Raw genomic sequence first — 60,948 nt, 5'->3', positions numbered from 1 at the left:
GTGATTGGCAGCCAGGGAAGGAGGGTCCGTGGTCACGGTTGTCCCGCCTCCTCACGTCTGTCCAGTTGGCGCCAGCCTGGAAGAGGGGCGGGGCCCGGGCCCCTCGGCACCCATTGGGCGCGTGGTGGGAGCTCCCTGGGGAGCCGCCCCCAACTTTTCGGCAGCCAATGGGCGCGGTGCGTGGGCGGGGCGTCGGCAGCGTCGGCAGAGGCCGAGCGGCTGAGGTGGCCGCTGGCGCTCTGGTGGCGGGCGCGGCCGGGATGGCGAAGAGCAGCAGAGAGAATGGGCCGCGCGCGCCCGCAGCGGGCGGGAGCCTGTCCGGGACCCGGGAGAGCCTGGCCCAGGGCCCCGATGCCGCCACCGCCGACGAGCTCAGCTCGGTCGGCTCCGACTCGGAGGCCAACGGCTTCGCCGAGCGTCGCATCGACAAGTTCGGCTTCATCGTGGGCTCGCAGGGCGCCGAGGGCGCGTGAGTAGAACTGGGGTCTGGGCCGGGCGCGGGACCAGCGCAGGCGTGGGCCTGACCCACCAACGTGTCTCCACTGCCCCATCCCCACGGACCCGCCCCAAGCGGAGTCTACTTCCTACCCACGTCGGACAGACAGGCCACCCCCTTCCTCCCGGTCCCCACGTCGGTAACCCCCAGATCGAATGATCTGCTCCCTCCGAGGGACTCACATTGCTCTCGCGACTGGGGGATAGCCACCAACACCACTAGACTCACACTAGGTCACCCTGGTCCTTAGGCTGATTGACTTTGCCACCCCCTGACATGCGCACAGATGGCTGTCCCATACTTTCCCCATAGCTGTTCTCCACCTCTCCCTTACCCCACAGAATCCTTGTCTCACCCCTTCAGGATCCCCATCCCAGGAAATCTTAGGTCGACTTCAGGACTCCCGACTGGCCCCACCCCAGGTCACACTAACCTTATATCAGGATACGTAGACACGACGTTGACACTGGCCAGCTCACTCTCAGACAGACCCGTCTTATCACCTGCAGTTTCTTTCCATCATGGAAAGGTCAAAGAGTGTCTGTTTCTCTCTCACACACAGACCTTCTGCCAAAAGGCATCTTTGTCCATTGTCACAGGCAACAGGTGAGCAGACACTCCCCCTTCCTAGTAATTTTAGGGTGACAGCCCCTCAGCGCTAGGACTCCCTGTCAGCGTCATCATCACAGGAGCCAGCCAGCAGACTCCCAGGCTGTTGTGTGCATGCATACTTTCTTCCCAACTCCAGATCTAGGACAGGAGAAGGAGGGACACAGCAGGATCCCCACTCATGGGGCACCCCACCCTTGAGCACCCAGGCACCCCACTGACCATTAGGAAAAGGTGAGACAGTGGAGTGGCACCATCCCTCCAAGATGAGCATGCTGGACTATACAGCAGTCTGCCCCACAGAACCCCTGGAAGTCAGTCCTTTAGAGACGTGAGAGTCTAATGTGGTCGCCCCTCAGGAAGATGGCCTCTAGATCCCACTTTCATCCCAGTTGGCCTGTATTGTGAGACTAGTGCCATACGGAGAGCTGACAAGCCTCCTCCCATAGTGAGTGTGCTTCCCAGTTTCTAGAGAGTCACCAGGAGAGCCTTACTCCAGAATATGTCCTTCCCCTCTTCTGATGAGGTGTGACTGCCCAAGGTGTCCCCAGCTATTCCTGGGATTTACAGAAGTACTTGACTATCTTAAGAAACCCATTCTGTAAAGCTGTCCCATATAAATGTCAGTTCCGTTTTAGCACAACTCCCCTCCCCTCCAAGAGTCTCTTATTCTCCAGGCCGCCTCCTCCTTAGGAGGAATCTTACGAACCCAGGCTTCTGCCCTAGGAGAAGTTCCTCCCACCCACTGGGTCTGTCTCCACCACTCCCTCCAGACTTGCTCACATTAGGCTGAGCCTCGTCCACTCCAAAACTAGGAGAACCCCTGATTCTCACCCTTCACCCTGACTCCGTCCTAGTTTCCTTGGTGTGAGCGTCATGTAGAGTATATTTAGGGTACAGGCATCAGGGATCAGGTGCCTGGGGTGGGGAGGTCTTGGGATAGGAAGGGATTCAGTTTTATTTGTGGGGTCTTGGAAGCAACAGCTTAGATTTGCTGATAAATTGTAAAACATGAGAATTCTTCCATGCTTATTGGGCATTTAACCAGATTTCAGGGTACAGGGCGATGCATAAAGTGAAGAAGGGCTAGATTTAGGGGTCATACTTGTTGGCTGTGTGACCTTGGGCAGATCTTGAATCCCTAACCTATTTATTCAAGGGTAAAATTAATCCAGTGCTACTGAGAAAAATGAGAATCTAATACATGAAATCACCCAGCACCCTGCCTGGCACAAGTAATAGCCCAAGAAATAGCTTTCTTTCTCCTTCTAAGGGTCTGAGAAATGAAGAGAAAAATGAGGGCGTACCTCTGGTATTTGTGGGAAGAGTCGCCCAATGGGAGCACCTCCCTTTGGCTCTCATCCCCAACCAGGCAGCCAGATGTCTATCTTCTCCACCCTCCGACTACAAACCTGGGATGTGACTCTGCAGATGCCTTCCACATCTCCAGTGTCTGGGAGGCCGCGGCTGAATGAAAGCCCCTATCTACTTCTGTCTCCCTGCCTGTCTCCCTGCAGCTTGTCGGTTAGCAAGATCTCTGGTATCAGAAAGCTTGGATCTTCCTTGTTTAGTTTATACTGTGGTTCTAAAAAAGCCAAAAGTAAGTCCCTGCCCAAGGCCATAGAGGGGAAGTTGTGGGAAGTTTCAGGGTGACCGCCCTGAACCTAGTCTCGTGGTTGAGGGCTAGGAGTCCATGTGCCATCCCAGAGAAGTGAAACATTAGCACAAATGTCCTGCAGTGGAGATGATGGGGACTCTGTCTCCAGATTAAAGGTCCATTTCAGACACTCTGGGTCAAAGGTTGTCTCAATATAGGTCACTTTTGGTAGTTGCCAAGGGTTGTGGGAATGGGAAAGAACTCAGAGGCTTCCTCATTCTGATGTCTGTTGCATTTTGGCCTAAAGGATATAATAAAATTGTAGGCTAAGCTGGAATGGATCTTAAGAGATTGTCCAGTATAGCCTGTGTCCAGAAGATAAAACATGCTAGAGAAGCAAAAACTTGCTTAAGTTCACTTAGCATATTACAGCAGAACTAGAATTTGGATCCAGGATGTTAGAATTCAAGGTCAGGATCAGCTTCACCATCCATAACTGTGGCCCTTCATCCCCAGCAGGAAATCGGTTGGCTGGCAGGCAGGCAGGTAAAACTGAAGATAACTCACAGGAATTGCCTGCCATCACCTTTCCTTGCTTCCTCCGCACTTCTTACACCCTTGACAGTGTAGGAGGCTAACAGGAATGGCCAGAAAGGAAAAGAGTGTGTTGTCATTAGTCTAATTGGTTTAGGACTGGACCAACCAGCCTTGTTCACCTCTTTCTCTCCTCAGGTCTGCGGTGGAATAAATGCTCAGTATGTATTAATTAAATGCTTTACTGATAGATGTACCAAGTCATAAAACTAGAAGTGAACTTAGAGGTGGCCACTGTCGCACAGATAAATGTGAAACAAGTGTTAGCCCTGCCTTTCCGTCTGGCCTGAACCAGAGTTCCCTGTGCTCTTGCACTTTTCCATCTTGTCATTCAGCCTGCTCTGGAGGGAACCGTTAGTGGGACTGAATTGTTCCCTGTCTTCTCTTGAGCAGTAGCCAAAGGGAAGAAAGCAACTAGCCCATGAATGACCCTGTGGGTGGCACAATCACAGACAGAGGCCCTGGCAGCATTAGTTCTGGGTTAGCCCAAGACTTAGCTGGGCAGTAAAACCCCAGGAAGACCAGGTGTTCTGAGCAGGGAAGGGTGGGAAGGGAGGAGTGACGTTATCCTTCCATCTCTTGAGGGGGAAGAGTGACCTGTCTGATGGTCCTTCTGCAGCTGAAAGTTGGTCAGGAGGGGGAAAGGGCGTAAATTAAATCCCTGGTAGCTGGAGAGGTAAATCCTTAACCTTCCTCTCCTTTTTCCAAGTGATTGTCAGCACTAGCCTGAGGCTGGAGCTTCCCACCCTGCCTTGTCTGCTCAGTATGTAGGCCAGATGAGTCAGGAGTTACACTCTTTGGGATCTTGTGGGCATGGGCTTCCTGTTAGGGGAGCAAGTGATTTGAGCTGAGCTCAGGGAGAAACATCTGGAACAGCAGTATTGTCTTCTTTAATCCCTTGGTTCCCTCTACTTCCAGCCAATTATATCAGCCTAATGACTTTGGAAGTCATAGAACTGACTTAATTGGCATCCTTACAGGTTGGTCTATGCCAGTTTTTGTTGAGGTGGGGCCAGGGCCCTTCTGGCAAGCCAGAGCCTGCCTCTGCTGTACTGCCTCCACTGCCTTTTTTAGTGTGTAAGCTTGGACTCTCCACTTCTCTTGAGCTAGTACAGGTCCCAGGAGAGCATGGAGCTGGCAGTGAGTGGTCCCTGGGTCATCCATTTGAAAGAATACGACTATACATGTGTTGCCCAGCTCTTTGACTCCTGACCATGAGTCTTCTCATTTGTTTCTCATTTCCTTTTCTCAGCCTCTAAGGAAAATCCCGTTTAATGGTACTGTTCTAGAGCCTCAGACAAGATCTGACTTGGTAAAGGCTAAAGGAGGAGGCAGCTCACCAGCTGCCATCCTGGGAAGGTGCCTGTGTGTCCACTCACTAGAAATCCTAAGCTGTGGGAAAGAGATAAGCGGTGGAGCCTGCTTGATGTTTTGTCTTCCCAGCATCTGGCCTGAAACAGAACCTGGGAGTAGGGGACAACAATACCTGACTGAGGCTCAGTCACTTAGTCTGTTTACATCGGGATGCGGGGAAGAAGGTAGTCCTGGGCCCTCTCCTAACACAACCTCTGAAGTCTGGCTGTCCGTGTGACCTTGAACTTGCCGCCTCATTTCTGAACATCAGAGTCTCACCCATGAAAAGATTATGCTAGTGCTGACGTCTGGGGATTGCTGTGAGGTTTAAATAAACTGCTGTGTGAAAAGAGCCTGGGACAGAGTAGGTGCTCAGTAATATTCTTTCCCCTTTTAAAGGTGAGTAGTTCCCACCTCTCAGGTCATAGTGACGCCCTGCCCTATGGGCAAGACAAAGTCCTAATCAGGTGAACTTCACTTCCCTTAAAGGGGTGGTAGTGGCCATTCTAAACACAAGCACCTGAAGACCTCAGAAAAGAGTGCCCCAAATTCATCACATGACAAATCCTGAAGCAGCCAGACCAGTTTTCTTCTTCCAGGTGGGTTCCTTGAGGGGAATCCTAGAAGGGAGAAAATTGGCCTGGCTGCCCCACTGGCAAACCAGAACTCCTGCTTCAAAGCTCCCTTAGCCAGGACTTTAGGGCAGCTGCCAGCTTGGGTTTCTCTGTTTCATCTTCCTTTCTCCACCTCTCCTGCCCCACACTACCCTACTCCTTGTCTAGCCCTGCAAAGGCTGGCACAGAGTAGCTCTTTATTTCTGCTTAGGTAGTGAGGTAGTCAGCCCATGCAGGAGCCTGGGGAGCCAGCTGAAGGCTTCATTTTGCTAGCTTAGCCACTTTAGCAGTGAGCTTATTTCCCAGACACTCTTGAATACTTGCTCAGCCAGATGCTGTGATTGGATGAAGAACTGAACAAGACATCTCTGTCTTGTTGCCCTCAAGGAATTCATACTGGTTGAAAGACAGAACCACAAACAAATCTTTGCTATGTTGGTGATAAAGGCTGTGATTGAGGTGTGCAGCTGCTCTTAGTATCTACAGGAGGACGCTGCAGCTTTGCCTACAGGAGCCTATGAAGAAGTGTCTTTTGATCCCAGCACTCAGAAGGGACAAGCAGAGTCTTTTCATTGGATGGAAAGGACTTATATGCAACATTCCACCCAAAAGCCAGCTCTTTGAGAAGTATATAATGTGCTAAGAGCAGTGGTGGCAGGCAAGATAGAAGCAGGGTTAGGCTGGAAAAGAAGTTAGACAGACAGTTAAGTTAGCCTTGAATGCCAGCCTGAGTCCTCCTGTGTTTCAGAGGTTGTTGAAGATGACAGAAAGAGGAGCTGGATCACAGGTGATGAAATTGTCATGAGAATTCAAGATAGGCCAAAGGATCTATGGTGGGACTTGGAAGAGGGAGAAAGAGACTGGCAAGTCATTAGAGCTTGGACTGTGGCTAACCCTGAGAGTGACAGAGGTGGAAAGGCCTCTTAACGGCCTATTCTGGAGCCTTTGCAGTGGACTGCTGCTGATTTGCCTTTGTCATATCCCCAAGGTGCATAGCTTGGCTGGAATGCCCAGGGCACATCAAGGGGTTCTTTGTCTCTCTCTAGCAGGACAGAGAGTTGGCTGACCTGGCTGGAGGAGGCGGGAGGGTGAGTAACACTGAGCTTTATAGTTGCTGCCTGGTAAATAAATTGGATGGTATGAAAAGCTACAAGGAGAGCCAGGCTTCTCTCCAAGGAGCTAGGAATGAGACTGAGAACAGAGAAATCCTTACCTTAAGGTAGCATGGCAGCTGGGACAGGGGACTTGGGGCTTTCGGCCTAGTGTAAACTGATCAAGGGGAGGAGGATGTCAGCCAGGGGTTAGTCTGATTTCATGGAGTATCTTGATTTTCTTCCTGCTGGTGCCTTAGCTGGGACAGGTGAGTCCAGTGTCTATGAGAGGCAGTCTTAGAGATTAGAGATTCTGGCTGGAAGCATAAGGCTACAGAATGGGGAAAGTACTCTTAACTCAGCACAGGTGTATGAGGGTGTTGGTGCCAGTTTTCCAATTGATTTCTGTGGTTTATGGCTTAAGCATGTTTCCTAATTCAATCACAGGCTAGTTCCCTGCTTTTTATCCAGCATTTACTATATGTATAGCCCTGTGTCAGCTTCCAGATAGAAACCAGTCTTACTTTCAAATGACTTATAGTCTAACAGGGAAGTCGTACATTAGACAAGTGATTACAGGTGCAGCTATGCAAAGGCTTGTGAGACTCAAATAAAATAACTGGGTTAGGAACACAGTGCAAACACAGGCTTCTGAGCAGGGCTCAAAAGACCCAAGTCCTGGTCCTCCCTGAGTTACTAAGTAGCTGTGTGGCCTTGAGAAGGCTGCTTGGTCTTTTTTTTTTTATTTTTATTGAGTTCTACATTTTTCTCTGCTCCCTTCCCTGCCTCTCCCCTCCCCTTCAACCCTCTTCCAAGGTCCCCATGCTCTCAATTTACTTAGTATATCTTGTCTTTTTCTACTTCCCAGATAGATTAGACCCATGTATGTCTCTCTTAGAGTTCTCATTGTTGTCTAGGTTCTCTGGAATTGTGGTTTGTAGGCTGGTTTTCTTTGCTTTATGTTTTAAAACCACTTTGAGTGAGTACATATGATAGTTGTCTTTCTGGATCTGGGTTACCTCACTCAACATGATGTTTTCTAGCTCCATCCATTTGCCTGCAAATTTCAAGATGTCGTTATTTTTTCTGCTGTGTAGTACTCCATTGTGTAAATGTATCACATTTTTCTTATATATTCTTTGGTCGAGGAGCGTTTAGGTTGTTTCCGTGTTCTTGCTATGACAAACAATATTGCTATGAACATAGTTGAGCACATGTCCTTGTGGCACGGTTGAGCATTCTTTAGATATATACCCAAAAGTGGTATTGCTGGGTCTTGAGGAAGGTTGTTTCCTAATTTTCTGAGAAATCACCACACTGATATCCAAAGGAGCTGTACCAGCTTGCACTCCCACCAGCAATGCAGAAGTGTTCCCTTTTCCCCACAACCTCTCCAGCATAAGTTGTCATCAGCGTTTTTGATCTTGGCCATTCTTACAGGTGTAAGATGGAATCTCAGAGTTGTTTTGATTTGCATTTCTCTGATGGCTAAGGATGTTGAGCATTTCCTTAAATATCTTTCAGCCATTTTAGATTCCTCTGTTGCGAGTTCTCTGTTTAGGTCTGTACTCCATTCTTTATTGGATTATTTGTTCTTTTGATGACCAATTTCTTGAATTTTTTGTGTATTTTGGAGATCAGACTTCTGTCTAATGTGGGGTTGATGAAGATCATTTCCCATTCTGTAGGCTGTCGTTTTGTCTTGTTGACTGTGTCCTTTGCTTTACAGAAGCTTTTCAGTTTTAGGAGGTCCCATTTATTAATTGTTTGTCTCAATATCTGTGCTGCTGAGGTTATATTTAGGAAGTGGTCTCCTGTGCCAATGTGTTCAAGTGTACTTCCCACTTTCTCTTCTATGAGGTTTTCAGTGTGGCTGGCTTTATGTTGAGGTATTTGATCCATTTGGACTTGAGTTTTGTGCATGGTGATAGATATGGGTCTATTTTCATTCTCTACATGTTGATATCCAGTTTGCCAACACTATTTGTTAATATGCTTTCATTTTTCCATTTGATATTTTTTGCTTTTTTGTCAAAAATCCGGTGTTCGAAAGTGTGTGGATTAATATCCAGGTCTTCAATTCAGTTCCATTGGTCCTCCTGCCTGTTTTTATGCCAATACCACTGTTTTCAGTACTGTAGCTCTGTAGTAGAGTTTGAAGTCAGGGATTGTGATGCCTTCAGAAATTCTTTCATTGTACAGGATTGTTTTGGCTATCCTGGATTTTTTGCTTTTCCATATGAAGTCGAGTACCGTTCTTTCAAGGTCTGTGAAGAATTTTGCTGGGTATTGCATTGAATCTGTAGATTGCTTTTGGTAAGATTGCCATTTTTACTATGTTAATTCTACCTACCCAAGAGCATGGGAGATTTTTCCACTTTCTGGTGTCTTCTTCAATTTCTTTCTTCAAAGATTTAAAGTTCTTGTCACACAAGTCTTCCACTGTTTGGTTAGAGTTACTCCGAGATATTTTATGCTATTTGTGGCTATTGTGAAGGGTGATGTTTCTCCGGTTTCTTTCTCAGCATCATCTGTGTACAGGAGGGCTACTGATTTTTTTGAGTTAATCTTGTATCCTGCTACATTACTGAAAGTGTTTATGAGTTGTAGAAGTTCCTTGGTAGAATTTTTGGGGTTGCTTATGTAAACTATCATATCATCAGCTACTTGGCCTTTCTAAACCTCAGTTTCCCTGCAGAGAAAATAGAGCTCATCTATCTCAAACATTCTGAGAAATGGCCTTGGAAAAATGCTTTGGTAGGTAGCCTCAACACCAGGGGTCATTGTGGCACATTCCACAGAAGCCAGCACTTCCAGCATACTTTGTTCCTCTTGGATGAGCTTTGTGCACTGAACCAATGGTCCTCATGTATGTGGAGATGTATTCAGATGGAAGGAAGCTTTATTTCTTTTTTTAAAATCAGATTTATCTCTTTTTTAATTTTAAAAAGAGCTTTTAGTCTTTGAGATCATGATATAATTACATCGTTTCTCTTTTCCTTTCTTCCCTCCAAACCCTCACACACACACCCACTTTTTGCTCAAATTTATGGCCTCTTTTTGTTTTGTTTTGTTTTGTTTTGTTTTTCAAGACAGAATTTCTCTATATAATATCCTTGGCTGTCCTGGAACTCACTCTGTAGACCAAGCTGGCCTCGAACTCAGAGATCCACCTGCTTCTGCCTCCTGAGTACTGGGATTAAAGGCGTGCACCACCATTGCCCAGCTCAAGACAGGGTGTTTGTGTGTATCTTTGGAGCCTGTCCTGGAATTCAATCTATAGATCAGGCTGGCTTTGAACTCATAGAGATCCTCCTGCCTCTGTCTCCCAAATGCTCGGGTTAAAGGTGTGCGCCACCACTGCCTGGCAATGGCCTCTTTTTTAGTTGTCCCTCATGTGCAGTCGTGTGTGTGTTTATTCCTAAATATATAAATACGGCCTACAGTCAGTATAATGTTACTTGTATATATAGTTTTCAGGGCTGATCATTTGGTATTGAATAACCAAAAGATGAGCTCTTGTCAGGGGAAGACTATTTCTCCTAGTCTTCAGCTCTCATCCTTAATTGTCTATGGCTCTTTGTTAGGGATGGGTCCCTGTGTGCTTTCCTTCTTCCATGTTAGCACGTCTGTTAGTGTCAGTACCAGCCTAGTTCAGGTCATGTTTAGGCAGCATGTTGGTGAGACTTCCAGGGTGTATTTATTTATTTTTGAGACAGTGTCTTCCTATGTAGCTCTGGCCAGCCTGAACCCTTATGTAAACCAGACCAGTATTGAGCTCAGGGAGATCGGCCTAATTCTGCCTCCTAAGTGCTGCGATTAAGGGCCTGTGTCACTATGCTGAGCTTTATCTTTTTCGTCTCTGTTAACCATTATGGGAGCAATGGGAAATTGATGGAGTAATGGAAATTGCCTTGTTTACAGGCAGGGAAACTGGCTGAACAAGGGATGAAACTGGGCCTGCTATCTGGGGGTCTCAGTTTTCCATCCTACTAAAGCTGGTGATCGCCTTGTGGCCCCTCTTCCTGCCACAGTCTTAGGACTTCAGCCCAGCCCTAAATGTTTACTCTTCATAACAGGTCTCCTGTGTTGTTTTGTAACTGAATTGTTGCAAGGAATAGCACAACTCCTGTCCCATGTCTGCACACACACTCCCTTACTTTCACCCTGAAATGAGGCAGAAAAGCTGGGTGTGAGGGAGCACAGGTCCCAGGAGCTCTTGCTCATTCTCAGTGCATCTGGCCCTGGACACTGTGTGCACAGAACAATCTTCCTAGTCTGCCCTCGGGAAGACGCTATTTTTTTCTTTTTCCTCCCTGTCTTGACTCACAGGGAAGGGCAACCTAGACTTGGGTCTGGAAGAGCCCAAGTTCAAGACACCAGCAGACTTAGCTGTCAGGCCTCCTCCCGACACTTTCCAGCCATGTGACTTCTCTGGGCATTGGTGGCAGTGGAAGGGGATCTTAGGAGGAGGATGTTTAAAGAGCACCCAGCACATGTGTCCCTCGTGTGCTCAGCTCACTCGTCCATGGTCTCGGGGGTAAGGCAGGAGCTAGTTCTACTCAGCTTGAGGTCAGGAGTTCCCTGACCAATCAGGACAGGTTGGGAATTCCCCCATTAGTTCCTTATTGAGTCGTTTGCAGCAAGGCCCTCTGACAGCCTTGACTCTAGGTCTGCTTTTCCTTCTATGTGGCCTGAGAAGAAAAAATAGAAATGAGAGAGGAGGCTGGCTTACTGATAACTTCAGGGCAGTGTGTGGCAGAGGGCCGCCTGGGTCCTGTGTCCTCCTAGGGCCACCCAGTAGTCACCTGAGGAAGAGTCCAGGTTTGCCTCATAATCGCCATCAACACTCTTCCTCTTTGTGCCTTGTGGACTTTTGTCCTGGCTTCCTGGCATGCCTAGGTGACCCCTCCATTCTCCCGTCATTGTTACCTAATGCCATTTCACAGAGGAGCTTGCGTGGCGGCCTTGTCACTTGTCTCTTCTGACTTAATTCTGGGAGATGTGGTTATCATTATAACCCTGATTTTACATCGGCAGAAGCCTCATCCCAGAGAGCTAAAGTGACTGGCAAAGTGTTGCACTGCTTGTAAGTGGGAGTTCATTGAGCGCTAATTTCCTGGGGCCAAAGTTTGTGTGCATCTCACTGAGTGCTGCAGTGGGGTGGCATAGTCAGAGAAGAGCAGAGGGCCTACCCTCACCTGCCAGGGATTGCTTGCCATATACCCTGGGCAGTGACTAGCTTGCTGAAAGTCTGAGTTTTCTCATCTGCCCAGTGGGGCTGGTAATTGGAAAATGCATCTCATGGGCTTTGTTATCAGGGTTAAATGAAATGATGTGAATTGGATGCTGAGCGGTGTCTGGTGCTTAGCAAGTGCCTGGTAAGTGTTATTGCAGACTTCAGTCAAGTTAATTGAATAGAACTATAATGTTGTAAAAGGCCATCTTCAAGCAGATCTGAGCTCAGCCCTCTGCTAGCCTTCAAGATCCTTCAAGATCCAGAGCTGTGTTAGGCTGGAGAGGGCATTCTTCTACTGTGCATCTGCCTGGTCTCAAGGCAGTCAGTTTTCCCAGCTTATTGCTGAGAACTCAGACCCGAGGTCACAAAGGAAATTGTTCACCATGTGTTGATCAAGTAAGTGCCAGCTAGGTACTAGGTAATGGTCTTAGCCTGAGACGCACTGTAGAGAATGACCTGATGGGCTCGCTAGGAGCATACCTTCTCAAGGAATGCTGCCTCAGCAGAGCAGAGGTCAGGTGGAGCTGGACCTGCTCTGCTGGACTGCGCACATTCCCCACACAAGCCATGCCCTTCCTGTTAACTTGCGCTTGTGCATACTGGGCCTTCTGCCTGCTATGTTCTTTCCCCCTTTCTCAGCCTAGCCACTTCCTGTCAGCCTTCAAACCTCAGTTTAAAAGTCAGCTCCCCAAACGTCTCCACCCTCACCCCGGGGCTTCTTGCAGATTCCTAGCACCTTTCCCAAGCTCTGTGCCCTCTTTTCAGTGTGTATGAGTTAGTTATCCACCCAGCTGCTTCTGCACCATTGGCTTCTGCAAAGGCAGAGTCTGTATTCTGTTCATCTTTACTGTAAGGCTCTGGAGAGAAGTGTGTGGAATGAAACGTGCTGATTGTGCAGTGCCTGGAGCAGTTAGAGGCGATACAGAAAGGAGAGGCAGTTTTGGATGAGATCTTCAGTGGTCAGTAGGAGCCAGGTAGAAGTGGAGGGAGGCTGAGAGAAGTGGCTCAGGGAGGGGGCACCTAGAGTAAAACTAGAGAGAGAGGAGTCGTGTGCAAGAAACAGGAGGATTGGAGAACCAGGGGCTACAATTTTTGTTGTAGATGGGGGCAATAGGGAGCCAGGAAGTTTCAGAAGGAGGGCCCTTGAACACAGTGAGTCAGGACAGTAGGTGAGAGCTAACAGTTTGGTAAGGATGGTCTAGGGAGTCACACATGGATCAGGGTGGACTCTGGGCGTCTACAAGGGAGATTGTGAGCTAAGTGCTCAGTCACAAGCAGAAAATGTCCAACACCACTCTGCCTGAGCACGGCTAGGTTTTGGGAAAGTGGTGCCTTCTGTTAAGAAGAGCCTCCACAGCTTCCTGTAGTTGTCAGGGAGAGCTGCCCTGGGCATTCTGCTATCTGTGCCCTCCCCAGCTTAGTGGACTAAAAGATGATTCCTTGAGATTTGGAGTCTGCAAAACAGAACAGGGTGGAGCTGAGTAGAGTGGAGAGCTGGGCAGAGGCCAGGATGCCGAGGCCAGTGAAGGGTGGAGAGAACCTGTTTACCATTGTGCACTGACCCAGAGCCGGAAGGAGCAGAGCCAGTAAGTGTCTCATGGGATAGAGAGGTTGGCCCAGAACTCACTGCCACAGGGAGTGAGGGAGAGTGAAGCAAGGCAGACTCTCTCACCCAGACAGGAGCCACTGCCAGCCAGCTCCAAGGCAGAGAGGCCAGGCCACAGGAGGGAGCACTAGGCTGCTACAGACATCACTTTTTCCCTGCCATCCACAGCATGTCCTTGGGCAAGTCACTTACCCTCTGGACACCAGCCCCCCCAGCTGTCTGGGAAGGGTGTTCTTTTTGTTTTGTGTGTTGCTGTTTCGTTTTTTTGTTTTGTTTTGTTTTTTGTTACAGGGTTTCTCTGTCTAACAATGCTGGCTGTCCTGGAACTCACTTTGTAGACCAGGCTGGCCTTGAACTCACAGAGAACCATCCACCTGCCTCTGCCTCTGGGATTAAAGGCATGTGCCACCTGGAAAGGGTATTCTTAACTGTGTGATCTGTCAGGCCTGACTGTCAGCCATTTGCACACCCTACCTACCTTCTCCCATACTCTAGTTCCCCTCCCTTTCTATGAAACTGACTGTAAAGCTATGTGTACTTTCGGGCATTACTACCTTTTAGAGTATGAACTCTAGAATTTATCACCCAGTGTGTAGAGCAGGGCGTCCTCTTTATCATTTATCTTCCCAGCTCCCCTCTCCTCATGGTTAACCATATTTCTCTGCATATTTCTAATTGCCACACTTTGATTGGGATTTCCTCACATGACTTTGTCTCTGTCTTAGAGGTGCAGGTGTGAAAGCTGTTTCCTATTCTTCTCTTTCTTAACTTAAAAGGTAGGGAAGAGTAGGGAAAGGGAGTATGACAAAGACAGAATCTGTGTTTTGTGTGGGGTACTTATATCTATTAGGTTAGTGTCTGAGTGACAGTCTCCACTTACAGGCCATCTAATGTGGGCAGATTGCTTAACCATGCTGAATGGAGGTGATAAGAACCATTTCCGGGGGAAATGTATGCCCTGTAGTGGCTCAGCAGAGTTAGTACATGGGCAGCTCTTGAGGCATCTTTACAGTTGCTCCCTGGGCAGGTAACATTAGCCACCTTATTAGAAATGAGAAACCGGGAGCTTAGAGAATGGAGAAGCAGAGCCCTTCTTTCTTTCTCATAGCTGAAACATGATAGATGCAGCTGGTGGTGACACATACCATTAATCCCAGTACTCAGGAGATAGGAGCAGGTGGATCTCTGTGAGTTCGAGGCCAGCCTGTTTTACAGAGTGAGTTCCAGGATAGCCAAGACTGTTTCACAGAGTAACCCTGCCTTGAGCCCTCACCCCCCAAAATAAAGTGATAGATGCCAGGAACTATAGTTCATGTGTTATAGAATAAATGACATCATCTTGTGGACCTCTGTGACTTTCTACGTAAAATGAGGATGATCTTGTCCTGCCTATGTCCAGGAGCTGCATTTGGGGACTAGTTAGAAGAGAAAATGAGTGTGAAAGTTATGTCTCCAAATACAAGTTGTGAACTGGCTGCCATTTTCTGACTATCCACGGTGTGTGTTTATTCTTCATTGCAGTCCTGGGTAATACAAGGTGTGAATGTGGTCCCTTTAAAGATGAAGTAGTGTGGGGATGCAGCTCAGCGAAGACTGCCTTTTTACATCATACACAAGGCCCGGGGGTGATGTAGCCAGATATGAGCAGGTTGGGGGAAGCGCCAGCTCATGGTTTCCAGCAAATAGATGGAGGGACTGTAATGCATTCCTAGGTGGGTTGACTTCAGGGGTGTCCTGTTTAGTATCCCTGATGAGTGAGATGAAAAGCACGAGCCCTGTGGTCTGTGACTTTAGTAAGAATGTCTGCTTAGGGTTTAGGGAGTGCAGCTTGTAGGAGGGGAACCAAGGTGTAGCTTCCACATAGGATATAAGGGTTCTGGGCATGTGCAGTACCTTACTGAGTTTGCCAGGCCAAGGAATTGAGAACAGAAGTCTAAAAGGACTAGGGAGAGAAACTTCAGGAACCTTAGGAACTGGGCTTGTTGCTCTGAGCTTTTGGAAGCCTCTAACTTCTGAGTTTTAGGAGGACTTGCAGAGAGTGGGCTATGCGAAGTGCCACTGCTACCTTGGGCCATAGGATGGCACAGCACAGCTAGGTCTGAGAGTCTAGGAGCCTGGCAGGATCTGTAGTCAGTTACCACCTTTGTCTCTGAGTTGCCCTCCTCCTATTGGCAAACAGCAAATCTCCTAAGCATAGCATCTCCTGCTGAGGTTGTACTTGCCAGCAATGCCTGTCCATCCTATTGACCTTGCTGGGCAGTGTTACATATAGGCTGACTGACTACTCACTATAGCTGTAAGAACACAGGCAGGAGATGGACTTCTCCAGGGGCCTGTGGGCCAGATAAAACCATGCATCATCTGGAACAGGGTCTAGTTTACCCCACAGACTCCCATAGGGAGTCAGCGTCAGTGCGTGAGTTACTGTGGCAGAGGAGAAGCTCTGGTCAGCCATCTACTTTCTAACTTTGTGACTTTGCCTAAGCTTCTCTGTTCTGGTCCACTCTCTTTATTGTCCAAATGGAAATTATAGTTAATCTGTTAGGGCTCCCTTTCATTGAACATTAGAGAGACAAAGACAATTACTGTAGGTAGAAGTGCCTTGTATATGCCTGAATATAATATATATAGAAGTTATGATGTCAGAGAAAATCAGGAATAGTTACTGCATAAGTGAGACCTGATTCAACCAGCAGTGGATAACACTAAGTAGTATGAGCAAACCCACACTGTAATGAACATTCATTTCAGATGTAATATCTCCATCCATTCATGTAGTTACTGGAGTCCGTTCCAGAGGATTATATGTAACTTTAAAGAGTCTTTTTTTGAGCCAGACGGGGTGGCACATGCCTTTAATCCCAGTACTCGGGAGGCAGAGGCAGGTGGATCTCTGTGAGTTTGATGCCAGCCTGGTCTACAGAGCAAGTTCCAGGATTAGCTCCAAAGCTACAAGAAACTCTGTCTCAAAAACAAAACAATTTTTTTTTTTTTTTTTTTTTTTTTTTAACTCAGGAGGCAGAGCAGGTACGTCTCTGAGTTCAAGCCAGCCTGGTCTACAGAGTAAGTTCCAGGACAACCAAGATTACACAGAGAAACCGTATCTCAAAAACCCAAAAATAAATAAATGATTTTTTATTAATACTTTGTGTGTGTGTGTGTGCGCACACTTACATGTGTGCAGAGGTCTAAGGAAAACAGATCTTAGGGATCAAACTCTGGTTGTCATGTTTGGAGGCAAGTACCTTCAGCTACTGAATCATCTCACTGTCCTATAAGTAGCTTTTTGATTGTTTGGGTCTTAGTCTGTAGTCCAGGCTAGCCTCAAACTCACGACACTCCTCCTGTCTCAACTTTCCAGGTGCTGGGATGTATGCCACTATGCCCAGCCTACCTAACTTAAAAAAAACTGTCTGAAATTGATTTGAAAATCAGAGTGCATATTTCTACATGTAAGGGAAACTTATTTCATAAAACATTTCAGTTATATGAATGTATACTTAATATAGAATGTAGGTCTTACCGTGGGCCTCAGTTTAAAGTCTGAGAAACAGTGTTGCAGGCCAGATGAAGGTCTGCAAGTTGTACACACAGATGGTCAGGCTGTGAGGATACTGAGGGTTTGGCCTCTAGATGTGTAGGACTATAGCATAAAGATCAAGAACATGGCCGTGGAGTCACACAGCCCTTTGTTTCGTTTCAATTTTACTTCTTACAGTTGTGCATTGTAGGTCTGGTATTCTGTTGTTAATGGGGAGAGTGACATTGTCCTGGGGTACATGTGATAAACACATGAAATCCTGAGACAGAATTAGTTAAGTAGTAAGTGATGTATAAATGCTAACTACTGTTGTTGTTGGGGGTTTTGATGGTATATGAGGCCCTGGTGCTGACAGAGAAGACAAGAGTAGGTGAGTGGGTGACAAGGTATAAGCTGTATGTGTCTGGTATAAGAGGGCATGAACACTGTAGCCCCAGAAAGTAGTGTTGAAATTATAGAGAGAAGATACCAGGAAATTTTTGTCCTAGCTTGGGAAAGAACATTTAGCAGTAGAACCTGTTCAGCAGTAGGATGGCTGCCATTTAGATAAGCACTAACCCGTGCCGTTCCAGTAAAAGCTGACCCCAGAGATTGCTCTTAGTAGGCTCTTTGGGTATAGAAACCCCCTCAGACCACCTTCAAGAAAGAGGATTGTTGCAGGGGCGGCCACTTGTTTGTCTCGGCTGCCCAGAACCAAAATAACCACACAAAAACTGCATTAATTAAAATACCACTTGGCCCATTAGCTCTAACTTCTTATTGACTAACTCTTACATCTCAGTTTAACCCATTTCTATTAATCTGTGTATCGCCACGTGGCAGTGGCTTACCGGGAAAGATTCGGCATGTCTGTCTCTGGCGGCTCCATGGTGTCTCTCTCCTCCTCCACCGCTCTTCCTATCAGCATTCAGTTCTGTCTTCCCCGCCTACCTAGGTTCTGCCCTATCAACTAGGCCAAGGCTGTTTCTTTATTCATTAACCAATGAAAGCAACACACAGACAGAAGGACCTCCTACACCAGAGGGTTTTCTGGAAAATGAGTGTGCTCCTGACCTGAAGCACCCCCACAGAGCATTTGGTCAGTTTCTCTCTCACTACTAGCAATTGGCTCATACACTCCACACTGTCAGGAGGAAGCCACCTTAGGGCCTTTAAACCACCAAGCTGTTTAAAGCACTCCCATCCTCCCAGCTTCATCCCTCAGCTCCCCTCTTGGCATCCTTTTAAAGTCAATTTACAGTATCACCTGTACACATATCAAAGAAAACAGGCACAGAAAAGGAAGGGGGCTAGCTTGTTGGCTTTTGTGTTTGTTTCATTTTGCTTTGTTTTTAGTTTTTAATTTTATTTACTGTGTATGAGTGTTTTGCCTGTATGTATGTCTATGTACCAGTGCCTGTGGAGGTCAGAAGAGGGCATCGGATCCTCTGGAACTGGAATTATAGACACCTGGTCGCTGTCATGTGAGTGCTGGGAACCAAACCCAGGTCCTCTGGAAGAGCAGTCAGTATTCTTAACTGCTGGTGGGACTTGGTTGTCGTAGAAACCAGACATGCTTTCTAGGATGCTGACTGACTCTACTGAAGGACCCTTTAACCTGACTTTTAAAAAATGGACATCCTGTGTGGGAAGACATGCCCACCTGTAGTTAGAGACCGTGATGAGTGCCAGACCTCAGTGTCTGCCCTCCCAGCCTCCAGATTAAGTTCTTTTACTGGAAGAGAAGCCATTTAAATGAGTATATTTCCTCAAAATTTCCCCAGCTCAAGGTTTTAAATTTAAAACAAATCTTCTGTTTGATAGGCACATTGAGAGCAATAGCTGTTTGTCTTTCTGGAAACTTGCCTCTTCATTGGTACAGCCTAGAATCAGGGGGGTCTTAGAATCCAGGAAACATGACCTTTTGTTTTGTGCCCTGTTTGAATTCTGCATTGCTGTTTGGCACTGGGGCTTTGAAACTGCCAAAGATATCATCTGGTATCAGCTGACAGAACTTTTAGCGTGTTTGCCTGTGTTTGCAGTTGGAAGAATAGGTGTCCCTGAGGCCCCACACTCACATTTTACCAACAAAAACCAGACCCCGGGGTTGAGCTGGCATATAGGCAGGGATTTCATCTCAGGGGGATTCTTTGGCGACTAGCAGTTTCAGTTGTAAGTCTCATCTTCTTTGAACCTTAGTTTCCTATCTGCACAGAGGGCTGAATCAGATGTTATCACACCCATTACTGCTAGAACTTCCTGTTTTCTCGTGGGCACCCTACCCGCGGTTTAGTTAACTAGAAGACTCATCACTGACTTGTTGCCTAAGTGAATACTGTTGTTAGTATACACGTCATCGTGGCGTGGGGTGTAGGGACCTTTGATTTTTGCTTCTTAGGTATTTGGGGTTTGCCTGAACATGTGTATCCTCTTGTTAATTATTTGACAGCTTTGTGTTTTCTCTCTCTCTCTCTCTCTCTCTCTCTCTCTCTCTCTCTCTCTCTCTCTCTCTCTCTCTCTCCTCGAGACAGGGTTTCTCTGTAACTTTGGAGCCTGTCCTGGAACTCACTCTGTAGCCCAGGCTGCCTTGAACTCACAGAGATCCACCTGGCCCTGCCTTCCAAGTGTGGGGATTAAAGGTGTGCGCCACCACCATGACACTGCTTTGTTTTTACCCAAGAGAGAAAGAAAGTAACTTTGTGCCTTGGACCTGCCCTAGGTTAGAGAGATAGTTTAAGGCACAGTGACTAGTGTCAGTGTGTTAAGAGGCCCGGTTTTTTGTTTTTAATCCTAGGCAAATTCTGTTCCAAGGCTGAGTTCAGGCTCAGTTCCCCAGATAAAGTGCACTAAACAAGAGGACTTGCCTTTTGGCATCCTGGAGGCCTCAGCTCTGCCAGGGCCCCTCCCTCTCCACTTGCAACCAGTAAAAGTCACAGCAACGTATTTCCTTCCGGCATAGAGGATCAGAAACTCCAACTCTGGGCCAGGCCCAGCTCTACCATGTCCTGTGCCTGAGAGCTCCCCAGAGCTGCCTCAAGTGCCTCCTACCCTGTGCCCCTTTCAGGGCAGTCAATAGGACTGAATGCCAGCTTTGGGCCATATAGGGTCTGACTTGGAATTGAGTCTAGGTTCCTCACTGATTTTCTGTCTGACTCTGAGCAGGATACCCTCCCTGGGTATGTTAACTTCTCTGTGTCTGTTTCCTTGTCTGTATCTAATCCTTTCTTAATACTGTAAAGTACTTAATTTTTTAATGATTTTTTTATTTTTATTTTATTTTATGTGCACTGGTGTTTTGCTTGCCTGTATGTCTGTGTGAGGGTGTTGGATCCCCTGGGACTGGAACTACAGAGAGTTGTGAGCTGCCATGTGGGTGCTGGGAATTGAATCTGGGTCCTCTGGAAGAGCAGTCAGTGCTCTTGACCACCGGCTGAGCCCTCTCTCCAGCCCCCAAGTACTTTCAGTTTTTGGTTTTGTTTTGTTTTGTTTTTTTGGACAGGATGTCATGTTTCCCAGGCTGGCCTTAAACTCCTGCTTCTACCTCAAAAGGGCCAGGATTATGCCCAGTTTATAAAATACTACTTTTTTTTTTCCCCTGGAGGTACTGAGAATTGAACACAGTGCCTGCCACATGCTAGGCATCCACTCTATCACTGAGCTACAAATGGGGAATTGGGGGGAACTTCACAAAAACATAACAAAGAAATGTAAGATTTTAATAAGCCAGTACTTTAAAATGCACTTAAGGGAACTGTGTGTGTGTGTGACAGAGTTGTACATGTACATTTGTGTTACATGTTTGTCTGCTTTGCCATGACTCTGTAGGCTGGATAAGAAATCATATGTAGAATGCCTGTATTATAAATGTAGTTTCCTTCTTTTCTCTGTTTTTTTTTTTGGTTTTTTGAGACAGGGTTTCTCTGTGGTTTTGGAGCCTGTCCTGGAACTAGCTCTTGTAGACCAGGCTGGCCTCGAACTCCCAGAGATCCGCCTGCCTCTGCCTCCCGAGTGCTGGGATTAAAGGCGTGCGCCACCACCGCCCGGCTTTTCTCTGTTTTTGAGAGTTCTGTGAACTTGTGGGTTTCCAGGGCTTATTCTCTGAGGAAGCTTATTCAGTGACTGCTCTCCACAGAAGACAGGGATTCCTCCCCCAACCCACCTCTGCCTGCTTTGGTGTTGATCTGCTTGGGCTGAGCCTCGGCACCCATCAAATGTCAACTCTACAAGGGGTCTGGGAACAAGAATCTGCTTAGCCTGCCCAGAACTGACACAGCTGCTCAGTCAGTAGGTGCACAAATATAGAAGGTGGCATTTGAAGGACTTTGAAGTGTCTCTATAAGTTTAATAGGTGGAGACCACTTGGGGAGCATTCCGCCAAGGGGTTGGCCTGAGTGGAGGTTGAGAGGTGGGAAAGAGTGAGCGTATAATTGGGAAAAGTCTGAGTAATGAGTTTGGCTCAGGTGAAAAGGTGAGCATGATATTTCTGTACTTGCTTGACTAGTTTTTGCATCCAGCTTCACTCTTACATGCTGGCCCCTGAAGAGCTTATTTACTAAGGCAGGCCTGAGACAGGAATGTTTGACTTCAGTGCACAGAGGCACACATCAGCCTTTGACCTGGAGAGGCAAGGTGTCCCTGATCCCTTGACACATCGGGAGAGTAGGCACTTGCACCTGTTGTATCTGGCCTGCAACATTTGTGCTCATCTGTAGCAGGGCATCATGAGTCTGCAGACCTGAAGGAGGTCTAGAGGCAGAGTGCAGTGGACTACAGGGCTGGCCAGAGCCAGGGCCTTTGCTTGTCTTGACACATCTGATACCCTGCCCTGCATCCACAGGCTGGAGGAAGTTCCCCTGGAGGTGCTGAGGCAGAGGGAGTCCAAGTGGCTGGACATGCTCAACAACTGGGACAAATGGATGGCCAAGAAGCACAAAAAGGTAAGGGGCCTGGCCTTGTGCAGTCTGGGGTGGGGAGGGAAAAGGGGGATGAACTTCATCTTTATAGCAAAATGGGGCTTCTCCAACTGCCAGACTGCCTTAGGGGTCCTCTATTGGTCAGGTGGGGAGTAAACCTGGCTTTAGGACTGGGACAGAGTTAGGACCTGGCATCTGACTTCAGCGAAGAGCTGCATAGAACTTTGTCCTGGAGTTAAACCTCAGAGCCGCTCTGTAGCCAACAGCCCTCATTGGTAATTTTGCTTTACACCTGGCAGAAGAAGGGCTGAAGAGCTTCCTAATCTTAATGCAGCTAACTTGTGGGAACATTTTTAGGGTTCATGTCTTGACTGCAATAATCTAGCTGACATCCTGATGAAGTTAGTAGTAGCAACACGCTTGCTTTACCAATGACCTAAGAGTCAAGATATGAAGCCAGGCAGCAAGCTTTAGTGTCTACACTATTGACCCCCCACAGTAAGGGCCTTCTTCACCACCTACACAAGTTGATGATTTTCCTCTTGTCTCCTGGCCAGAGTGAAAAGAAAGAAAAGTAGCCCTACAATTTACAAGTAGTGCTACAGAAATGAGAATACCCATTCTCTGTCTACTTAGACTGTCCTTAGGTATAGACTTGGTCCACCTATGGGAACATCATACTCAATTACCTTTCTGAAGTGTATCAATGTCCTTGGGAGCCCTTTGCAGAGTTTAATCTCTGCCTGGCCTCTCATGACCAGTCTGTGCAAATTCCCAATCTACAAAGTTAGCTCATTGCTTCCTGTCATCAGCTGACACACTTGTCTGCTGGCCCAGAGCTGCAAGTCTGGAGAGAGTGTGGGCTCAGTCTCACGTGTGTCCTCATGCGTGAGCTATGTAATTTAGGACAAGTCGTCTCCCTCTCCTCAGACTCAGAGCCCTTAGTCTAGTGGGAGTGCTAAGCCTTTTTATGAGGATCCTTACAAGGTGGTAACAGGAAGTGCTTCACATGCTGCCAAGTGGGAGAGGCTCATCCAGGCTGGGGCTCTTTCTTGTTATTCTGTGTAGGGTTGGGAGTAGAGTTCTGTAATAGAATATGTCCTTAGCATGTGCAAGAAAAGAAAGAATCTTCCCTTCCCTTCTCCTTCTTTCACCCTCCCTTTCTCCCTGCCCCCACAGTGTGTGTGTGTGTGTGTGTGTGTGTGTGTGTGTGTATGTTGCTCTATAAACCAGGCTAGTCTCCAACTTGCTGTAGTTCTTCTAAGTGCTGGGATTATAGGCATGTGCCACCATACCTGATAAACTCAGTATTTTTAGGACACTTATTCTCTAGTTGTTCCCTGGCTAACTTTGGGGCACTACCTTATCTTCCCTGCAGTTCTTACCCTGAGCTGTAGCTAGCTCTGTACCTCTCTTTTGTAGCTGTAGGGGACCTCCTCTAGTAGATCGCCCTGAAACCCTTCCTTTTCCCTTTGACTTCGCTGGCACTGTGGGTAGAGCCAAGGGCTGCCTTTGCCCTGCAGAGGCCTTTAGAGGCATGCTTTAGCCCATGGTACTCAGAAACCCAAACCAAGACTGCTGCTTCAGCTGTGGCCACATCGTGTTCTGCTTGGGTAACTCTTGCCTGGCTCTGGAAGCATGGATTCTTCCACTTAGGAAGTCATGTCACAGGAAGGGTAATAACCATTCTGGGAAGTGGGCTCAGACCCAGCATTTCTCCTGGATTCATCCTTAGTCCTGCTAGGAGGATGCCTTCCTCCACCTCCCAGTTGTGCTCAGGACAGAAGTGAAGGCCTACAGGGAGTCAGGACTCTGCCCTCCCAGAGTTCAGCAGGCAAGGGTGTGGCTTCACTTAGCTGTCATTGATGACCCCCTTCAAGTTTGCCATAGAGACTGGTAATCTTTTGAGTATTCTAACCATACTTCCTCATGTGTTATCCTAACTCATTCTGTCTGTCCTCCCTAAGGCAGGCTGATGACCATCTCCAGTACCTTTGTGCTAAAGAGTAGGGATCTGGAAAAGGCTGGATGTGCACTTGACTCTCCATTTCCTGCCCTCGCCCTGGTGTCCATGGGAGCATCACAGTAGGCTGAGTGCATCCAGGACTGTCCTGCAGCAGGCATGTGTGATGGGCTGAGAGAAGGTTGTCTCAGGCTGACTTTGCCCAAGTGTGGGAGCTTGAAGGACCTGTGGCTCTGCACTGTCCTATGTCCCACTGCCAAAGCCTGCCAAAAGTGGCTTCCTTAAGGTGACCCTTGTCCCACAGCAACAGGAAATTGTCCCCAGTGTCTATGCAGTTCTCTTCTGCTCCCTTCTCTCCCAGTTTTCAAGTGGTCAGAAGCCCCAGCTTGGCTCTTTTGAGTAGCCAACTGCCATTCCTTACTGACTGCATTCTACAGCCTGGTGTCTGTCTCCTTCCTGGTTTTAAGTTGTTCTTAACTCTAGAAACTTTCCTTTTACTTATGCTCATCATCAGGAAGGCCAGCCACTTTGCAACCCTCTTGTGAGGCTTTAAATGTGAGCAGCTGAATCCCTTGGCGTTTCTATGCCAAGTGCCTTTCTGGGATGGTGGTGGAGAGTAAGCCCCACACTAAGCACATTTCTCCCCTAAAGGAAATTCGTCAAGCTTCCACAGTAACATGTAATGTTATTCAGATCTTAAAGCAGATAAGAAGTGGCTGGTCCAAGGATAGTGTGGGATTCAAACCCACATCAGGTGTTCTTATGCCACAAGCACTGGTCCCCTTGATCTCAGGCCAGGCTCCTTAGTGCAGGGGTGAAGGAGGGTCACTGCCTTTCGACCCTATCCTTTCTGCCATCACCCCACAAACTCAGGCCCTCTTTGCCCCTTTGCGCTCACCTGACTGATATAGGTCAGACAGCTACCCTGAAAACTTCTTTTGGGGATCAAGCCCAGAAGGAGCCTACCTCCTTTCGCCTATAGATTTCTGAGGGACCAGTGGAGTAGGAAGTACACAGGGCTGGGTCCCTCTAGCCTGTGTGGCACAGTGTAGAGGTGGTAGGGTTTCTGAGCCTGTGCTAATAAGAGTTTTCCCTGTTCTGAGGAAAGATGTTGTTCTTTGTTTTCAAATTTTCATGTAAGTATATATTGATTGTACATTGAGCATATTCCTATCTGTATCCCTTTCCTCTCTCCTTCCCTTTAATATCCTTTGTTCCCTTAAACAGTTCTGTGTCTTCTTAAAAGGCATGATAGTAGGCTGGCCATGGTAGCACATGTGTTACTCTGTGGATCTCTGTGAGTTCAAGGCCAGCCTGGTCTACACAGCAAGTTCCTGGCTAGCCTCCCTCTGCCTCCCAAGTGTTGGGATTCAAGGTGTACAAGTGAAAATGAGAGCATGGCACTGCAAGGTATGGTTGAGGAGTTTCTGTTGTGGATATGAGGGAGAGAACAGCCAAAGGCATCTGGAAGAGTCCGGAACAGGGAAAGAAAGAAAAAGACTGAACATGGCCAGCAGACTGGACTGGGCAGTGAGAGGGAGGGACGACCTAGAAAGGAGACCAGGAACCAAGAGCAGAGGACTGAAATGACAGGATTGCACAGGAAAGAGAAGCTGGGGGAAGAGAAGAGAAGCCTTGAAGCCGGGCGGTGGTGGCGCACGCCTTTAATCCCAGCACTTGGGAGGCAGAGGCAGGTGAATCTCTGTGAGTTTGAGACCAGCCTGGTCTACAAGAGCTAGTTCTAGGACAGGCTCCAAAGCTACAGAGAAACTCTGTCTCGAAAAACCAAAAAAAAAAAAAAAAAAGAAGAGAAGCCTTGGACTAGAGAAAGTAGGGGTGTGGTGAAGAGAGCTAAGAGAGCCACAGACAGGTACTGAGTGAGCCTGGAGCCCTGCATTCGCTTTGATAGGCTAATAGGCACTATAGTTAGCCATTTGTCCTAGATCTTTGGGACTAACAGTATGTCCCACTATGCTTGGCTTCTTCTTTGTAAGTGGGTTTGATGTCTGCAGGGGATCTCAGAACCAACAGTTGACTGTAGTTGTGGGGTCCAGAAGTCCCTGTGTTGTCATTAGAGAATGTGCACTTTGCCATTACCTGGCGGCAGCATGTTTAATCACAGTCCCCATGCCCACCATGGGCTCTGCATTGCAGGGTAGGAAAGCCCTCAGTCCCTTTCTGCTCTTGTGTGAATGCTCACTGAAGGCCCACCAAGCCTTGGCAGAGGAGCTGCCAGGGTGGATGCTTGGGCACAGCTGTCTTTTTGACTTTCAGATTCGTCTTCGGTGCCAGAAGGGCATCCCACCTTCTCTGCGGGGACGGGCTTGGCAGTACCTGTCAGGAGGCAAGGTGAAACTTCAGCAGAACCCTGGAAAATTCGATGTGAGTTTTCTTTCCTTTACTTCATCTGCCTGTCAAGTCTCTGGATTGGGCATCTCCCTTGTCAGTGGATCTCCCATGTGCTGTCCTAGGCTTCAGCAAGATGGACAATTGGCAGGGCTTCTACTCACAACCTGACTGCTCAAGACCCAGACTGGTCCATCAGTGAACCACATCTCCTGGAGGCTGTTGTTCATCTAGATTCTACCCTTAGCAGGCCTAGTGGAATGAACTTGATTACAGCTCTGCACCCTATTCTAGCCCTTTCTCTCGGCAGTTACTCAGTTTGCTTTTATGGTTGAGCTCAGTGCATTACTTCACAGCTCCTGGTCGTTAGGAAGTGACCCTCAGATCACATCCCTTCCTGGTGCCTCTAACATATGCCGTAGTCTTTAGGAGCTTGCCTGTTAGGATCACAAGAGGCTTCACATTTCTTGGCCCCCATCCTCTATCTACTCCTGTCTTTAAGCCTACTGAGACATGGTCCACTAGGTGGTCTTCACAGCTACTTGGGGTCAGAAGCCAGTCAATCAGTAGTCAGAGACAGTGCCTTCTGTAGTCATGCCCCACCATCCTGCTCCCCAGCTCTCTCCCCATGGCTCCCATGGCATAATACTCTTCCATTCATTGAACTGAACTGCAGAGCCTGTTACCCTTGGAGGATACCATGGTAACAGTTGACCCAGCTTACCTCCAGACTTGGCTCCAGGCATTAGGGGTTCCTCCAGGCCATTGGGACTAACGATAGGCAGTGAGACAGAGCTGCCAGCCACCAACTCTTCATTTATATGCTTCATACTTCAGCAAATAACTTCTCTCTGGCCAGACCTGTTCTCTGTGAAGAGTGGTCGGGGCAGAGCAGGGCAGCCTGGAGTTTACACTGTTGACCTGAAGAGGGCTCGAGCTATTTGTTGGCAGCATTTGGTCCTGGGAGACAGAGAGCCTGATGGGGTGGCAGCACTTGGCTAGAGGCAGCTGTGAATTGGGTTTGATAGTGCCAAGGGTGCCTTTTCAGCTCAGAGCCAGTAACTGTGTTCTCAATGTTCATTAAAAGAAAGGGTGAGTGGATCTTCCCATACAACACCGAGACCAGGTCCCACAAGAGCAACTTGATTCTCTAGTCTTCCCTCTAGTAATAATGCCTCCTGTATTCCAGGGACTCCATCCTGGCCAGGGCTGGCAGTGTGAGGATGGGCCCAGACATAAGCGCAAAGGCAGGCTGTGAGTAGCTAGCCTCCTGGTGCACGGTCTAGAAGGAGTGTGTCCACAGTTCAGTGAAACACAGAGCTTTGGTTTTGGGGGGGGGTTGGTTTTTTGTTTGTTTAGTTTTTTAAGACAGGGTTCCTCTGTGTAGTCCTGACAGTCCTCACTTTGTAGACCAGGCTGGTTCGAACTCAGAGATCTGTCTGCCTCTGCCTCCTGAGTGCTGGGATTAAAGGTGTGCACCACCACCCAGCAGAAGCACAGAACTTTGTATATGTGTGCCTAGATTAGTACCAGAGAGGAAATGGCCACCCCTGAAATGGCTGGTAGGTTGCTTATATAAAGAGGTAGATTTGTCTTGGAACCCTGAAGATATATGGTGGGTCATCATGTCAATACTGGGGCCCCAGTGTTTTCAAGCACACCTGGAAAGACTTACCTGGGGAGGATCTAGAGAAAGTAGCGAGGGTGGGGTGTTCTCTTCTGCTCTGAGTGCCTGAGCCATGGGGAAGCTCAGAGCCGACCTGTGGTGTCAATGCTGTTCTCGAGCTCAGGGCCCTTCTGCACACACTACAGCATCTGGTGGCTCTATTTTCTCCAGTACTTGCTCTTTCTTGCCTCTTCCTTGGCAGAATCTTCCGCTTTTTTGGTTTTGGTTTTCTCTGACTTCATCTCCTTAAGCACCTCAAGCACCACTTAGGTTCACAGAGGCTGCAGGCCTAACGATTGCAGCACACACTGGTCTGCTGGCAGCTGCACCTGCCTGTGGTATTCAGCATCCCTTTCCCTGGAGGTCCTGCAGCTACCCCTTTCTTTCCTTAGCTGTCCATGTGTGATTGTGCACATTGGGCTGCTGAGGTTCCCGATCCCACATCCAAGGAGCTGACTTTTGGGGTTCTCAGGAACCACTAGAAGAATCGAGTGAACCTTCTTCCTGAGAAAAGCAAGCCTGCATTGTACTCAGGTGATACAGGGGCGTACACAGGACACTAACTTGAGGGGGTGAGCCCACTCCTTCCACTGAAAAATCCCAGCCCCTTCCTCTGCCCTGCAACCTTCAACACTCTATGAACCTCACCTCATTGTTTGCTTTCCAGCCCAGTTTCTGACATACTAGAGACAGGAGACAGAATAGAGATTGGAGCCAAGAAATGTGAAGGCTCCTAAAGACTATGGCACATGTTAGAGGCACCAGGAAGGGATGTGGTCTGAGGGTCACTTCCTGACGACCAGGAGCTGTGAAGTAATGCACTGAGCTCAACCATAAAAGCAAACTGAGTAACTGCCGAGAGAAAGGGCTAGAATAGGGTGCAGAGCTGTAAAGAAGTTCATTCCACTAGGCCTGCTAAGGGTAGAATCTAGATGAACAACAGCCTCCAGGAGATGGGGTTCACTGACTGGGCAATGCTTTCTAGTCTGATGCTGCCACCCCTCCAGACTCTCTGTCCTTCAAGTCTGAGTGCTGCCAACAAATAGCTCAAACCCTCTCCACGGAGAACAGGTCTGACCAGAGAGAAGTGTGTTGGAGAACACACTAGTTCTTTAGTATTCTGAATACCACTACCTCAGGCCAGGAGAGAAAGGGGCCTGTATGCAGTCACTGCCGGGGCCAAAGCCCCGCCTGCACCCCTCTGGTATGTTTGCCAAAGCTTCACTTTACAGGACTTTTCCAGATGCTGCTCTACCCTCCAGGCAACTAGTACTTGCTTGGCCTCCTGGCCCATCCCTCTGGATTTCCTTTTCTGAAAATGGATGTATGGATTCACCTAGAGTAAGATGGACAGACTCAAGCATAGAGCTGTGAGCCTGAGAAAACATGCGCATGTTGCCAGCGCTCAGATGGAGACATTTCCAATGACTGTGGGACTTTATTCTGTTAGAGCCTGATGGCTTTTCAAAAGTACACAGTCAGGGTTTGGAGAAGAAAGGCACACTGTTGAACCCTCAGTACCTAGACAAGCACTTAAGGCTGACGGATGTCACAGTCCCTTCCTGAACAGGGGATACCTGGAACACGGGATGCAAGCAGCAAAGTCTGGGTTTGGTGGCTCTGAGTCACACCTGCTTTCACGTCTCAGCTCCATCATTTTTCTAGTCTCAAGGCCTTGGGTAACCGACTTTATTTTGACCCTTCAGTTCTCTCATCTGTGAACATGGTGTTATGTCAGGATCTGTTTTGGGGTAGAAAAGGGGCCAGTGGGTCCCATGTGTGTTCTACACTCGGCTCTGTCTTTGGCTCTGAGCAATGGTAACACCTGTAGCTATTAAGAAGCCGCCTTCTATCTGAAGGACACAACATTATCCCTAGATAAACAGCTAGGAGGGGCTGGCGAGATGGTTCAGTGGTTAAGAGCACTGTGCTCTTTCAGAGGACCTGGGTCCAATTCCCAGCGCCCACATAGCAGCTCATAGCTGTCTGTAACTCCAGTTCCAGAGAATCTGGCATCATTATACCAATGTGCATAAAATAAAGTTAAATAAGGTTAAAAAAAAAAAAGGTAAACAGCTAGGATAGATTCTTGCTCATAAGAATATTCTGAGAGCCTGGTTGGTGGTGGCGCACACCTTTGATCCCAATACTCAGGATGCAGAGGCAGTTGGATCTCTGAATTTGAGGCCAGCCTGATCTACAGAGCGGAACCCTGTTTCAAAAAACAAAACTACTGAGCACTAGGATCCCTCTCAGGTTTCCCAGGGTTCTGCTATTCTCGCCTCTGTGGGTTTTATCTTCAGGAAGGCCTGGTTCTATGATGCAGTTGGGTGCCTCTGGTACCTAATCTGATACCCAAGACAGTTATCTTCTACCAAAAGTGCCACCTGCCACCCCCCCACCCCCCACTGCTTCCTGACATTATGTCCTTGCTTCCAGGAGCTGGACATGTCTCCTGGGGACCCCAAGTGGCTAGATGTGATTGAACGTGACCTGCACCGGCAGTTCCCTTTCCATGAGATGTTTGTGTCCCGAGGAGGCCATGGGTAAGCAGGCTAAGCATGTGGGCTGGGAAGTGGTTCTAGGATGTCTCTTAGACTGTCAGGGAAGGTACACTGAGCTTGGGGGCATGTGCTCAACCCCTGCTGTTAGCCTTTACCTTCTGGTTTGGTGTACTGACCCACTTGTGACTCTTTCCTCTCTAGACTGTTAGAACTTTCTTGGTTAGGCCTTCTTGATGTAGGCAAAGAGGTGAGGCTGGTGGACCGAAACAGTAGGCAGGAGAGGAGTGATATATTGGGCAAGGGGACAGAGCTGCCTAGCAAGGTAGCCCTCTCTAGCCCCTCTTCAGTCTGTATCTATCTGCTATACAGCCCTGCCCCAACCCCTGCTCTCTCTTTAAACTCTGTCCTTGGATCCCAGTGAGAGACTGACCCACAGTGACCACAGTACGTCCTTTCCAGGGAAGAGCAGGTCCTGAGGCAGTTCTGGTTCAGTGAAGTACAGGGGAGGTGGTGGGCAGCAGCCATGCCTGCCATCCTATCCTGCTTGTCCTCTCCACAGCCAGCAGGACCTGTTCCGTGTGCTGAAGGCCTACACGCTGTACCGTCCTGAGGAGGGCTACTGCCAGGCCCAGGCACCCATTGCTGCTGTGCTGCTCATGCACATGCCTGCTGAGGTACCCAGGACCCGGGTGGGTGGGCAGGGGACCTGACCTCAGCCACAAGGGCTCATGCCTCTCTCACCCACAGCAAGCCTTCTGGTGTCTGGTACAAGTCTGTGAGAAGTACCTGCCTGGCTACTACAGTGAGAAACTGGTGAGTACCTGCTGACTTGGGTGCCTTCTGTGGCCACTCCAAGGCTAAAGTCCCAAAACCTGATAGAGGCCACTCAGGCACCAACCAGCTTCATCAGTTATATTTCCGTCTGTGCCTCTGGCCAAAATTCCTCAGGGCTCCTGGTCCCTCCCTCCTTGACATAGGGATAAGAGCCAGGCAGTGTGGGGCACACCTTTAATCCCTGCACTTGGGAGGCAGAGGCAGGTGATCTCTTGAGTCCAGTGCTAGCCTGGTCTACAAAGTGAGTTCCAGGACAAACCCCTGTGTTGAGGGGAGGGGAGAGCTTCTGCTTGCAGCTCCATTCTGTTCACTCAGAATGCCTTTCCCTTATCCTTCAGCCCAGGCGTGGCCCTTTCCTGACCTTGACAGGCTGCACCTGTTCCTTCCTTGTTTGGGAAACTCAGCCCCAGTGTTCCCTCTCCCATTCTGTATCTGGTTTGCTCACCTCTGTCTTCCAGTAGTCTATAGGCTCTAGCTACCTGATGAATTAATGCTGACCCAGTATGGGCTGTGGTCATGCTGTGTGGCCTTGCTGTTTCTCCAGGAGGCAATCCAGCTGGATGGTGAGATCCTCTTCTCACTGCTACAAAAGGTGTCCCCTGTGGCTCACAAGCACCTTAGCAGGCAGAAGATTGACCCCCTGCTGTACATGACAGAGTGGTTCATGTGTGCCTTTGCCCGCACCCTGCCCTGGAGCTCCGTGTTGCGAGTCTGGGACATGTTCTTTTGTGAAGGTATCAGGCAGTGCTGGATTGTGGGGGGTGCAAAAGAAGCCCACAAGCCTCCCTTGGACTCATCACCTGCCCCATACAGGCGTCAAGATCATCTTCCGTGTGGGACTGGTACTGCTGAAGCATGCATTAGGCTCTCCTGAGAAGCTCAAAGCCTGCCAGGGCCAGTATGAAACCATCGAGCAGCTGCGGAGCCTCAGCCCCAAGATCATGCAGGAAGCCTTCTTGGTCCAGGAGGTGCGGCCCACACCTCCCACATGTTATTGGAGGGAAGGGGCTGGTTTTAGAAGAGGCCGTATATGGCCCTGCTCCAAGGGTTGATCAGCTCAGGTCAGGACTGACGGACCTCATCATTTTGCTAGGCAAGTGGGGCCCAGCTGTGCAGTGCCTTCCTCAGCGAGTCTGCTTTGTGGGTAGAGCAGAGCTGTGACCTACTGCCCTCTCATTTCTCCTGAGGGTACTTGTTTTTCGGAGGCTACAAATTAAGAGACATAGGTATGGCCAACTTCTGTGAGGCGGCGCAGACCAAGGCCAGGCCAGTGCTAGTTCATGTTACGGGGCAGACATACAAGGCCACCTTCAGCATAGGCCACTTCCAGCAGTGTTCCCATTTTACGTTTGAGGAAATAGAGGCTCAGAGGCAGATTTAATTCCAGCTGAAAAGTAGTGGAGCCTGGACAGCCAGGCTGCCCTGGTCAGTAGGGGACAATACTAGCTGAGACTAGGGTTGCCTAGCCCTGCTGCTTCTGTCCAAGATGGAAGCTGGGTGGGCCTGTGAGCTGTAAGCAGGTCTGTCCTCTGAGACAATGGGTCTCTCATGTTTGGCACTCAAACCACAGTCACATCCTTCCTGGGTTCAGCTTTTAGCAGACAGTTAGGGGTTGCTGGTGGGTGGGAGAGCCTAGGATTGGAGACAGAAGGGAAAGGTCACTCTTTCTGGTGCTCACTTGTCCCTTGTTGTCCCAAAGGTAATAGAGTTGCCGGTGACAGAGCGCCAGATTGAGCGGGAACATCTCATCCAGCTGCGGCGCTGGCAAGAGACCCGTGGTGAGCTGGAGTGTCGCTCTCCACCCAGGATGCATGGTGCCAAAGCCATCCTGGATGCAGAGCCTGGTCCCCGACCTGCCCTGCAACCTTCACCATCCATCCGCCTACCCCCAGATGCAACCCTCCTCACTTCCAAAGCAAAGCCACCCAAGCAGGTCCAGAAGGAGCAGAGGAGGACAAAGGCCAGTGGGCAGCTGGACAAATCCCCAGGCCCCAATCAAGCCACAGTGGTGACTGCTTCAGGAGATGCATGCTCTCCTCAGGATGTGCCTCCAAAGGACCCAGTCCCCCAGGACTCTGCTCCCCAGGACTTAGCCTTCCACCATTCCCAGGAGAGCCTGACCTCCCAGGAGAGTGAGGACACCTACTTGTAACCTGGGGAGTTCAGGCCTCCAGGTGGGGTCTCCACACATCTTACACGGTTCAGAGACTGACAACACTCCAGGTCCTGTGTACCTGAAGGCCCAACTGCTTGGCCATTGGGCTGGGATAGAATCTGGCTGGCCCAGTACAGATTCTGCCCAAGCCTCCTTATTTATTTTCTCTTGAGTCAAGCTGGCCCAGCCAGCACAGGCAGAAGCTATGGCCAAATGGGTTGGGTCTCACCCAGTCCTGTCCTTCTGGGGGATATTCTTCAGGGCTAGGGTGCTGACGTGAGGGGAAGCAGGGGGTACTCTTGTGTAAAATAGAAATATGGTTTTGTACGAAAATAAACAGGCTTGTATAGAGAGCTGGTGTGCGGCTAGGGACCCAAAAGGGGTATCACCCTTCATCCTGGGCCCCCAGCCCGGCAGGAACCCCCTCTAAAACATACCTTTGATACACGAGGCCCCAAGTCCAAGGCCAGCTGCTGTTCTAGGCTCTGTTCTCTCTGATGCTGTGTCCATCTTCTGACTAGATGAGTCACTCGAGAACTGAAGCCCACCACTGGGGCAGAGCAGGAAATAATCCCCGAGGTCCCTGGGTTTCTCTGTTGTAGCCCTGGGTGTCCTGGAACTCACTTTGTAGACCAGGGTGGCTTTGAACTCAACAGAGATCCACCTGAGTGCTGGGATTAAAGGCGTGTGCTGGCCTGGTCCCTGTCTTTTTATTGGGGGTGGGGGTTAGAGGTGGATCCCTGTGAGGTAGCTGTTCCTCCTCCAGAGCCAGGCCTTGACGCCACTTCAGATCCCATTAACTTCTGAGCATTTCACACTGTGTCAGGATGAGGCACTGTAGATGTCTGACACAGGCTTCCGCCAGAGGCAGGCCGGTAAGGGGCGAGGTTGGCCTCCTTGATGCGATGCTACTTCCCATTTGCTGACATGGTCCTCTTGCTGGGCTGGGCTTGTGCCTGACAGAAAAGGAGTTCTGTGTCCTCCCCTCCAAGAGCCACATTTGTACCCCAAGTGAGCAGACTGCCATGGAGGGGCAGGCAGGTGCTTAGTGACAACCTGATAACTGGCAATGGCGAGAACAGGGTGTCCCTGGGAGAGGGTTCCCCCCTTCTGCTGAGGAAGCAGCTTTTCTAGTCAAACAATAGTGGCTGTTCCTGGCCTGAGACCAAGCTGGGCCAGACCAAAGGAGGGAACAGGGAGGGAGAAACAGACTCTCGATCGGAGCTTCAGACACAGCCTGGGCCTAGAACATGTTGTTCTGGCACAGCTGAGGATGCTGGGGCTCGAGAAGTGAGTGGACACCAGAGGCCCTGAGCAGCTCACTCGCTCTCTGCTCCTGCCTCTCACCCTCTGCTTCACTCTCCACACCTGCCATGGTGAGATGGACTCAGCCTTTGGGAAATGCTCCCACCCCACCCCCAGTTCTCCAGAGGACCAGCCAGGATGTGGTGGCTGCACTGTGTTCCATGAGAATCATCTGGAGCTAGAAAAGCCAGGAACAGGGCTGAGCCTATCTTCCATCTGCCTGTGGTACTGGGTCCAGAACACGAAGTCCTGCATGGACCTGCTGGGTCCCAGTCGTGCCTGAGGCCGACTTTAACCTACCTTATTCAACGCCTTTAAGCTGAGGCTTGAGTGCCTGGGCCAAATCGAGGCCCCATGGAGCATGCTGTGTCCTGCCGTGGAACCAACCTGTGCCTGCTCATTCCTGCTCAGCCTTGGGGTCTTCTTAAACTTGATCATACCTGGGGTGTCTGCCAGCGCTTGGAGCCTTCTTGGATCGGAAGCAAATCTAGATGTGCTCAGACCAGTTGCGTTCTGCTGAGGGTGACAGGCTTTGAGGAGACTTCTATGGGGCTCAAGTCTCTGGCCTGAATACCCAGGGAGCCTCAAGTGCAAGGGCCTGTCCCCTCAATGCCTGAGTCCTAACTCAGGTACTTCTGGGTGAAAGACCCTCAGATTCTTTCCCTGGAATAACCCCAAGCTTTGCTTAGCTAGGTGATAGGATGCTTTTTCTGTGCTTCCCCTTAGAGAGGAGCATTTTACTCTGGAAGTCGGGTGATTAAAACCTAGAACAGCTGGTCAGAACGATGGCCGGGTTGAGGATGCAGTATTATCAATACCAGCCCAGGGCAGCCCTTGCCTAGTGATCTTTAGTACGATCAGCCCCGTCAGCTCTGCAGTCCCTATCCCCAGCAATTGAAGGAAGGACAAAGGCGCCACCCAGCTGTACCGCGCACGGGTCTCCAGTCTCCACGCTCCGGATATCTGTGGACAGCATTCCGGTCCTAGCCGAACCCCGGCAAGTCCTGAAGCCCTCTCGCGTCTTAATTGCCTCAACTGTAAAGCCCACGTGCAAGCCTGGAGTTCAGACAGGACCCTGAGCTTCCGGCACGTTTCCAAACCCAACACAGCGGCGGCCAGCGGAAAGGGCGTGGCCGGGGTGTGACCTGGAGGCCGCCAAGGGGTGGGAGCAGGCAGAGATCCCCAGATGGGGCTGGAGGAATGGACAGTAGACCAAGGCAGGGTTCGAGGGCAGCCTGCAGCGCCGGGAAGGCGGGGCTCGGGAGGAGGCGTGGCCACTTCGTAGAGGCTGTGGGGCGTGGCCTTCAGAGAGTGGGTCGCTGCCTGGGCGGGCCCGCGGCGTAGCGGGCGGTGTGGAGCCCCCTCAGCGCGGCTCCTTTAAGCCGGGCGCCGCCCCGCCACTGCCTGGGTCTAGCTGGCGGCGGGGTCGTGGCCGCGCGATCTGCGATGGAACTCCACATCCTAGAGCACCGGGTGCGGGTACTGAGCCTCGCCCGCCCGGGCCTCTGGCTCTACACCCACCCTCTCATCAAGCTGCTCTTCCTGCCCCATCGCAGCCGGTGCGCACCCGGGTTCAGGGGCGCAGGTCAGACGGGTGGGGGCTCCTCTGTCATTCCAGGCCAGGGGCAGAGGATTAGGGTCACCGCGAGGAAGCGGCGTGTACCGGGTGGGGACGCTGTCCTCTCTGGCTGCCGTCTGGCCGGGGATTACCCTTTCTGAGACGCCGCCTATCCGGCCTGGAGCCGTCCTCTTGCTGGGCTTGTCAAGGTGCAAACTGCCTGGGATAGGCAGTGTAGTGGAGCATGCCTTCTAGCCCTTTCCCAGACTCCTCACGTAAAGTGTAAGAGTTGTCTAGGGGAACCCAAAGCCCGACACCTCTAGGGTGTGGAATGGAGGGGAGATCTGGAGTTGGAAAACAGCCGGAGATCCCAGACGTTGGACCCAGACCACGTTGCTCCGAGGAAGAAGTTGAGGCCTGAGGGCGGGTCAGGAAAGGCGCCTGGCGGGGGTCCTTTAGTGCTGCTGGAGCAAAGTTCACTTGTCCTCTCCAGCCTGAAAGTCTTCCCACCCCTTCCTTCCCCACTAGGTGCAAGTTCTTCAGCCTGACGGAGACCCCGGAAGATTACACACTCATGGTGGATGAGGAGGGCTTTAAAGGTGGGAACTGACCCCTTGCTCACTTCTAAGCCCTATTCTTACCAGGCACAGCTTCCAGAGAGCTTAGGACTCAAAGGCATATGGATCTGGATTCGAACCTCCACCCCTCACTTAAGTACTGTTTTCTCATATCTAAGATGTAGTCATGGCAGTTTAACAGTATTTATGAGAGCTTTATAAAGGGCTGGATATGAGTCCCAGGCCAGCAAGGGTGGGGGGGGAGTTCTCACAGTTTTAGGCCAGATTAAAGTGGTTCAGCTGTAGCTAAAACACCTGTAGCTGTTTTAACCCCTGGTCATTGTTTCTTCTTGGAATTAGCTCCCCGGTGAAAGCCAGCTTCTCCTTTACTGGCCTGGGAAGTCTAAAAGTCTGAGGGTTGGGGAAGGAATGCTGGAACAGGCAGTAAGCCCAGAGCAAGGTCCTGGCTGTGCTTGGGCGAACAACAGTCACTCTGGCCCTTGTCCCTGTTCAGTACTGGAACCTGGGAGCTGACTTCTGGCTCCCACTTCTGCCTGCCTGTCCTGTCCTCTTAGGCCTGGAGTCTCAAGCCAACCACCTGGAGCTTGGCCTAGCCGCTCTCCCGAAGCACTTAGTCTCCCTGTTCTGCAGGGAAAGCTCTGGCCTGCAGGAGAGCACCTCCCCATCAGTAGGTCGCTCGGCGCCCTCTGGTGGTGCCACGAAGCCAATCAGGCCACAGAAAAGTCGTAAGGAATATCCCATTTTGCAGATAGGAAACAGACTAAACAGGGCTTGGGATCCCAGCACTTAGGAGGCTATGGCAAGAGGATCCCAGCCTAATCTACATTGTAAGACACTGCTCAAAGGAAACAAGCAATGAGCAACCACTTGTCTCAAGTCTCATAGCAAATGGTAAAGCTGGGGCGTCACCCTAGTGCTGAGTTTGAGAATGCCTTCATACACACGGAGGCAGAACTGAGGAGAGACAGCCATGAGCTCCAGTCCTGCCCTGCCCTCACTAAGGTTCATGTACCTCCTGCCCACAGAGCTACCCCCATCCGAGTTCCTGCAAGTGGCCGAGGCCACATGGCTGGTGATGAATGTATCCTCACACAGTGGGGCGGTGATGCAGGCTGCTGGCGTTACCAAGATTGCGCGGTCTGTCATTGCCCCGCTGGCCGAGCACCACGTGTCGGTGTTGATGCTGTCCACATACCAGACAGACTTCATCCTGGTGGGTTCGGGCAGGTGCTGTGGCAGGGCGGGAGCCGAGGTGCCTGGGGCTGCGTAATGTGTGCCGTTTGCCTTGACCCAGGTTCGGGAGCAGGACCTGTCTGTAGTGATCCACACACTGGCCCAGGAGTTCCAAATCTACCGGGAAGTAGGTGGGGAGCCTGTTCCGGTTGCCAAGGATGATTCGAGCAACGGCTTTCCCCGAGCCCAGCACGGTAAAGTCTGCCCGCCAACACACAGATTTCGGTGGGACCGTTCCCCACAGGAGGGCTGGGATGGGTGTTTCTCAATGTGTGAGATGGGATAGGTACACCCAAGCCCTTCCCTGACCAGCCACCAGGGGTCGCCCCAGCCCAGGATTGCCTTTTCACCTTATGGCCCGTGTCTCGTGCAGGGCCCAGCCCCACGGTGCATCCCATTCAGAGCCCGCAGAACCGATTTTGTGTCCTCACACTGGACCCTGAGACATTGCCGGCAATTGCCACCACCCTCATCGATGTCCTCTTCTACTCACACAGGTGGGCCATGTGTACACTTGATCTCTGGCCTCACTAGTGCTCTGTGCACTCTGACCTTTGTCTCATCCATCCCTTCTGTCACTCTGTGTCCTTCTCAGTGCCTTAGGGTTCCTGACAGCCCAGTAGCCCTTAGCCAGAGGTGTTGACAGAGCCACTCCAAACCACATACACCCCAGTCAGGCCCTCTGCCCAAGGCCCTTGGGTTTTGGCAGTTAGGGCTTGTCCCTTAGGAAATCAGGATTCTCTCACGAGGCCCTCTCCAGAGCCATTCTTCTGGCTCCTCTGTTGCCTGGTATTCAGGAAATGGAGAGCGCCATGTGCCTGGCAGAGCCCTTGACCCTGTCATCCCTCTCCAGTGTCCCCAGGGAGGCAGCCTCAAGTGGTCCTGAGTCAAGCTCCATCCCGTTCTTTGCTTTCTCCCTCATTGAGGGTTACATCTCCATTGTTATGGATGCAGAGACCCAGAAAAAGTATGTGATCCTTCCCTGACCCCCAAGAAGCCTCAGGGAAAGGGGAGGGTGGGGTGCCAGACTCCGTGGTTGACAGGAGGATATGTCCCAGGGGTCAGGGTAGATAGGGATGCTTGGGTGCCCTTCCCATCACCCACCTGCCTCCCTAGGTTTCCCAGTGACCTCCTGCTGACCAGTTCCTCTGGAGAGCTGTGGAGAATGGTGCGCATCGGGGGACAGCCCCTGGGTTTTGGTGAGGACCACACACACCCCGAATTGGGGGTTAGGGCAAGCCTATGGGTATCCACAGCATCTACCCTGAGCCACCCGTGTCTCCAACCCTCAGATGAATGTGGGATTGTGGCCCAGATCGCGGGTCCCCTGGCAGCTGCCGACATCTCTGCTTATTACATCAGCACCTTCAACTTTGACCACGCCCTGGTGAGTGCCTGGACTGGGCTGGTCATCCCTAACTACCCTGACCCCTGGGGCATATCCTGCAAGGTCTCAGAGTGGGGGCGGGAAGAAATTCCAGCTGATTTAGGGAGTTGGGCGGTCCTGGCCAGACTCGGCCCTGGCATGTCGTGCTGTGCCCTTACCCCAGGTTCCTGAAGATGGGATCGGCAGTGTCATTGGTGTGCTCCAGCGAAGGCAAGAAGGGCTGACTTCCAAAGATCCGTAGGGAACACAAGGCTCCCAGAATTCCCTTACCACGGGGCTCTCAGAGACTTTTCTGAGCTCTTTACTGAAGCTGCAGAATGAGCCCCTGATCCTACCAAGGGACCCTGGTTCTGCTGTCTGTATGTAAGCTGCATGGAGCTGACCCTCAGCACAGTGGGCGGTGCTGCCTCCGAATATCTGCCCAAAAGGACACCTTGGTGCTTGGGGCTTAGACCCCCAACCCATCACTTTCTACATGACCTCAGCGTTTGCACAGTCCCTGCGCGAGGCTCGAGCCATCTCCGTCTCACCTGGCTGGGTCCTTCTGCCCTGAGCTGGACTCTGATCTCCAGCTTGGGTTGCCTTCCTGGCCAGGTGAGCTCCAACAGTGCCTTCCCTTCTAGGGGCTCCCAAGGAAAGGGTTTTTACATCTCACTCTTATTTTTATGACTGTTTAAATAAATAAACGACTTTCTGAGCTGGGCCTTCAGGTCTGAGTGTCAGTCAGTGTCAGGTCTTGGCCTCCCAGATTTCTCCGACCTCCGTGACTTTTCGAGCAGTATGTATGTGTGACAGATGAGTAACTGAAACCTCTAACGCGTTTGTGACGAGGTCACGTGGTTCCCAGCCAAAGCTAGTCTGGAGTCCATTCATTCTTAGTTACAGGATGACCAGAGTTCTGTTCAGGGAGAAATTCCTGTCCCTCTTACCTGAGTCCCCTAGCTGGACACTGGGAAGCTATCCAGGAGCTCCCAAAACACCTTCCTCCCAGGCCACTGCCTACATTCCTATGGGTCTTGCCCAAATTCTTATGTTCCTCTTGTGGAGAAATCACAGTTTATGACACTTGAGATGGTGGCCAGGCCTTTTCCTGCTGAGGTGCAGGGCTAAGCAGACAGAGCAGAACCCTAGAGGCCACTTGGAGCCCTCTTTGCCCTCCAGGGTTATATGTCTGGGCACATCCGAGCCTGGGTTTTTCTGTCAAGGAGGCCCCCTGCTCAGTAGGACCAGGACTCCATTACAGCGGCCAGGGCCCCACACATGCCCTGGGAGGTTATCAGATGCCTTCAGCTCAGACCCACCCATGCTCAGGAGGGGAAGAAGGGTGTGACTTCTGTGTACCCAGGTCACAGTGACTCCCCAGAAAAGCCAACACACGGGCTAGGCTTCTGGCAGTATGCCCACCTGGCTCTGGGGACCCCGAGGCTGGGGCCTCAGGCTGCAGATCTGATGAGCCTAGAGCACAGCCCGGCATGGTGAGTGAGTGGCGAGAGACCTTGGCCAGTCCTCTTCCTCAGCCTCAGTTTCTCCTGCCCAGGAATCAGTTCCTTCTGGGACCCTGGGAGGGAGCATTTTCTTGGAGTTTGTCTGGATTGGGGAATGGGACGGAGAACTCCTGTCTCCTGCAGTTGGGGATTAGTGTAAGCTCAGGCTGGGGCGGTGGGCAGACTGCCCTAGAGAGGGGTGAAGACGCTCAGGGCTGCCTCTCCTGTTCCCAGCTGGCCCTGTGCCACTTGGAATGTCTGCCTGTGAGTCACTCTCAGGTTTGGGTGCTTTTGTTGTTCTGGTTCTCAAAAGCCTCAGGCCTCAGCCAGGTCCGGACCGGTCCCAGCTGCTTCTCAGGGCTTCCCACTGTCTGATCCAGCCGGGGGTTCCAGAAGGCTGGTCAGGAGCACCCCAAGGCTGGGGCCTCCGGCTACAGATGCAACGAGCCTCGTTGGTGATGTGCACAGCTTGGTGAGTGTATCTTTGTGCTCACTTCTCTGTCTGCATCTGACTTGTCCGTGTGGAGGGTCTTGGCTCTCAAGGTACTGGGATCCTTGGGGTCCCAGGGCTGGGGTTCTAGCCTCTAGCAGGTCCACTAAGTTCCAAGGGGCCTCAGACATTTGGGGGGCACAGGACTTAGAAGGTGCCCCAGGGAGGGGGTTTCCAGCCCAGTCTGGTGCCTCAGAAAGAGGCTTCCACTTGCCTGTTCCCTCTCTGGAGGCTGATGGTCTAGGTTGGGCCTAGCAGTCTCCAAGCTGAGGTAGGGGCTGAGACCCAACCCGTTTGTTCTCCATAGGCCTCTTTGGGGGTCTCGGGGCAATCAGTGTGGTCAGCCTGGGCTGGGGTCAGCAGGTCTGTCCTAGAGGCAACGGAAGGTATGCTTAGCCTTCCATCATGGAGCCTAGGGTCCAGCCCTGGCTGAGATGTGGGCCTGGACAAGTGGAGATGGGACAGGAGCAAACCTCAGCTAGGGCCCATTTCTATCCTCTCCCATCTTGTCAATACACAGGAAATACACAGGAATCCATGTCAGGTCATCCTCCAGGATAGGAACAGAAATTCAGGGTTGCCTGGTCCTGTGTGTGCCAAGTTGCATCCCAGTTGGGTTTTTTCTTCTTAATTTTTAAAGATTTGTTTATTTTATGTGTGTGTTTTGCCTGCACGTGCGTGCCTAGTGCCCACGGAGGTCAGGAGAGGGCATCGCATCCCCTGGAAGTGGAGTTATGGATAGTTGTGAGCCCCCACGTGGCTGCTGGAAACTGAACCCTGATCCTCTGTAAGAGCAGCCAGTGCCCTTAACCACTGAGCCGTCTCTCCAGCCCTCACAATTGGACTCCTGCTCCTCTGTAGGAGTGAGAAAAGGTGCTAGCCACCAGGCAATGCCAGGATCCTGCCCTGCAGGAAACCCAGCCAGGAGGCAAGAGCAGGAGGTGAAATTGTCTGCAGCTGTCGCTGCATGCCCACAAGGAGGCTGCATGCCCACAAGGAGGCTGCATGCCCACAAGGAGGCTGCATGCCCACAAGGAGGCTGCTTCTCCCCTTGATCTCGGTGCGCTGCTGTGTGGGGAAGGGCTGTTAGGGGGTGTGCAGTGCCCTGCTCTGTGGGGAAGGGCTGTTGGGGGGTGTGCAGTGCCCTGCTCTGTGGGTAGGGCTGTTAGGGGGTGCCTGTTGGTTCACATCCCATACAGTCTTTCTCATCCTCAGTTCACACAGCTGAAGCGGCTTGCTGCTCAAGGCCACACAGGGCTAACAAAATCAGGGATCTGAAAGGGTCTGTGTGCCCACCGGGCCTGAGAAGTGTGTGTGTGTGTGTGTGTGTGTGTGAGAGAGAGAGAGAGAGAGAGAGAGAGAGAGAGAGAGAGAGAGAGAGAGAGAGAGAGAGTTTAGAGGAGCCCTGAAGGATGGCAAAGATTTTGTCAGATCCCTTGTAATCCAAGCTGTCTGCGTTGGTGGCCGGGTGTCTGCTGCTGGTGACAGCTGACAGCGGCTGTGTGGGCAGGCACGCGAGGTCTGGCCCTGGCTCCTCCCTGACCCTGAGCTGAATAGGGTAGAGATATTGAGCAATGGCCCCTGTCTGTCACTTTCCCAAGAGGGTCATGGTGCTGGGGTTCTGAGCCATGGGGATAAGCTGTGGCATCATATGGATATTGGTGCTGTGTGTGTGTGTGTGTGTGTGTGTGTGTGTGTGTGTGTTAGTCACCTATACACATGGAGAAGGGACAGTGTCCTGGTGTGGTCGTTACCCAGTCCTCTTTGGTGAGCATGTGGATGTCTGTCTGTGGACGTGTCTGTGTTGTATGAATGTCCACTGTGGACTTGACTCTATCTCTGCATGTGTGTAGGAACTGGGGGCATCTTTGGTGTTTACATGATCACAGGTACCCTCTGCCCCTGTTGCTTCTTCCCAGGGTCCCTGTTTCCTCTTGCTTTCCTCCATTTCAGCTCCCCTAGGTGCTCGCACTTCACCCCACTCTCTGTCCCCTTGCCTGCTGCCCCCAAAGCAAGCATGAACAGCTTCCTGCCTAGACCCCCAATACGACCCTTTCTCCAGCCCCTGCCTCTCCCGGGGCCTCCTGATCAGCACAAGCACCTTATGGGTGTTCTTGTTCCTGGTGTTGGCCCTGGTCTCTGCTGGCTTTAGTGACTCAGTTCCCTTTCCTGTCACTGCACAAGTGAGTTGTCCCCCAGCACGTCCCTTGAGAGCACAGCCCCACAGATGTGCTCCTTCTCAAGCAGGCCCTGGGCTTCCCACTTACTCATGTAACCTTGGAAACCCCTTGGCTTTCCCGAGGTGGCTGTATGTCTGTCTCCCTGCCTCCCTCTGTCCTGCATCTTTCTCTTCACCCATCTCCTTCTTCACCCCTTCCATACTGAAAGGCCCCTCACATACTGATAACACACCAAGCCCTTGCATGCTTTTAAGCTCTTCTTTCATTTTTTTCTTAGTGTTTGCATGGTGTGTGCATGCATGGACACATGGGTACGTGGATGCAGGGATGCATGTCTGTGGAGGCCAGTGGTCAAAGCCACATGTCTTCCACCTATGGCTTGCCACCTCGTTTTTGAGATCGGATCTCAGTGAACCTGGAGCTCCACGTTCCTGCTAGACTGACTGGCCAGTGAGCCCGTGGGGCACACCTGTCCCTGACCCCCAGTGCTGGTGCCCCAAGCTCTTTACCCCCGGCCACCTCCCCAGTTCCCCAACTAAAACAAAAAGTTCCTCGTTTTCATGCAAATGAGTGTTTTGCCTGCATATATATGCATTACCTATGTGCAATGCCTGCAGATGTCAGAAGAGGGGGTCGGATCCTCAGAAACTGGAGTTACAGACAGTTGTGAGTGAACCGTGGATGCTGGGAACTGAATTCGTGTCCTCTGCATGAGCAACAAGTGCTCTTAACTGCTGAGCCATCTCTGCAGCTTCTTCCCCATTTTTTTCTTTTCTTTTCTTTCTTTTTTCTTTTTTCTTTTCTTTTTTTGGTTTTTCGAGACAGGGTTTCAATGTAGCTTTGGAGCCTGTCCTGGAACTAGCTCTCGTAGACCAGGTTGGCTTCGAACTCACAGAAATCTTTCTGCCTTTGCCTCCCAAGTGCTGGGATTAAAGACGTGCACCACCACCACCCAGCCAATTTTTAAATTGGCATAAAATTTGCATAATTTTTACTATTTTTCCTTTCTCTCTTGAGACAGGGTCTTGTTTGCATGCCAGGCTGGCCAAGAACTCACAATCCTCCTGCCTCAGCTTCCCCAGTGCTAGGATTACAGGTGTGCTGATAGCTGTTTTCAATCGAGTGATTTCATGATATTTGGCACATTTAATTCCAAACCTTTTCACCACCCAAGAGGAGGCCATGCACACAGGAGAAGCCACGCCCATTGCTCCTTCTGCGCTCACCACTGGTCCACATTATCTCTGCATTTTCCTCCCTGGTTCCTATTGGTGGAACCACACACCCGTACAGTGTGACTTGTATGTCATTGCTCCCACTTAGCTCAATGTTCTCGAGTGTCATCTGCACTGTGGCATGTGTCAGTATGTCCTCCTCATGGGTGCTAATACCTCATTGCACGCAATACCTACTGCATGCTGCGTTTTGTTTTGAAGAAATTTGGGGATTGCCCACTTGAGCCTATTAGACTCAGAGTCTGAGTAAGCTGGTATGGTTCCTCCATCCTGGTCTTAAGTTCATTCTAGAACATGGGGATCAGCAACCCCTTAACATCCTCCCCTCCTTTGCGTGGCCACCAGGAGGTGCTTGGAAACAGAATGATGAATTCTTTCCTTGGGTGCAGGATAAATTTCTTTCTTATATCATGTAATCATGTGGACTTTCCCTGGGGTCTCCCCAAGAACACACATGGAAGACGGTGACTTCACTGCATCTCCCAAGTCATTTACCCAGGGCTCTTGCTGTGGACCCGGAGTCCTTTTCCCACATCTTCCTCTAGCTGTCCGGGAACTTGCTATGTAAACCAGACTGACCTGAAATTTAAAGATTCACCTGCCTCTGCCTCCTGAATGCTGGGAATAAAGGCGTGCGCCACCACACCCATCCATAACTTCTCTTTCTTGATTGCTTGTCTCTGGTGTTCAATTCCTAGGAATAAAGAATCAGTAATGTACCTGCCTTGCATATGTGAGGATCTGTGTTCAGATGCCCAATATCCTCGCAAAATCCAGGGCCTGTGGTGCAGGTATAACCCCAGTACTGGGGGGTGGGGGGGACAGAGACAGGTAGATCCCTAGAGCTTGCTGGATAGCCAACCAGCCCAGTCAGGCTGGCGAGACCCAGGTTCAGGGAGAGATCCTGCCTCAAAATAAATAAATAATAAATAAGGGGGAGAGTGATTGAGGAAGACACTGGGCATTGGCCTCTAGTCTGCACACCCATGCACACCACACATGCACACAAACACACACATATAAAGGAGACAGCCTTCCACGGTGCCTCCCTTTGTGAGACCAGCAGGTGCCGCTTTTGAGGAATGGGTGCCCGAGTGAGTTGTCTTAAAGGAGGGGACGTGTGGCACTCTTTTCTTTCAGCTGGCTTTCCTGGAAAAGTGTTGCAATCTAGAGCAGTCTAAAAAGCAAATTTTCGAACATGCTATAAAAGAGTCAGCATGTTTCCAAAGCTGCCCAGAAACAAGATCACGTGCTCCGGTGTGACAAGGGTGACAGAGACTTGATTCCTTTGGAAAGGGACCTAAGCAGCTGGACTGCCCGAGATCAGCTGCTCCAGCCAGCGTCCCAGGGAACTGCCCCTCCAGAAGCCTGGTCACGGATGCATGGGTGCATGTCTGGGTCCTGCAGGTTGGCAGCCATGACTCCTCTGCGCTGCAGCTTCTCCAGATGGCCCCATCTGGATGTCCATGCAGATGCCCACTGAGCTCTCCAGCCCCTCCTGTATCCCGGGCCCTGTCTGCACCCTGATCACAGGACACACTTTCCTTCCTTGTTTTCCTCCTTCCCTATTGGACTCTCGGTCACACCTCCCTGGTCCTGTGCCCCTTACCTCTGCCCCTGCGGAGAGACTGTCATTTTGTCGCTTGGCAGCATCAGCCCTGGACAATCCATTGAACATGCTTGGCCTAGGTCTCTTGACCTAGGAAGGCTGTCTGAGCTCCAGCCTGCATTTTCTCCCCTTTCAGGATCCTGCCTTCTACGCCTCAGTTTCTCCATCTGCAAAATTGAGCTGACTCCTAAAGCGGTTATGAGAATCTGGTGGTGTGCGCTGCAACAGTGTGTAAAATGCCAAGCCTGGCCCATGAGAAAAATTCTAGAAACCTACCTAGTTTTTGAGGGGCTAGGGAACCCAAATATTTTAGGCAAGGATCTGAATTTCAAAATAGGTGTTCCAAAGGCCAGAGAGGTAGATCAGTTAGTAGACTCCTTGCCTACCATGCACGAAGCCCTGGATTCAAGCCCCACACCTTGTAGGTCTTTGTAGTGTCAGGCACTAGTGGAAGAGGTGGGGTTACATGTTCAGGGCCAGTCACATAATGGCTCAAGGCCAGCCTGGGATCCCCGAGAGCCCGTCTCAAAAAGTGAGCAGTGTATTCTACAAGCAATGTGGTGCACAGCTGAATTCCTACCTTGTCACTGTTGGACATGGTGGTTCCCTTAGAGGGACACAGCCCTGTGGGGGGCCTGGACCTTCTGTGGCCATTGGGCTTCTCTTACCCTGTAGGTTTGACCTGGGCTCATAGTGGGTGGAGAGGTCATCCCGGGGTAACCAGCCAGTGGACGGCTGGGCAACCTCTGTTCGGTTGCCAGCTTGTCGGTTGCCTGTTGTCACTGTCCCCAGGTTCCCCTCAGTCTGGGTTTCCCTGACGCGGGTCTGGTCACAGGAGCTGTTGTGATGGTGGCTGGTGTGTCAGAGAGAGGCACAGAGCTGGAGGAACTCTTGTCTTTCCTTCCCCTCTTCTGAATAAGGCTTCAGACCCCTGGGGGTCAGTTACTCATTTGGGGAGGCAGAGAGCACGTCTGTCGGCAGGCCAGGGCCCAGGAAGACTCTGTGGTAACTGGAGAACAAGGGATCCCCGGGGCCCCATGACCTCTCTGACCCGCTTGTCCCCGCCACTGGGGCTTACGTAACAATGCCTTTCTCAACCGCCCCAAAGCCACCCAGTGACATAAACCAATGTGTGCCTTTGTCTGCCCCACGAAGTGCCAGGTACATGTTTACCAAGTTCCCATGAGGGCCAGGCTCAGCTCTTGAGCGACACTAACTAGATTAAGAGGTGGCCTGCATTGCCACGGCAGGTACAGCCCTCATAGTTTCGGGCTTACACAGGTCTGTGTGTTTCCTTCATTCAGGGTTACACGGTCATGGCCACTATCTGGTTCTAGAATAGTCCGGCCATTCCTCCCCAGGTTCTGCTGGCAGTCATTCCCCATCCCTGAGTTCCTGCACTCCTGCTGCCCTCCCTGACCTCGTGTGTGAGCATCATCTTCATCGCACAGTGTCAGTGGCCTTTCCTATTGGTGTGCTTCCTTGGACGGAAGCTTCTCCAGGCTTGTCCATGTTGTGGCACGTGTCAGCACTTCCCCTGTCTTTGTGACTTGATATTGCATTGTGTTGTTTATCTGTACTTTGTTTATCTATTTCCTCTGGCCATTGGGCTTATATTTTCAGGGGAATGCAAACAATCTCTCCTCTGATTCCTGCAGGTTTGTGTGTGGGCACATATTTTCTGGTTTTGCTTCTTATTAGAACAAGTGTTTTTGGCCTGAGGTGGTGGTGCATACCTGTAATCTTAGTGCTTAGAAGGCTAAGGCAGAAAGATTGCCATGAGTTTGAGGCCAATCTTGACTATATAGTGAATTGCAGACTAGCCTAGGGTACAGAGTGAGGACTAGCCTATGGTACAGTTTGGATGTGTTTTGGGGTGTGAGTTTAGGAGGAGTGTGTAGTAGGAGGCCACTAGTTAGTTCTTGGCAGCTCAGCCCCGAAATAACCACACAGAAACTGTATTAATCAGATCACTGCTTGGCCCATTAGCTCTAGCTTCTTATTGGCTAACTCTTATACCTTAATTCAACCCATCTCTATTAATCTGTGTATTGACACAAGGCTGTGGCTTATTAGGTAAAGTTCCAGTGTCTGTGTCCAGCAGGGCTACATGGCTTCTCTCCAACTCCTCCTTCTCTCTCCCAGCATTCAGTTTAGTTTTCCCCGCCCAGCTCTACTCTATCCTAGCAACAGGACAAGGCAGTTCCTTTATTCACCAATGGTATTCACAGCATACAGAAGGGAATCCCACATCAGGAGCAGACTTGCTGGGCTAATTCTTTGTTTTTGTCTGTTTTCCAGGCAGTGTCTTGCCTTCCTGCCAGCATTGTACAAGGGTTCTAGTCACCAGTGTTTGTTACTGTATGTCTCTGATTCAGCCCATAATGGTGTGGTACAGCGGCGGCTCTGTACCTCTCTATATCTCCTGATTATGAGCAACCTTTCAGACACTTCTAGGATAGCCCTGTATGTTTTTCTTCAGTAGGAAATGTCTGATCAAATCCTTTGTCAAGGGTGTGTGTGTGTGTGTGTGCCCAGAAGCTAGAGACAAGCTTGGGTGTCATCCTTAGGAATGCCAGCAACCTCCTTTGAGACAGGGTCTGTTCTTAGCCCGGAGCTCACCAGTCAGACTGGCTAGTGACCCTCTGGGATGCCATTTTTGTCACCCTGCTGCCAGGATCACAGGAATAGGCCACCATGCCTGGCATTTTTCTGTGGGTTCTGGGGATGGAATTCAGGCCACAATTCATTGCTCTGTGCCATCTCCAGCACATTCTGCCTAGTTTCATTACCCCAGCCATCCATCCCCAGGCTCTCCTGAAGCACAGACTGCCTTGATCTCACCCTGTAGCTGAGGCTGACCTTGGTCTCGCTGTGTGCTGAGGCTGATCTTGAACTCACTGTGTAGCTGAGGTCGACCTGATCTCACTGTGTATCTGAGATTGACCTTGGTCTCACTGTGTAGCTGAGGCTGACCTTGGTCTCACTGTGTGCTGAGGTCAACCTTGAGCTCCCCAGGTAGCTGAAGCTGACCTTGAACTCCTGATCCTCCTGCTTCTACCTTTCCAAATGCTCAAATCACAGGCCTGTGCTACCACATCTTTTGCCCATTTTTAATTGGATTGTTCATGCATCTTGTTGTTGAATTGTGTCACTGAGGTTTACAGGGAAGAGAAACCGAGGCCCTGAGAGGGCATGAGAAGGGGCTCATGAGCCATAGGGACTGCAACTTGAATCTGTGTCTACCTCTGACCCAGCAAGTGGGGGTCCACCCACTCTGCCCAATGGAGCAGCCTCCTGTACCCCACCTCAGGCCGTGGCGGGTCCTGGCCGTGCATTTAAAGGGGCAGAGCCCTGGCAGCCAGAGGGTCAGAAAGACTGGAAGATAACAGTTCTGAGGAAACAAACCCACCCTCTCTTCCTCTCTGCATCACGAGGACCTAACTGACGTGGCCCAGGAAGAGGGGACAGCCCGGGCCCTGTGGTTGAGGATCCTATTTATACTGGCTGTTGCAAGCCTTTCCTGCTGGCGATAGCGACGTCACTAGGAGCTGACCTCACCAGAATCGCTGACGCATCTTCCCTCATGCTTCGCCTGGCTGGTAGTGAGCCCCACCTTTGGGCCTCTGGGCCACTCCCACTGCTCCTGTGTAGCACCAAGGCCTCCATTGGTGTCCCCAGCCTCTAGTCCTGACTCCTCTTGTAATCTGTATGGACTGGAGCCTGTTCCTGGAGTCACAGTGTAAATCCTAACTCACAGTATCTCAGATGGGACTGTATTTGGAAATGGGGTCCTTCAAGTGGTAAATCAAAAAGGGTCATTGGGGGTCTTTGAGTCAGTATGGCTGGATTAGGAAAGAAATTAAGGGCTGGGAGACAGCTCTACCAGTAAAGAGCTTGCTTTGCAAGCATGAGGACCTGAGTTCAAATCCCTGTAATCTTTGTAAAAAGCCAGATGTGGTCATGCAGGCCTGCAACCCCAGCACTGCGTAAGGAATAGAAACAGAAATGCCTGGAGTTTTCAACTGCTAGCCTAGCTCCAGATCGGATACTAGGTCCCACCTCAAGGGGTAAGACAGGATGCACAGTGTCCTCCTATGGCTTCCGTGTGCACACGCACACTCCCATGTGTCCACACACCACTACCACACACAGCATATACATGCACACACATACATTACACACACACAAGCAAACACACACCCTTATATACAAATGTGGAGAGTAACAGAGGAAGACACTTAACTATGCTTAGCTGTGAGCTCTGGCCTCCACAAGCACAGACACAAGTTGTACGTGTACCTGTCCTCGTAAGTATACAGGCATGCATGTACCATGTACAAAGACGTCAGGACACAGAAAATGAGAAGCAGATGATTATATAAGACACTGGGAAAACATGGCCACCCACAAGCCACGGAGCAGCCACGTGGTGTGGCATATTCCAACAATCCCAACACTAGAGAGGCCAAAGCAAGAGGAATGGGAATCTGAGGCCAATCCAGACTACAGGGTGAGTCAGAGGCCAGCCTGGGCTACACAGCTGAGAACTGTCCTAAATAAATCAACAGCTAAGGAGCTGTCTCTGGGAACGAACCATCTCCAGTGACGGCTTAACTCAGATGTCTAGCTCTACAGTGGTAGGGAGTACACTTTTTGTTGAGGCTGCTCAGCCTGTGGGACACTCGTCCGTCCGTAGGCTTCTTACCAGAGGCTTCAGCGAGGTGTGCACAGAAAATGAGGCTGGACTGAGATGCCCCTCGGTAGGGAATGTGCACAGACATGCTTTGCTGTGATTCCCTAGCGACACCGTTGTGTGCACGAAGCCTTTGCCTTCTGCTGGGGACTGTCTACAGGAGGCCGTGTGGAGGTTCTGGGCATACACTATGCCATTTTTAAAAGGGTCTGAGGCTTCTGTAGACTTTGGTACCTTTGGGAAGGAGACCCCCAAATCAATCACTTGTGTGTACCAAGGGTCAGTTGTACCAATGATGACAGTTTCAGGAAAGAATATGTACACGCAGACCTTGCCCTGGGTGAGTGATAGTTCTGTGCACAGAACATTCAGATTGGCCCCCGGGCTAAGAGCATGGGGGGGAATGCTCTTCTTCCCTTCCTTTGCTATTTGCTTTTTTATTATCTGGTGTAGAAGATCCTTTTGTCTGTGTGTTGCTTTTATTGGTTAATGAATAAAGAAACTGCCTTGCCCTGTTGATAGGGCAGAGCTTAGGTAGGTGGGGAAAACTGAACTGAATGCTGGGAGAAGGAAGGCAGAGAGAGAGACATGCCATGGAGCTGCCGCCAGAGACAGATGTGCTGAAACTTTGCTGGTAGGCCACAACCTCACGGTAATATACAGATTAATAGAAATGGGCTAAATTAAGATGTAAGAGTTAGCCAATAAGAAGCTAGAACTAATGGGCCAAGCAGTGTTTTAATTAATACAGTTTCTGTGTGATTATTTCGGATCTAACCTAGCTGGGTGGCCAGGAACCAAACCAACAAGCGGCCTTTCCAACATTTATTTATTTTTGGTTTATTCGAGACAGGGTTTCTTTGGTGACTGTCCTGGAACTCACTCTGTAGCCCAGGCGGGCTTTGACCTCACAGAGATTCGCCTGCTTCTGCCTCCCGAATGCTGGGATTAAAGACATGCTCACCACCGCCCGGCTTCCTTCCTTTTCTTTTCTTTAGTAATAGGATGCTATGGACATCAAGCGTCTAGGCCAGCACCTAGCATTGGCGGACACTGGCAGCCCCTTTTACTTAATTGAATTGAATTTATTTGTTTGAGACAGAGTCTCCCTGGCTGTCCTGGAACTTGCAGTGAGTGAGCGACTGACTCCCGAGTGCTGGGACCATATGCCCAGCTGGTGATTTTATTTTGAGATTGGGTCTCCCTGTCTATCCCAGGCTGGCCTCTGGTTCACACTCCTGCCTCAGCCTCCTGAGAAGCTGTGATTACAAATGTGTTCCACCAGGCCAGGTTTGGGTGCCCTCTCAACTCTGCAGGGCGGCCTCCAGGGGGGCAACTGCACCTCTCTCTGTCTTTGCTTTCAATGGAGGAGCTACTGTAGAGTCCACGGTGGGAGAAAGGAATGCTGAGGCGAAGGAGGGCCTCTTGCCAACACAACACAACACGTTCTCCAGCCAGACCTGGCTGCTCAGAGCTTCCCTCTGTGTCCCTGCCACAGTGAGATGAGGCAGCTCCCACAGGGTCTGGGTGCAGGGGCAGAGGAGCTGTTCCAGGATGACATCAGGGATGTGAAACACAGGAGCCCTGGCCAGGGCCCTTAGGGAACAGCACCCTGGGGTGGGCAGAGGTGAGAAACTCAGCGGGAGGAAATGAAGGCCTCAGGAGGAGGGATCTAGACTGGGCCAGCCTGATGGGGTGCTGTCAAGGGGAGCACCCTGCTGGGCACAGGGAGCGGGTGGGTGGAGACACAGCTGCCTCTGGATGAGGAGTGAGGAACAAAATCCAGTTGTTCAGTGGATGCATGAGGACCAGCGGCAGGGGGTATAGCTGGGGCTGGGCTCTTTCTGCAGGGTCCCCGCAGCTGAAGCAGCTCGGGTCCCCCAGAGTCCCAGGGCCCGCACCCAGCCTCCTCAGGCTACCTCTGGTCCCTGAGGTTACAGCCTGAGGATGCTCATTCTAGCTTGGTAGACATGCTGGGGCTTCCAAGCATGGCCTGTGGACCTGGGTCAGCCTGGGTCTCAGTTTACCACAATAAAGCAGCTCACCAACTGGGAGCCACTGTCTCCAGGGCCATAAATGGTCACGTTCAGCCAGTGCTGAGAAACAGGAGACCCACCCATGATGGATCACTATCTTTCAGAGAAAGTGAAACCTGGTCTCCAACTGCCACCGCAGCAGCCCCCCCTCCCCCCAGCTTCCCTTCTGAGCTCACGGCTTCCCCATCTCCTCCGCCCCCCTGTATCCCGTCCCCCGAAAACTAGTACTTGGAATTCGAGTTTTGTCTTTTCCTTTTATGTCCATGTTGGCAGTGAGCCTTGTAAGGTGAACCAAGAAATGCTTTTCTCATTCTCATTTCATTTCACAGGTGAGGCTCAGAGTTGTTAAGTGACTGGTCTCACGCCACACAGCATGTCAGAAGGTTTGAGATCCAGTCTCTATCTTGTCCTGAGTGCCCAAGTCTCCTTAGATGATCCTGTCTACAGAGAGGGGACCTGGGATTGGGAAGGATGTAGGGGACAGCTACTGGGGGAAATGGAAATGTGGAGTTGGCCTAGAGAATGCTGGTCTAGGATTAGAGCCACAATCTTGGGGCCCGAGTCTGGCTCTGTGCCCAGAGCCTGGTGGTTTCCGCTCACAGAGGTCCCAACAGCCCAAGCGAGAGGGTGGGAAGGGCACTCAACGAGGAAGATGTCTAGCTCCTCTTTAGCCCTAAACATCGGTGTCCTGTGAGGTTGGTGGTTCCTGGGCCAAAGACGGCTTGGGCTTCCAGAGGCCTGGCTTTGCAGCTCCTGCTCTCACCCCTAAACTGACTCCCTGAAGATGGCATGGACCCCCGTGCTGCCCGCTCACCCCAAGAAGGCTGGGCCTGCGGTTTACATCATCCTTGGGCGTGGGGCTGACCTCGAAGAACGAATTCGAAGAAAACGGGAGGAGGAGCGGGCTTGTCATGGCGCCCAGCGCCCATTGGCCGCCTGTGGAGACTTTGGTTTTTGGGGTCATGTTCCCAGAAGGCCTGCCCTTCCCCTTCCCCCTCCCCACCCACCTCACGAGGTGTTGGCCAATCGCCCTGTCGGGCATAAAGTGGCTGCCAGCCCGCAGGACACCCAGCCGAGCCCTGTCAACCCAGAGGGGCACGGGCCGAATCACCAGCACCCAGCATGCGAACACAGCTTCCACAGAGAACACTGCTCAGTAAGTACTTCCTTCCTTTCTGTCAGCCCAGGGCACAGCTGTGCCACCCGGCGGCTGTGGGGCACCTTCTGCCCTTGGGGAGCTGCAGATCTAGCATCAGGTGAAGAAGGATGCTGATGAGAGGGAGAACTAGAAGGCCAGGGGTCCTCTGAGACCCCAGCATCCCCACAGGTGCAGATGAGGTATTCCTGGAAGGCTTCCCAAGGGAGGCGAGATAGACTGTTGGGGACCAGGGCATGAGGAAAGAGGATAGACCAGAAAGAAGCTGGAGAAGCCGAGGGCAGATGGGAGAGGAGCAGAAAAGGAAGTTGCAGGAGACCTGTGAGGAAGTGAGGCAAGTCCTGGGATGGGGCCTCCTTCTTGCCCTGATTCAATTCCCAGGGTCTAGGGTAGACAGAAACTCAGCAGAGTCTGAGGGCCTCAGATCATCACGCTTCACGCACAGCCACACCCCCACGGAGACAAGCAAACAAAGTCGCCAGTATGGGTGAGGGGCTTCCCGCACACTGATACAGGAAGGCTTACCTGCAGACCAGAACCCCCAAGAACCGGGAGGGTACCCCCAGTGCTTCACGTAGCCTATGGGCACACCCCTACAGGCTCTGGCCCACGTGCACTGGTTACATGCTCACCGTGGGCCCTCCCTGGCAGTGTAGCTACAGACACCTGGGGAAGTTGGGGATGGGACTTGTGGTTGGCACGCCTGGACTCCTGACTCTCCCCAGCAGCTGGCCCTCCCCAAGGGGCTGGTCGGTTTGTAGGAAGGGAAGGATGGTGTCACAGCCTTCCGGGCCATTGCACCACAGGCCCCTTCCGACCACGTGGCTGCCGGTGCCTGAGGGTGGGGGCCAGCGAGCTGGAACTATGCTAGTCTACCCTCACCCACCCCCACGACCTTCGCGGGGACTCCCAGTATCCCTGGTGTGTGTATGTGTGGGGCTGTTTTGACGGAAGGGCAGGGAGGTCGAGGAGAGTTGTGGGCATGTGTGACCTGGGCAGGACTTTCTCTTGTACCTAATTCACCTTTCAGTAGACCCGGTATCCCTTAGGTGGAGAGTGCCTTCCCTGGCTCTGTGAACAGAGAGCCGCTGCCTGGGGGGCGGTGTGCACCCAGGTCCACTACTTCATTCTGCCTACACGGGATGTTAAGGTCTGTACGGGAGTCAGGGACTTGACCAGTCAGTCTTAGGTCGAGAGCAAACCTTGTGTGTGAGGCCAGCTGTCTCCCAGTGAACCCAAGGCCAACAGGAATGCCTGTGCAAATGCCCAGCTTCCAGGCTTGGTGACTGCAGCCGCCTCCTCACCCTGTTTGGTCTGTGTGGTGACTCACTGGGAAGGTGGTGGCCTCAGTGAGGGTTCCTGTGCAGACCAGTGCCTGCTCTATGCCCAGCCCTTGCTCTGAGCTGCACAACCATGCCACCAGCGGGTAACCATACCCTTCCTGTCTGCCCCAGGTCTGGCCTTCAGTCTCCTGTTCCTGAATATGGCACGGGCCACACGCGGCTGCTCCAACTCTTCTGCACAGCTCCTCAGCCAGCTGCAGAATCAGGCGAACATCACGGGGAACACGAAATCACTCGTGGAGTTCTATGTAAGCCTCAGCCAGCCCTCAGGGTACCCGAGCCCCAGAGAATCTTAGGGACGAGTGAGAGGGTGCACACATGGACGTCCCGTTAGGGACAGGTGGGGGAACTGCGTTCTGCTGGGGACAGTGGAGCTGCCTGGCTCCCAGCTCTGTCCCTCGGTGACCACCTGCTGTCATCTGATGGTTTGGCACATGTTCTAGGTTCCCAGATATGGGAGAGAGTGAACTAGTCCAGTGCTTCTGCAGCCCCCACCGCACCTAGGGACCCTCACCCCACTCACTGCCGCACAGTGACCCCAGTCCCCGGAGCATTCCCGTCCCGTCTCTGCAGCTCCCACTACACCTAGGGACCCTCACCCAATCCACTGCCCACAGTGACCCCATGGCCCCGGCAGCCCTCCCGTCCCGTCTCTGCTGCTCAGACTCATCTCTTCTACCTTGGCTTTTGTATCTCTTTGCTGGCAAGATCACACAAGATCTAGGGTTTCAAAGGCAGCAAAGGTAGGTTCATCTGTGTGTATTTGCGGGGTTTTGGCATGCAACCCTCATTCTCTTCCTTCTTCAGCTCCCCCTCCAAGGCCTGAACACAACTACCCTGAGAGCTGCCTGCACCGAGCACCCTGTGGCTTTCCCGAGTGAGGACGACCTACGGGCACTGAGCAAGCCTCGTTTCCTGAACACTGTCTACGCCACACTGGGCAGAGTCTGGCACCAATTGGGTGCTTTAAGACAGCAATTTCTGAACATTAAGAATTTTCCAGAGCTGAAGAGGGCCAGGGGGAACATTCAAGGCATCAGGAACAATGTCTACTGCTTGGCCCAGCTGCTCCACCACCACCTGGAGATACCTGAGCCCACACAAGCAGGCTCTGGGGCCTTGCCGTCCACTACGACACCAAGCATTTTCCAGGCCAAGATAGACAGCTGCCGCTTCCTGTGGGGCTACCACAGCTTCATGGGCTCAGTAGGGAGGGTCTTCAGGGAGTGGGGAGATGGCTCTAGTCGCAGACGGAGACACAGTCCGCAACACAGCCTGCTCCGGGGCTGGCGCAAAGGAGCCCGCAGAATCAGACCCTCCAGGAGCAGCCAGAGCTCTAAATCCAGGGTGCAGGTGCCCCGGTAGCCTGAGGATACATTGACAGACACAGCATAGTCTGTGGATGCGGGATGTCGCCTCTCAGAGGCTTTCAGGGATGCTCCTGCGTTCAGAGCTATGAAGAACAGCACTTTAAAGCGTGGCGAAGGGTGGCCCCTCCCACCACGACTGGACTGCAAGGGTAGTCAGGTTGTGATGCCCCACTCCAAGCCTCCAATCCGAGTGGGGCAGCTGGGTCAGGCCACGTGGGGTCGGCTTTCCATTGATTCAGGGGTCTGATGACACACGCTGACTCACGGCTGGGCTGAAACCCCCAGGCTGTTGGTCCTTTCCTCTCATGACTTGAAGCTGTTGCCTCCAGACTTCCTCCTTTCCCTGTGGCTGAGTTCCAAAGGGGAGGTCAGGTCCAGGGCTCTCTCCTGTGTCTCATCCCACCCAGACCAGATACCTGGACGTCTGGGAGACCCCACATTTGCCCGTTGCAACAGGGGCAGGGTATCCTAAAAGGAACACGGATGGAGAAGTTCAGGGGAAGAGAGCTCAGAGTCCTGGCTTGTTCCCTGAGTCTCTGTATGACTGTGGACAGGACACTTTATATATCTGAGTGTCAGCTTTCTCTATGTAAAGCTGTGGGGTGTGTGTGTGTGTGTGTGTGTGTGTGTGTGTGTGTGTGTGTGTGTGTTTGGGTCCTTATTTAAGGCTCTCACTGCCTGTCAGCTGCTGGACTCTGTGACATAGGGTGGACATCAAAGTCTCTGTAAATGGGAACAGGGCGCAAACGGTCATAGGGTGGGTTCATGGGAGCTCTCCCAGCGCCTGTAAGCCCCGTCTTGGGGCCTCGCTGCTTGTTGCTCCCTCTGGTGGCGTGTTGTGGAATTTTCACACGCTGAACCGGTCCTCCCGGAAGGGGACGCAAAAGCAGATGAGTAATTAATTACTTGGAGAGACATGACTAATTTATTGATTTTTTATCAGTTTTTAATCACTTTAATATTTATAGGGCTTATTTATAAATGTATATTTAATGTTAATATTTTGCTAACATATTTAAAACTTGCCGAGTTTCTAAAGTTGGTGTCAGTCTTTTCTTATGGGAGAAGGTTTGGAGACCTACCTGGGGGGAGGCCTTTAGGTGTCAAGGCCAAAGATGCTGCGCTCTAGATTAGAGGTCTGAGCATCACTCAGAAAGGGAGATCCCGTGGCCATAGCTGTGTCACACACGTGGAGTATCTCTTTTTCCTTAGCTGTGCGTGCGTGATTAGGCTTTTCCTGGGGAGATACAACATGCACACAGTTCAAGGCCGAGCTGGCGAAGCAGTGTGTTTTATCGGTGTTACACACAGGAGCAGAGCGTGGCGAGCGGTTACTCAGGGGAGGGATGACTCAGAAGCAGATCTTCCTTGAAAAGCCCACCCAACGCAGGTGGCAGCAGCAGCAGGGTCTCTGAGCACTGTGCAGTCCGCTGACAACCCACTGTCCCCTCTTTGAGGCATCAGCTCAGCGCCCTTCTCCAGCACCTTCTCCTCCTTATTTCCTGGGGTTGGGACCCTTCGGACTCTTGCGAGTTTTTGTTTTCCCAGACCTATGAACTTTGGTTTACTTTCTGAGGCTCTTGAGCCTCCTGTCTCCTGGACAGTGTTTCAGTTTTGAGGAAATTGTCACGGAACCCTGTCACTGAACCTGGAGCTCCCTGTTTGCTTGGCCATGTGCCTCTCCCTCTGCAACTTGGGGATTACAAACCACCCTCCCTTTAAAGATTTTATCTGTGGGTCTGCGCACATGAGTGCAGTGCTGATGGAGGCCAGGAGAGGGCATCAGACCTCTTGGGACTGAAGTTACAGATAGTTTTGGGGGCATGTGGGTGCTGAAACTCAAACTCAAGTCCTCTGCAAGAGCAGTAAGTGTTCTTAACTGCCGAGTGTTAGGAATATTTCCTAATGTGAGCTCCCTGCTGTTGCAAAATTCCCAAATAAGCCAAACCAAAACAAGCCAAATTAAGAAATATCCAGGTTTAATGGGAGTTCTGCACTTTCAGGTGGCCCTGAGGGGGAACCAGGAAGCCGCAGGAATGCGACCCCTGGGAGGGAAAAAGGGAGACCACGTGTGTTCTTCTTTTGGGAGATCACTTAAATACCCTGGGGAAGCTGTCCTGACCCTATTCCCAGGGAGGGGTCAGGACCTGCCATGCTGGGATTTGGAGTCCAGACCAGGCCTGGGGGCTGGGATAGATGCAAGGGGCTGGGGCCTACACTCCCAACTTGACACGGAGCTAGCTCCCCAACTCTGGGCACACAAATTTTAACCACCCAAAATTTACATCACTTTAAAAAAAATATTTATTTATACATGCAGAGTGCTCTGCATGCACACCTTTGTGCTGGAAGAGGGCATTAGGTCCCATTACAGATGGCTGTGAGCCACCATGTGGGTGCTGGGAAATTGAACTCAGGACCTCTGGAAGAGCAGCCAGTGCTCTTAACTGCTGAGCCATCTCTCTAACCCCAAAATTTACATTTTCTAAAAAAGATGTCTGTCTGTATGTATATGTGTATTTTATTTGCGTGTTAAAAGAGGTCATCAGATCCCACAAGACTATAGTTATAGACAGTTGTGAGTCACCATGTGGGTGCTGGGAATTGAACCCAAGACCTCTGGAAGAGCAGCCTGTGCTTAGCTATCTCTCCAGCTCCACAAATTTACACATTAAAAAAAGCTAGATGTACTCCCCCATACTGACAGTCATGTGTACCCTATGGTTGTCTTGTTTGCGATTGGAGACAGTTTTATATTAAGAGCATTTGGGGCTGGAGAGATGGCTCAGCAGTTAAGAGCACTGGCTGCTCTTCCAGAGGACCCAGGTTTAATTCCCAGCACCCACATGGCACCTCACTACTGTCTGTAACTCCAATTCCAGAGGATCTGACACCCTCATATGGACACACATGCAGACAAAACACCAATGCACACGAAATAAAAACAATAATAAAAATCAGATTTCTTTTAAAAAAAGAATATTTTGATATGATTTTTATGAGCCAATGACTATTATACAAATGAAATGAAGTTTTAAATTAAATTAGTGAAGTTACTCAGGACCTGTTTTGGAATTTAATCTTTATCTCATACATACACATATATAATGCTAAATTTTATAGATAAATAAAATCTTTATCTTATGACTCTAATGAATGTTGCTTTATCTAATTAGTATTATAAGATTTTATAAAACCCTTAATAGACTCAAAGACATCATTTTAATAGATTTTAAGATGTTCAGAGCACTCAAGTTTATAAGGTAGCATGTGTTTATTAGGCCTTAAAGTTTTATTTTTATTATTATTATGTGTATCATGTTTATTTTGAGTGAAGGAGTGTTTTGCCTGCAAGTATGTCTGTACCACACCTGTGTGCCTGGTGCCTGAGGAGGCCTGAAGAGGGTATCAGATCCATTGGAACAGGAGTTACCGGTGTTTGGAGTTACCACATGGGTGCTGGGAATCAACCCTGGGTCCTGTGGAAGAGCAGTCAGTGTTCTTAAGCACTGAACCATCTCTCCAGCGCCTTTTTAGGTTTTCCAGCTAGAGTTTCTCTGTATAGCCCTGGCTAGTCGGACCTCACTGAGTTCCACCTGCTTCTGCCTCTGCTGGGATTAAAGGTATGTGCCACCAGGCCTGGCATTATCACAAAGTACAGCTGTAAATCCATACATGTATATTTTAATTAGGAATTCCAAAAATAAAAATAGCAATTTTAGCACATGATAAAAATAAATTAAAGAAATGAAGTAGTCAGAGTTTTTAAAATTGCTTTTCACACAAACAATACATGAAAACAATTAGCATATGACACAATTACGTGGAATCTAGGGGCACTCATTTAAAAAGTAGAAAGTTTATATTCCTGTATCTTTAAAACAAGATGCCGGGTGGTGGCGCACGCCTTTAATTCCAGCACTTGGGAGGCAGAGGCAGGCGGATGTCTGTGAGTTCGAGGCCAGCCTGGTCTACAGAGGAGTTCCAGGACAGCCAGAGCCCAAAAAACAAAACAAACAGACAAAAAGGTGTGGGGCAGGAGCTGGAGATCTGCCTGTCAGGTTGAGAGCACTGGCTGCTGGCTGCCCTTCCTGAGGACCTGGGTTGATCCCCAGCACCGGATGTGAGGAAGGGTTAGCAGCTGCCCTGCTTAGTCTTTTGTCACCTGGACACAAGCTAGGGTATCTG

General features: G+C 50.8%; 3 protein-coding genes across 4 annotated transcripts; all 3 read left to right on the top strand.

The window, feature by feature from the left end:
• Window positions 1–218: 218 nt before the first annotated feature.
• Tbc1d10a (TBC1 domain family member 10A) lies at window positions 219–33,453 on the top strand. Its single transcript, XM_057771823.1, has 9 exons — window positions 219–469; window positions 21,557–21,656; window positions 25,870–25,977; window positions 30,047–30,153; window positions 30,671–30,785; window positions 30,859–30,924; window positions 31,490–31,679; window positions 31,759–31,913; window positions 32,645–33,453. Exons 1-9 carry the CDS (start codon window positions 261–263, stop codon window positions 33,095–33,097), a joined length of 1,503 nt encoding a protein of 500 aa, XP_057627806.1. The 5' UTR covers window positions 219–260; the 3' UTR covers window positions 33,098–33,453.
• Window positions 33,454–35,149: 1,696 nt separating this feature from the next.
• On the top strand, window positions 35,150–39,858 carry Castor1 (cytosolic arginine sensor for mTORC1 subunit 1). Of its 2 annotated transcripts, XM_057771824.1 has the most exons (9): window positions 35,151–35,964; window positions 36,492–36,562; window positions 37,567–37,754; window positions 37,836–37,968; window positions 38,148–38,271; window positions 38,628–38,741; window positions 38,891–38,973; window positions 39,067–39,161; window positions 39,325–39,858. In XM_057771824.1, exons 1-9 carry the CDS (start codon window positions 35,852–35,854, stop codon window positions 39,400–39,402), a joined length of 999 nt encoding a protein of 332 aa, XP_057627807.1. In that variant the 5' UTR covers window positions 35,151–35,851; the 3' UTR covers window positions 39,403–39,858. The 2 variants fall into 2 exon arrangements, with proteins under 2 accessions (XP_057627808.1, XP_057627807.1); XM_057771825.1 differs by lacking the exon at window positions 38,628–38,741 and having other exon boundaries at window positions 35,150–35,964.
• A 14,109-nt stretch (window positions 39,859–53,967) lies between these two features.
• On the top strand, window positions 53,968–57,394 carry Osm (oncostatin M). The gene is made up of 3 exons (XM_057772772.1): window positions 53,968–54,047; window positions 55,502–55,638; window positions 56,198–57,394. The coding sequence occupies exons 1-3, from the start codon at window positions 54,014–54,016 to the stop codon at window positions 56,753–56,755; spliced, it is 729 nt and encodes a 242-aa protein (XP_057628755.1). The 5' UTR covers window positions 53,968–54,013; the 3' UTR covers window positions 56,756–57,394.
• The last annotated feature ends 3,554 nt before the right edge of the window (window positions 57,395–60,948 follow it).

Source organism: Chionomys nivalis, chromosome 6 (genome assembly GCF_950005125.1).
Source record: "Chionomys nivalis chromosome 6, mChiNiv1.1, whole genome shotgun sequence".
Lineage (NCBI taxonomy): Eukaryota > Metazoa > Chordata > Mammalia > Rodentia > Cricetidae > Chionomys > Chionomys nivalis.
Note: the sequence above shows the minus strand (reverse complement) of the source record. Positions and strands in the feature narration are given on the sequence as shown.

What these genes read in the sequence shown, in the direction of transcription:
- Tbc1d10a (XM_057771823.1), top strand. Translation starts at nt 261, where the DNA reads ATGGCGAAGAGCAGCAGAGAGAATGGGCCGCGCGCGCCCGCAGCGGGC. An exon ending in TGGCCAAGAAGCACAAAAAG is followed by an intron (nt 21,657 to 25,869) that starts GTAAGGGGCCTG and finishes TTTGACTTTCAG; the next exon opens with ATTCGTCTTCGGTGCCAGAA. An exon ending in GCTACTACAGTGAGAAACTG is followed by an intron (nt 30,925 to 31,489) that starts GTGAGTACCTGC and finishes CTGTTTCTCCAG; the next exon opens with GAGGCAATCCAGCTGGATGG.
- Castor1 (XM_057771824.1), top strand. Translation starts at nt 35,852, where the DNA reads ATGGAACTCCACATCCTAGAGCACCGGGTGCGGGTACTGAGCCTCGCC. An exon ending in ACCAGACAGACTTCATCCTG is followed by an intron (nt 37,755 to 37,835) that starts GTGGGTTCGGGC and finishes GCCTTGACCCAG; the next exon opens with GTTCGGGAGCAGGACCTGTC. An exon ending in GATGCAGAGACCCAGAAAAA is followed by an intron (nt 38,742 to 38,890) that starts GTATGTGATCCT and finishes CTGCCTCCCTAG; the next exon opens with GTTTCCCAGTGACCTCCTGC.
- Osm (XM_057772772.1), top strand. Translation starts at nt 54,014, where the DNA reads ATGCGAACACAGCTTCCACAGAGAACACTGCTCA. An exon ending in TCCACAGAGAACACTGCTCA is followed by an intron (nt 54,048 to 55,501) that starts GTAAGTACTTCC and finishes TGTCTGCCCCAG; the next exon opens with GTCTGGCCTTCAGTCTCCTG. An exon ending in AATCACTCGTGGAGTTCTAT is followed by an intron (nt 55,639 to 56,197) that starts GTAAGCCTCAGC and finishes TTCCTTCTTCAG; the next exon opens with CTCCCCCTCCAAGGCCTGAA.